General features: G+C 32.1%; 3 protein-coding genes across 4 annotated transcripts; 2 read left to right on the top strand and 1 right to left on the bottom strand.

The window, feature by feature from the left end:
• Positions 1-25,944: 25,944 nt before the first annotated feature.
• On the top strand, positions 25,945-70,438 carry stac (C2 and C2B_Munc13-like domain-containing protein staccato). Of its 2 annotated transcripts, XM_088233573.1 has the most exons (16): positions 25,945-26,384; positions 36,800-37,130; positions 52,898-53,241; positions 54,978-55,025; positions 55,238-55,397; positions 56,587-56,766; positions 58,223-58,857; positions 59,955-60,215; positions 61,333-61,624; positions 62,570-62,802; positions 62,886-62,976; positions 64,315-64,524; positions 65,408-65,714; positions 67,288-67,411; positions 68,280-68,473; positions 69,892-70,438. In XM_088233573.1, exons 1-16 carry the CDS (start codon positions 26,302-26,304, stop codon positions 69,987-69,989), a joined length of 3,591 nt encoding a protein of 1,196 aa, XP_088089699.1. In that variant the 5' UTR covers positions 25,945-26,301; the 3' UTR covers positions 69,990-70,438. The 2 variants fall into 2 exon arrangements, with proteins under 2 accessions (XP_088089699.1, XP_088089700.1); XM_088233574.1 differs by lacking the exons at positions 25,945-26,384; positions 36,800-37,130 and adding an exon at positions 49,804-50,207.
• On the bottom strand, positions 31,035-31,509 carry Lamtor5 (Late endosomal/lysosomal adaptor, MAPK and MTOR activator 5). The gene has a single exon (XM_088233569.1). The coding sequence runs from the start codon at positions 31,396-31,398 to the stop codon at positions 31,126-31,128; it is 273 nt and encodes a 90-aa protein (XP_088089695.1). The 5' UTR covers positions 31,399-31,509; the 3' UTR covers positions 31,035-31,125.
• Ssadh (succinic semialdehyde dehydrogenase) lies at positions 32,860-35,098 on the top strand. Its single transcript, XM_088233575.1, has one exon. It carries the CDS (start codon positions 33,348-33,350, stop codon positions 34,866-34,868), a length of 1,521 nt encoding a protein of 506 aa, XP_088089701.1. The 5' UTR covers positions 32,860-33,347; the 3' UTR covers positions 34,869-35,098.
• Positions 70,439-72,089: the final 1,651 nt, after the last annotated feature.

The raw sequence follows: 72,089 nt of genomic DNA, 5'->3' as shown, positions 1-72,089 counted from the left end.
TGAAATAAATTTAAAGATGAATAACTCCCTAGGGAGGAAATTCAGCCAGTCTGCAAGCATTTGGACATACTTAAACATTGTTGAATTAATAATTCGTTTATATTCAACAAGAGGAGATCCCAAAAAGAATGCTCGTACGAGGTTTTCCTGTAATTTAAATGATTTAATACCGAAAACACGTATGCCTTGAGAAATTTCTCTTTTGTGGCCCCAAGAGCGTCCAATGTCCTGAATGAACATATTAAGTTCTCCAAAACGGAAGCCATTTTCAGGAGAAGTGTACAAGTTTGGGTTTTATCTAATGAAAGAGACCATTGTAGGAGACGGCTGCGAGACATTGCATAGATTTATATATAGTTCTATTAAGCGTGTTGTCCAGATGTTAATTGAAATTTATGTAATAATTTTTGTCAGTAGAATTCTATTATTATATATAATATGCATTCTTCCACATTCTATTTTGTTGTATCCCAACTCAAAACAGGGCTCTTGGTCTCACAAAGTAAGGGATACATTTTTTTTATAATATGTGTCTTTATATAAATAAATAAATAAAAAATACGCATTGATCGGTAATTTTGAAAACCTGAAACTTGTGTTCTTATTAATGTAATATATAGTACAACTCGTGTGTGGCGTAAAAATACTAAGCGTTTTATTTATTGTTCATTAATCATTAATCATTAAAAAACTAATGTTATAATTACGATTTTTATTTTTCAGCTATTTTTGATATTAATTTCTACATTTCTAACATTGTTGACAATTGCAAACGTTTTAGTGAAAATGAAGGAACTATTAGACAGTGTAAGTTTGTATTAAATTAAAAACAGCAAAATTTTTGAGCTAAATTATTTCTTCGGTAATGCAATCCCCTTTTTTGTTTTTTTTAATAAAGACCTTTGCAAATACGATAACAGTAGCGTAGAATTTTTTTTTTAGTGTTTTTTTTTATTTTTTTTAAATAAATATTTGCGTTTTTATGATTTACCCAAATATTTACTTTTGAGGGCCATTTTCAACGAGTTGTAAATAACTCACTATTAGAAAATGGGAATCAAGTTGGGGTAGAGAAGAAGACATGAAGAAGACCTGTGGCTAGCACAGGACCACAACCCGATTCAAAGAGATACAGATTTCATGTTGATAAATTTATTTATATTATTTTATTAACATTAATATTCTAAATGCGGTTGCCTCCTGAAATAAATATATTTGTACATATACATCGATTCAACCGTGAACTTATTAGAGGTGTCATTACTGGAAGCTCTTTCGACTCCCGGCAGAGCGATTATACAAGTATTATATTTAGTATCATACCGCGAAATTTCAGGGGAACATTTTTTATGATGTACTTTCAAAAGTATGCTGATGAGTTTTTAGGAAAATCGAATTTTTTAAGAAATTTTCTTTTTCAAAAATAGAGATTTAAAACGTATTTGACCAACGAAGCGATTCGTACCGTTAGGACTAGAGAGGTGGCTGGGGAGGGGAGAGTTCGGGGTTTGTGGAAGGGATGCTAGAGATGCAAGATTTAGTGAGGCCTAGTACCTCACGATCCTATACATATTCGATTCCCGGTGAGAACACAAAAAAATTAAAAATGTGATTTTGTGATTTTTCTCAAGCCTGGGTGCTCTGTGATGTAATTCACCACTGTAATTAGGTCTCCAGGCCTGTTGTGGTGCAAAAAAAAAATGTAAAAAAAAAAAAAAAAAAATATTTGCGGCAAGAGTCTTGATATTCTTACATCTGCCCCCGTAAGTGACATAAATAGCCGTCTTTATTAAAAAGGCAGCTTATTAGATTACAAAATCGAGACTCCTAGCCGGATAAACATTAAAAACCAATATATAAAAAGTTCGTAAAAACACTAGTGCCGGTTATTCTTATTGAAGCGCCGCGAGTAGCCCTAGCGACGACTTGAAAAGCTCCCGCTGCCATCGGGGTCTGACAGTTTATCGGTCGAACATTTTTCCCCGTACAGCAACCATCTCCATCTATGAGCCCGAACAAGGGCCGCTAGGCTTGATGTTGTTTTAAATGATCGATACTTACCGCCGTATTCCGCCTTTTTTTGCCATATGAGCGGCGATGTCCTATACACATTGCATATATTTAATGTATGTTAAGCCCACTCCTTTCTATCACCCGCTTTTACCATCCATGTTCTACCGGCTGTCGAGGAAATATCGTCGGCCCATTTTTGTGGTCTTTTAACCCTTCTTTTGTTTGCCTATAGTCTCTACTTCATTATTTTGGGTGTCCACCTGTCATTATTTTATCTCACTAAGTGTCGTTATATAATCACCCCCCAACTCTACAACCGGTTCATAATTAGATTAATGATGTATCAATTTATAAAATAAAATGAAATAAATCTTTCTGTTTTAGGGAAAAATAATTTCATACTCATTGTGGATTTTGGAAAACGTTTGGATGATATCAAGCGCTTCTTTAGCTGTTGACAATCTGCAATCGGAAGTGGAAAGAACTAAAATTATACTTAGTAAACTCATCATACATACTAAAGGTACACTATGCTAGACCAAAATGAGGAAGTTCAGTGGTTTTGTTCAATTTCTATATTTGTTTATAGACTATCAAACAAAGCCAATTATTAAAAAAAAGATGTATTTTATCACCAGCGATGCGATTTAAAAAAAAAAGTTTTTTGAAACTACCCCGCGCGCCACGTTTCAAGTTCTCTTGCTTTTCTTCTTGGTGAGTTCTGCTGATTGGTCAGTTGACTTCTCAACTAGAAATCTATGACAACTCTATATTATTGTTTTTTTTGGAAAAACTAGTGACGTTGTTCAAAGTAGCTAGTTTTTATTCAAATCATTTTGATTATTTATTTAATACATTTATAAATCAGTCACAATAGATCTACACTGGTCGCCGAGACGTCAGAATTTTAGTTAGTACTGACCTTCGTCTACAAGAATAAAAATAATCGATAATATATGTATTTTATGTAATATAATCATATCAATGGATTTAAAATGGGAAGCTCAAATCACATCTATTGCCAAAAAAGCCAAGTTAATAAAAGGCATTCCAATACATTATTTATTTTATTTTTTATATCTATTAAAAAATCTTGACAAAATAAGTATAAAATTACAAAATGGTTGGTACATACATAATAATAATAACGTTTCTGCCTCTTTTATAGACTGAAAACTCGCGTTTGAGGGGGAGTTTGTTTTACATTTATTTTTATATTACTCCCGAGATAATTTAAAAAAAATACAAGACCTCTATCTGTCTTTAGTGAAATAGAGTCCCTACTTCACTAAAGACATCGATCTACTGGAAAAAGTCCAAAGATGTGCTACAAAATCCCCAAACTACTCAAAAGAATGCTCTGCCACAGTAGATTAAAAGTAATAGAATTTACAACATCATTGAAAAAAGGATGAAGGAAGAACGACGGAAGTGAGGGAATTTGTTATAGACTTATAAGATATTAAATGATTACTAATACTGCCCCCTGCATGAAATGTATCAATTGAATCCTAACACCAATTTACGGGGTCATAACTGGAGGCTCTATCGTCCCCAATTCCAACTCAATGCCAAAAAATACTTTTTCTCCAAAAGGGTAGTTTCAGACTGTATTAACCAAGCCTAGTTGTCCATTTCATTTTGGTCAACCAGTTCACAAACCGTTTGCCTGCCTATTAAAGATAATAATTAAACGTTTGTACCTAAATACATACAATAAAATGATTTAGAAAGAATGAATGAACGGTCTCATTCATATTTTCTTTCTTCTCTGTTGTTCCTCAGTTCTGAGGGTCGTGATCATTAGTACTCTCTCCAGCCATTCCACTGACAAAGCGTATTTACCCTTCACGGCTCTGTGCCCTCTCCCCAGCTCCATATCGGGTCCCCGTGACGTTTTTTTCCCCTGGTCGATCCGTCGAGCTGCGGCTCTGCCTCTGCTTCTTCTTCCTGGCACACTGCCCGTGATTATTATTTTCTCTAGATTGTCTGGGTCACGTCTGGCTATGTGTCCGAAAAACTGCAGAATACGTTGGCAGCATATAGCCGATCGGTGAAATTTTACGCAGAGTTCCTCCAGTATGGAGACATTTGTTCTTCTGGCTGTCCGTGGTATTCTCAACATTCGACGGCAACGCCACATCTCGAAGGCATCTATTCTTTCCTGCTCACGTGTTTTGACTGTCCACGTTTTTGCGCCATCTAAGAATATTGGGAACACAAGCGTACGCACTATGAACATTTTAGTTTCCTTCAAGATACCCCGATCTTGCCAATTTCGGTCAGTCTAGTCATGGGACTTTTTGATAATAGGATGCGTCTTTTAATTTCTGATGCGCATGCACCGCCCGCAGAGATGGATGAGTCTAAATAAACAAAATCTTGCACTTTTTCAATATTTTATTTAACATCAATTTCCAAACCATTTTTAAAATTAAAAGTCCATATTTATAATTGACTTTATTTCATTGTCTGTTATGCATATGTTTCATTATTTCAGATGAAAGAGTACACAAATTCACGGAAAAGTTTTCGAAGCTTCTTTTAAGGAAACACATCACAATAAAGATGGGTGGAATCGTCGAATTTAATTTGTCATTAATATATTCATTAGTTTCAATGACTTGTTCCTATTCAATAGTGTTTAATCAACTTGATGTAAATAAACAAACTAATTGCTAAACTTTGATTTAGCTATTTTAATTACATATCCATTAAAATAAGTTACTTCTTATTATGGTGTTATTTTAGTTTTATTTTTATTTTAAAATTTATTTCAACAAAGAGGGAAAAGATTTTTGAGAAGGGAATATGGAAGTCTAAGCATTTACAGGGCTTATGACCTGTCGTTGGCTGGTTTAAGTAGCTACTTTACACACTGTGTAACATTCATCATTCTGCCCATGTTTGAACATCCACATTTCCTCAACTCTTCCATCTGTTGACTTTTATGAATTAAAAGAGCTGAAACCTATTGGCCACTTAAACCAGCCAATGACAGGTCGTAAGCCCTGTAAATGCCTAGACTTCCATATTCCCTACTCAAAAATGTTTTCCCTCTCTGTTGAAATAAATTTAAACATGAATAACTCCCTAGGGAGGAAATCCAGCCAGTCTGAAAGCATTTAGACATAATCAAACATTGTTAGTTTTATTTTCTTTCTTCTGTTTATTTTTTCTCTTTCTTTTTTTATAAGTCTTTTTACTTCTTCGTTGCAAACTCCCCTTCTCCATGATATTATATAAAGCACTATTATATAGCATCACATTTCGAATGCTTCGATTCTGTTTGGTGGCTTAGGTGATCCTGCTTTCGCCGTCGCGCCGGGCCGTAGATAAGTACTAAAAGATTAAGCATCGCACAATTAGAAAGTTCTGTGGTTTTCATTTTTTTTGTTATCAAGCCAGTCTTGAAATTTAAAAAAATAAAATACATTTTGTATTTTGTAATTTTGAATTACTCCGCTCGTGACACTTAAAGTGAAACCCCCGTAGCTGTCAAAATACACTAATCATCATCATTTCCATTTCCGCACCTAATGGTTCATAAGACGCTGCATTGGTACACTGATTGCACCGTATCTTGATCATTTTTGTTACATGAAGGTTAGTTGATCAGTCTTACCCTTAAGGACTATGAAAAATCCTAGTATGAAAATACCCTTTAAAATAAATATTTCATGTCAACCATGTCGAGAATCAATCCAGAAACCTCTTGGATGATAGGCAAACGTGCTGACCACTCCACCACGAAGCCGACAGGGTAAAAATACACAAAGCATTCAAAAAATGGCTACCTGAAACTGGAAATATACGAGTATCACAATACATAACAAATTAATTGGTTATTGTTCACGTGACGTTTCAAAGTGGTACATTTTTATTATATCCACTTTAAAAAAAAAAACATACATTTTAGAGAACTTTCACCGTACATTATAGAAATTTTTAAGCCCACCATCCACCCGCAGCTGTTATAGAGTCCTGGGGGACTCTCTGTCAGCTGCGCATTAAGGAAAGTTATTATTAATATTCCTAAAGAACGCTTAAGCACGCTATGCAGATTAAGGAGAAGGGGAAGAATATATGGACACAGAGGCCAAGACGTTGTCCCCACCCCTCAGTATCCCTTAATGGCTCTGTTTTTTTTTTAAATTAAAAAATGAGGTAAATAAAAAAATTACAAACAATTTACACAAATAAAATTATACAAATTGATGACTATAATTTATTTGTGTAAATTTCGAATAAAAATTTCGTTTTAAAAAAAACAATGAAATATGCGAATCAAAATTTTTTTTAAATAAATAAAAATGTTATTTATTATTTTTTTTATGAAAAAGGAAATATTTGCGTTTTACCAGAATATTTCATTTAAAGGGTCATTTTTAACGAATTGTAAATAACTCACTATTGGAAAATGGGAATCAAGTTGGGGTAGATTTGTTTAATTTGTGATTGAGTCTCCAACATTTCACTAAAAAATAAAGCGTTAGACTTACCATCAAAACAATAATAAATATTTTTGAAGATTTGAAATAAATTAAAGTGCTTTTATATATTTAGTTACCGTTTTGTATAAAAACTGAAAGCTTATTCTGTCACAATTTTGTTTCGTAAGTTTGTTCGTTCGTCTTGGATCCACTGACTCTAAACTCTAACGCATTTAAAATTATATCGTATTTCGCTCTCATTTCTTCTCATACGATACCAATGAATTAACGAAACGAATTAGTTACAGAATATTACAAGTTACAAGTAAATTCAATAAAATACTTCGGGGTCATAATAGATTCTAAACTTAGCTGGAAATATCAAATTATGGAAATATCCAAGCCAATACGGAAATCAGCATACATTTATAAAAGCCTAAGAAATATTTTGAATGCTCAACTAATGAGACAAATTTACTTTGATTTTTGCTAAAGCAAACTATCATATTGTAATTTAGCTTGGGGAGGTTGCTATCATTCAATCCTTGAACCAGTAAAAATAGCGCAAACATGGATCATGAAGATTATTCTCAAAAAACCCTTGAGGTATTCAACGGAAGATCTATTCGCTGAGTTAAAGATATTAGATGTAAGACAATTGTCTGTGAGGTGCCTACTACTTAAATTTTATGATCAATTAAGTGAGGTCAAAAGAACCCAACAAAATATAAACACTCGTTCAGCAACACAAATTAACTGTATTGTCCTATTTGTATCGTATCAACCGCCTTTGGTAAAAAGCAATTCAATGTAATTACTCCAAAAATGTTTAATGATTTATTGCTAAATATAAAATACTCAAAATGTAAAACAAATTTTAAAATAAAAATAACTGCACATATAAATAGTGAAGCGAGAGATTTTTTTGAAAAATATATATAAATCAAAAAACGTAGTACTTTATAAATTAGGTACACATATTATTTAATTTTTTATGTATTTCATTGCTTTATTATATATTATACTATATTATTTATGTTTAAGTAACATGTATTCTTGGCACATATATATATACTTTTATATTGTATAATAATGATTTTTAATTTCTTACATTTGATTAGCTAGGCATTTATAATTAAGTTGTTTTAATTTTCACTTTTTTTGTTATTGTTTTATTAGTATAGGACTACTTATGCTCTAAAGATAGAAAATCTCCATCTTAGAACAGGCTGTGCCATGTTAGATGCAGACTATCAAAAACAGAGAACACTCCGTTTTCATTTTACATTTATTGGTTTTATATAAATTCCTTGTTATTAAGTATGTATATTATTTTTTTGCAATAAATTTATAAATCAATAAATAAATAAAATATAGTCGAAAGCATGCAACGTTTTCTATTCGAATAATTGGGGAATAATCTTTCCTGTACGTAAACTAACTGCTTACGGACCCTCATAAAAAAAAAAACAGATATTTGTCGAAGTTTGCCTGTACAGAAGACCTAGCATGGCATATGCCTCCGTTTCGAGAGTTCGTTGCATCCAATGCAACTAAAGCTAGGGTTTCCTAGGACAGCGGTGCCCGTATCTTAACGGCCGTAGTGAACAGTGATGCGGTGGACAGCCGTCGTAACGGTGACTAGATAGTGGTTTCCTAGGAAAACGGTGTTGAAAACATCGTTAAAAAATAAAACCACTCTCTAGTCACCGTTACGAAGGCTGTCCACCGCATCACCGTTCACTACGGCCGTTAAGATACGGGCACTGCTGTCCTAGGAAACCCTAGCTTAACTGTAATGCTATCAAAACTGTTATTCGCCCTCGTCTCGGCTTATACAAACAAACACTGTTGACACTGCTATGCTATCTGCAAAGTCAAATATTTCAAACAAATATGACAATGTTCGTATGAGATTTCGTTTCGAGTAACCTATCTAGGTAAGTACTTTTTATATTATTATGTCGATATAAGGTACACGATATCTAACTAACGCCGACACAACGGATAATTTGGCAAATTTTTAAAAAAATATCGGGACAGAATATTCGAGTTGACTATACTAAAGATATTTGTAAATAAATATTTCACCTCCCTATTATTCTCTTAGACATGCTTTATTATATACATTTTATAAACAAAACAAACAAACCATCACGCCGTTATGTAGTAGGGGTAGGCAGAGAGCAGAGAGGAAGAAACGCCATATTACTCTGATTTGGCATACATACTTCTTCCGATGCACGCGCGTCAATTATTGCGATTTTCGACATGCGCATCTTCAAGTATTTGTTGGATTTGGCAATGCCATTGTTATGTGCCGATGTAGTAGCACACGGGAAAATAATCAATCGACCTCACTAGATCAATCCACAAGACACGTAGATGTTGTTTATGAATTAATTATTTAAAAGATATTTCAAAAAGCAATTCTACTATCGCTACCACGTGAACGCTACCGTATTTATTTTAACTAAGTATCACGTCATAGTGATGTAGTAACAACGTGAGGATACATTTTTATCTGCCTCCGAAAGGACTGCAAACGGATTTATATGATGCAAGTTTTGTAAATAACAGCATTTATCGATACTATTCCTGGCCGATTACCTTTCGTTCCCGTCCTTCCTTTGACCCATCCTTATGGTACCTACCTAACATCAAGATAGATGCTATTCGAAATTAGATGATATGGATTTAGAACAAAAACCAAACAACATTTTTGACTTGACATAAAATCGGATAAAAAGTGGTTGGATTCGTCGCGCGTCGTGGAAAACATTGTTATATTTTATAGTTCATTTTGTTATCCAGTGTCAGAAATATGATGAACATTCAGATCATATTAAAGGTAGGTATCCCATATTCCTATCCTTTCTCAAATATTTCCAAATCACAAAACTGAATGAAATTCGTTTTTAATTTACAGTCCGCTTTTTCGTTTTTTTTTATTCTTCCTATGCGACATCCTGAGATTCACGCGAAATTCTATTTCTTACGCACTTAAAGCACATGGTTTTTAGGTGAATACCGTTAGCGACCATTTTAAATAAAAATACACATTTTTTGTTTTTCGAAGATGTTGCTCCATGGGGGTTTTAATGTGATGAAACATTATTTAAATATATTTTTTAAAACAGGGTGGTAGGTCCAACGGGGCTAGGACCCCAGTAACGTAATTTTTTACCGTGACGCCAGTTAAGAGTTAAGATTTTCTATGTTTTTACTAGCTTGGAATCTTTCTAAATACATACATATATTTAAATTAAAAAATAAATATGCCTTATTTTATAATATTGTGTACAAATAGTTCCCACGAACACTTTATGCCATTGTGGTGTTATTTTTCTCCTTGAGAGTAATTAGCTGCGGATCATTTTAATAATCATCAATTACCTACTAATAACACACCCACATTTTAAATGACTGTCCAGTGTTCACAAGTTATCCACCACATAGACATTTTCAATGAAATACAGTGAGGAAGTTCAGTGCTACGGGTGCACATGTGGTGCACAGGGCACTGTATTGGTACACTAATCGCAGCGCATCTTGATCGTTTTTGTTGCATGAAAAAAAGATGATCAGTCTTACGCTGTAGGTACCAGTCCAGGAACTATGAAATATTCTAGTGTAAAAACACCTTTTTAAATAAATATTTAATGTCAACCATGTCGGGAATCGAACCCGAGACCTCTTGCATGGTAGGCAAACGCGCTGACCATTACACCAAGAGGCACAATTAAACCAAGTAACTATATATTATAAGTTTTGTTATAAGCAATTTTGCAGTAATGTATGAGAAAATTAAAAAAAATACACTATAATTAATTGAAGTCACAAGTTCTTCTAAATATTCAAAATCAACCAATGATAGAACATTGGGATAGATTTCCGGTTTCCGGGAAGCGAACTCACCAATCAGGACAACACACCGAAGAGAACTAGTGACGTCATGTGCGGAGTAATTGCAAAATAACAAAATTGAAAAAAAACTTAACGCCGATAATACGATACATAAAAATATATTTTTTTTTTTTTTTAGTGTATTAACAAATAAACAATATTTTAAAATCACTGAATTTCCTCCTTTTATGTCTCAAATGTGAAAATCACATCTCTGGGCTGGTGATGATGACACTGTAGTGTAGATAGGCATAGATGTTTATTTTTTGTGTCCTTAAGTTTTCTTGGTAGAAGTTGAAAACTTAATTTTTTACACATTTATTTATTCGCGGACTTATTTAGTCCATTTAACAATGGTAAATTTATTTCGTTACAATATATACATGTACAATTGAAATAAAATACAACTAAATTAAATCAAAGCTAGGACAAAAAAATGAATAATTATTTCTACATCAAGAAAAGATCTGGTCTATCTTAGAGATTGTTTCAATCTAGAAAGACTTACACCAAAAATTTTCAGATCTTGTCTCGAGTTTACAATGCGACACAATCGGGAAATTGGTGCATGTAAGCCAAAGTTTGTGCTGTGCTAATGAAGGAACAGCACATTATTATTTTGCAACCCGCGGACTGAGCATTGAATGCCACATGTTTCAGTAATGATGATACATCAATTAAGCCATTTAGCAAATTAATCATTAATACGGAGTCAATGTCATTTCAACGTTTTTGTAGTACATCAAATAGGACAAAAACTATTTTCAAAAGAGGAGTTAAAGACTGGATTTTCCTTAGTGGGAGGGATTGAGTGGGAAACTAACTCCTTGATGATTTTTTGAATGTTTGAGTTTACTGTTTTCCATATTGACGTGCCATGTATTTGTTTTAAAAAAAATATTGTTGTGTTTCTGATTCAATATTATATTTCTGATAATATACTCATAAATGTCTGTATCAACTAATTGCTCGTCCCAACTCAACTCAGGACTTTTAGTCCCACAGAGTTGGGACTTATGTCTCAAATAATGTGTAACAAACTACCTATAAATAAATGAATAAATAAATAACAATTTTCAAAATTTATTTTTAAAACGTTAAGTTAAATCTTTATATTTTACATCCGAAAATAAATTAAATGTAATAAAAAGACGCAAGGAAAAAATCTAAGGTTATGTGCCTCATAAAGGGGTTTATTTTTTATTTATCGCAAGAGTTTAGATAAATTTAAAGAAATTTATTTGCAGAAAAATCCACTTTTGATATATAAACCTTGTATATTATAATCAAGATAAATAATAAAGCAACTCCCATATAAAAATTAATATATGAAAATGGGGTTTATTTAGAGTAAGAAAGCATTAAAATAACAAATGTGATTTAGAGAGACGAATATTATCCCAACCGAGAAGATAGAAATATTGCGAGATGTGGAAATTAGGGCTTTTGGATGTTTTAAGTAATTACAGCTGTAACATTTACTCTGCCTAATGTTTGTGATTTCCACATCTACACAATTTTCATAAGTTGTATATTCGGGGTCTTTTCATTATTGGACGTTTCCTCATAACTCATAACCGACATCTATTAAACAGCAGATCACTTTACAGAGCGTTCTTTATCGCGAAATGAAATAAATGCAATAATCTTGCGATATAAAACATGGAGCTTGTGTTTTCGTTCAGACTGTGTGTTATGAGTCTAATGAATTAATCATTGCTTCCAAGTATGTGGATCATAGTTACGTCATGAATGCGCGCATATTTCTTCTAGAATTGCATTCTGCCATGCCTACCCACCAGGCCGGAATTTACGATATTTTATTATCAAGAAATAAACATTACGTATCAACGGAAATCGTTGAAGTTTTGGAAGATAATATAGAAATCTGAAATCAACTTAGGTAATGTTTAAGAAACCATCAATGCATTGTTTTACATAACATTTACGTAAATATTTTGTTATTCATAACGTGTATGTTGTGATATTTTTTTGTCAGTTTATATCTTTAAAAAATACACATAATCAAATGGACAAATGTAGGAAAGCGGCATTTCGATTCGTGGTTAATGAGGATGTTCAGCAAAATAAAAAATGTTTTCTTAGACGCGGTAAAAATTTGAGCATTTAATTATACCGCAAAGTTTCTTCGAAAAGTACTGAAAAAATATTAAAATCTTCATCTATTTTATATACACATACATTCATAGTGATGTTTTTTTTTATTAATATTCGTTATTAAAAACGTCAAACACTTTATTATAACGATGCAAAATGGCCGAAAAATTACTCTCCGGTGTTATTGAGATTTACGACATAGATCAAAGCCACAGATTTTTAAATTACCAAAAAAAACATGTCTCCATAAAACCAATCGTAACATTCTTAGTATCTACTAATCTACTTATTAGTAATATGAATAAAATTATTTTTATTTTACTTCCTATAATTTATTTACCATAAAACAGCGGTTTGTGGTGTAATGCGTAATTAATACTATACTCAATGTTACCCATATTTGAAATAATTACATCGTATATTCTAGAGTCTAGAGACACGGAGTTGAAATAAGGACCGTGAAAATATAGGCATTATACTTTTGTGATAAAACTTTAAAATACGTCCTATTTGTGGTCGATAGGCAAACAGGAAAAGGGCTAGTGACAACAAAATTTAATTTGGGAAATCAAGGCAAAATGATATGTTACTATTACCTAACTAGTAAATAACTAGTTATAAATAATACAACTATTTTTTTTATAATGTATTTCTATTTTATTTTATTTTATTTGGGAAATCAACAGTTCTACATACATACATATTTACAGTAAACAAACAGATATAGTGAATAAACTCAGAACTAATAACAGATTTCCATAAAGTATACAAAGTTAGTAAGGAAAATATATTACATATTAAATAAATACATATAAGTTTATACATATAAAAATGTTATTTTTATGTACTTGTAAATATTTTTAAAAAATCGAAGATTTTTTATATTTTTTTAAGAACAGTAAGTTATTGTAAATTGGGCGGGATTAGGACAAGAATGCTTGAAGAGAGGATAAGGAGGAAAAGGGAGATGTACATATTTATTATTATAATATCTACTAAGTTACATAATGCATTTTTAGTGTAAATTTTAAATCTGACAGAGTGATGTTTGTGTAATCTATATCTTTAAATTTTGTATTGTACACTGAAAAAGTTTTACGAAAAAAAGCATTTTAAACATACGATGTTTTAATGCTTTTATATTTGATAACATATGTAAATTTAAAAAAATATATTTAAACGGTGTTTTTAATCAGTGCTACATAAACAAGAATTATAAATGTAACTTTTCACTTCTCTCTATTAAGATATATTGTATTCCTGACTGTACTTTTTATTATCTTTATTAATTAAAGATAAATATTCCTCTGTAAGTATATGTAATGATGTGCTGCAGTTGTTTTTAATTTGGGAATTAAGATATTCCCAGCAGTTCTAGTTTGTACTTACGTTTTGTGACCTAGAAATACTACTATTTATTTTGTCTTTATGTATTTGAAGCAAACACTTATTTTCTTACAACTATTTTTTTTCTAAAATATTTTTTTTTTTAAATAATTGAACAGTGGGAAAAGTAGATGGTTTTTTCAAAATAACTTTTATTATTAATTTTTGTATTTTTTCGACCGGTAAAATGCTTGTTTTAAAAGCACCACTTAAATAATATTATGATACCTCGATTTGTATATAATAGTATAACCATAATTCAAGTATAACCTTTGTTATACTTGAATTATGTTTTAAATCTTAGAAGTTTTTCAGGTATTTTGTCAGTACCTAGAAAGTTTGAAATCTTAGAAACCAAAAAAATGACAACACTTTGCTGTTAGCACTTTAACGTAAACTTCTTTAATGGCGTCAATGGTTTTGTTGGCATTCAAACCCTAGTCAAAACCAATTGGTTTGTCCATTGTTAATTTCTGATTTCAACATTTTATTCTTAACGATAATGCTAATTGTAACTTGTAAATAATATCAAATAATATCTCAAAACAAAATCAAAACTCACGGATGCGTTTCTTCACCGTGACTGGAACTGCACTTATACGGCATTTTCGATTTCTCTATGGTCCCTTAGTATATTATAATTACAATATTCAGATTCTAAATATTATGTGCAACTGTAAGTCGTTAGACTGTTAGACAGAGTAAATTCAATTAAATATTTATGTAGATAAAATTTAAAGTGGAATAATCAAATCGAACATATGTATTAAGAATATACTAAAAAAACAGTTTTTATTTTTGAAGCAATACGAAATATAGTCAGCCTTAAAAAACTTCTTAAAACGTATTATGCATTTAGTCAATCAGTTATGGAATATGATATAATTGGATGGGGATGTGCAAATGACACATTATTCAAACAACTTATCATTGCACAAAAAGCTTTAATAAAAATTATCCTGAAAGTATACTTACAATATGATTTATTTATTTATTAATTTACACACCCTATGGGCTTTTACATATATTAGAAATTACATTTAAGTGCAGCAGTGAAACATAAGTATGTAAATTTAGTTAAAATTAAAGATATCATAAGAAAAGCTAAAAGATACAATAATAAGTAAAAATCAGGAAATGTACCAACATTGGTATAGGGTACATAGAAAAATATTTAATAAATTTACATATGAAAACATACACACATACATATACATACATATAAGTTTATACATTATTATAAAGATACATGAGGAAAAAAAAAAGTAAATAAAGAACCATATTAAGAAGTTTTATACAAATTAATTTGTAACCTTTTGAATAAATTGATTTAAATGAACAAAATATATTGATTCAATCACTATAACTATTACGCATTTTGAAAGAATGCATGAATGAATTACTATCAAACTGTATCGATATATCATGTTCACCTGGTTCTTGCGATATATGTTGTAAATTCAGTAAGAAAATTGCACTGAACAGTAAACAGTTCTTATGCTATGTATATCAATACACAAAATCATTACCATCCCATATGCATCTGCATATTTAAAGTGCATTCAAGCAAATTTTTAAACATGTGCACTTACTCCATAAATTATTTATTCGTTTTGAGTTCTGTGTCTGCCTGATACCACTTTAACTTACGCTGGGAATATCAAAATAGGCCACGCGATGCGAAGATGGTTCATACTGACCCACATTAAATATTTAACTTATATCCATTTTATCTTACGCGATAAAAAAAAATATCAAGAGTTTCTCGATGTTGTTCCATAAAAGAATGACTTAAAAAAACGTACTAAATGAAATAAATAGTTCAGCCAGTATATTTACTATTTTTAATTATTCTAATGAATTTTATGCAAAATTTTAAGTGCATTAAAAGACACGCAATTTCACTATGTTCAAATTTGGTATTATAATGTACGTTATTGTTGATGTCAAAATGTATTTATTTTGAAACGTAATTTATATTATTAAAGTTATAAAATAACATGTTAAGACGTTTTTCGTACCCAAATAATTTATGAAGTTTTCAAATACCCGTAGCCAATATTTACTCGTATGTATGTATGGCAGTAGTTGAAAACAATACAAACAATAATATGTATTCGAATAAATTGTTTTCTTAGAAACTTGTTTGAAATTTTGTGGTCGTTCAAACTGTTTTGATTAAATTATTTATCACGCCAGTAAGTCCACCCGAGTGCTGATGTTTAGCAAAACCTACCTAAAACCACAATACTCAGTCTAACAGGAGTAATTTCTGTGGTTTTATGTCAATCTTATCCTAAATGAAAGAAATACGTAGAAGTATTACAAAGTAATACGTAAATATTTAACTACTGGCACTCTCTTCAATTAAAGGAGTATAATACAAACATACTAATTTATTTGTCGTATTTTTTCGATTTTTCGACATGGGTACAAATCTGTAAAAATGTACAGTGGTACAAATCGATTAAAGACAAGTACCAATATTAATATATCGATAGCGCCGAATCGGAGTGGTGGATATCATGGATTGTACAGCAAAATTAAAATGGCAATGGGCAGGACACTTGGCGAGCAAAAATTATGGCAGGAAGACACCCAGAATAATCAAGTGGAGACCACAGGCAAACAATAGAGGCTTTGGAAGGCCACAAAAAAGATGGGTCGACGACATTGCCTCGATAACCGGTAAAACATGGATGACAGCGGGTGATAGGAAGGAGTGGAGACTTCTCGAAGAGGCGTTTATCCAGCACTGCAGAGAAAAAGGCTAAAGAAAAAGAAGACGGAGAAGATCGATATTAATTAATTTATATACACATATTGATAGCTATAATTAAATGTATATTTCTTTTTCTCACATATGTGTTGAAACTTAACAATAAAAATAACACCTTTTATGTTATTGCCATTTGGTAAAAACGCCACAATGCGTAAATATTGTAAATTTACGCATTGTGGCGTTGGTGGGATAAAGCCATGGATATTATCCATGGCTTTATCCCACTGAGTTTCTCCAGGGTATGCTTGGTTACAGCAGTTTGAAGACTAGAAGGAATGTGTATTTAACAACGCACTTCTTTCGATTGTTGCGCGGTATTATTGACAACCCTGAAATTATGCGGAGCATTAGCTTTTATGTTCCTGATAATTACCTTAGACAGCGTCAACATAGACTGTTTCACATTCCAATATACAGGACCAACCTGCCAATGGTTATGCCTGTTGGAAGGGCTATCTCTATGTTGAACAATATCACTTTGGACATTGACATTTTTCACGTCTCTAAGGGAGTTTTTCGTTACAAGATTCTCTTACTTTTTTAACATATTATTCTTTGGATATTATGTATACTAATGTGTTTTTTTTACATATACCTAATTTTACCTAATTATTTATATATGTATGAATTAAGATATTTTATTTTGTAATGTACATGTATATGAATAAATAAATAAATAAATGATTAAATGATTAAAATGATTAAAAAAATTAAAATAAATCAATTTATTTGCCAGAATTAATATAAAATTATTTGTACATATTTACTAAATCAATAGTCATGATAGCGTATTTACCTTTCACTACACATTTAATCGACTTAAATAATAAATTATTATATATACCGACTCGTTCTTACACAAATTAACATTGTTTCGTAATGTTAATTTTAAATTGTTAATTCATTAGAATATATTAGAATATTATCAAAATAACACGTGCCATGAAATCATTGTTTGTCCAACACACGTTAATTATTTACGTATAAAATCAATAGATACTTATGTAGCTAGAACAATACAAGATATTTCAATAATCATAATAACACATATTTTTTTATCTTTGATGGGCGGACATAACACTATGGCTGTATTTTTGTTTATTTTATGATTTATATGAGAAAATGTTCCTTTTGTATGCTAATGTATAATCAATGGTATTAACAGTACACTTATACGACTTCTTAAAACATAAATAAACACTTATCCGCCTTTAAACTTTGGTTTTAATAAAATAAGTACCTATACGCATTCATGTCATATTTTCTGTGGCTCAAATAGAACAAGATGATTTTAGAAATATAAGTAACCTCATTTCTATCATTCATTGAGTGGTACAAATAGTATACGTTAGTAGTATACATGATACACGTGAATTGAACAGGAATGTTGCGTCTCATAAAATGAAATAATACGGACCAAAATGGACACCATGTCGTTGGAACAATAGGCATAATCCCCCAGTCTACACACGTGCGTTTCCAGAAATTCTCCAGCAGCCTAGTGGACCACATGGTGACGATATCTACCTACTGTCTACAAAAGATTCTCTTCAGACATCTATCTCCCTTTGTTAACCATGGAGTTGATACAGTGCTTTATTTATTTAGTTTTTTATTGCTTAGTTCTTGGCATGAACACTTGACAAACTTACTACTATGCTCTATTTTTTATAAATTTATTGATATCATTCTAACTTTGCTAGAATTCCACTCGTCCATGCGCTTTGTAGCTGCACGATGATTGGTTATCTAGCTTTCATATACCAACTTAAAAATACCTAAATTTTATAAATGGGGTCTAGAATTCCAATCGTCTATGCGCTTAGTAGCTGCAAGACGTGTTGTAATCTTACTCCTTTTTATTTTTCATATTATTTTTATTTTTTTTTAGTATCATTAATACACTAAATTTATTTGTCAATTTTTAAAATGTGTAAATGGGGGCTAAATTTCTAACTGTCTATGCGATCTGTAGCTGCAAGACGTCCTGTAATCTAGCTCCTATCTGTTATAATTTTTTATTGATCTTAATTGAAAACGAGGAACTAGAATCCCAACCGTCCATGCGCTCTGTAGCTGCAAGACGTACTGGGATATTTATTAAATGTTCAGCGCCCTTGAGGTGATTTTCACAAAAATGGCGCTATATAAATTATCCAACTATATATATATATATATGAGCAGCAAATAAATATTGTTATGTTAGGAGCAACCCTAAAAAACGCGAAAGAGTTTGTTTACCTTAGAAGAAGAATCACCCGGGATTGTAGAACAAAAAGAGAAGTTGACTGCCGCATACATTCAGCAAGGCTTGCTTTCAACAAAAAATCAAAGATTTTTTAATCAAACGACATAAACCTAAACCTCCACAAAAAACTTGCAACACATATGTATAGAGTATATTTTATGCCCGGTTTTGAGACATGGTGCCTTACCAAAAGAGATAAAAAAAACTAGAGGCCTTTGGGATGTGGTGTTACAAAAGAATATTAGGAATTTCCTGGGGAGACCACGAGGTTTTCAGTAGAATCGAAGAAGGTAAGCACCTAATCAAAACCATATCAGATAGGCGAGCCCAATGGATCGGGCACATTATGCGCCATGGGGGTCTCTAGCATTACGTAATAGAGGGAACGGCTGAGAGGACAAATCACAGATGGTGTCCCCGACAGGAATAATTGAGGATTTGAACTATGCCTCATATGTTGAGCTGAAAAGGGCTGCAAAGAATAGACAGCAGTGGAGGACGAGATGCAGGACTTTGCTGCAAATTAATCTCTAGAGTTGAGACTGTGAACAAAGAAACTTCTAGTAGTATAATTAAACTAACTACTGTCCCATATTTAACGGTCCAAGTAGTATATTATATCTGGAATATTCATGTTATTTGTACAAATTTCTCGAATGTGGTAACACAGATAAAACGATTTGTAATTAATTACCCATTTCGCAAAATAAGAGTTCTGTAGCTAAATAATTACGTTCATAATAACGTAATATTGCTCTCATGAAAAATTACACTTTTGTAGTTATATTCTTATGTCCGCCCATCAAATATATATTATAATCAGCAATATTCAAACTACGCATATCAAAATTACAAATAAAATTAAACAGTGAATTCATAATCATCATTTTCATTTTCCGATCGGCACCCATGGGTGCATAGGGCACTTAATTGGCACTCCAATCGTAACATATCACGATGATCTGTTACATGTAGGTAAGGCAATCATTAGGCATGGTGAGGGGGAAATATTGATTTTAAAGGTTGCTTAAATCGCGATATTTCATTGTTCCTGAACTGGCACTTGAATCGTAGGACTGATCACCTTACTTTCATGTAACAGATGATCGAAATAAGCTGCATATGGTTTACTGAAGTGCCCTACGCACCACAGGATAAGGAAAGGGGAATGATGATGACGATTTAGCAAGTTTTAATATATTAATAGGATAGGCGGTGGCCCAGAACTTTGATGAACAGGTATTTGAACGTTGTTTATCTATCACTCTCTCCCAAATGCCTCCTCGATACCATACGAAAAAAATGCATGCTGTCTCGTTTTCCACACACCAAAACTGAACCGATTTGATTGTTTTCTTTGAGAAAAAGTATCGGAATGAAATTTTCTGTTTCGGTACCTTTTTCAATGCTCAAAAATAGTAATATTATTATAAAGAATAACTTATATAGCGCTATTTTCGTAATATAATACCTCAAGGGCGCTTTATTTATTTATTTATTTTTGCACCACAACAGGCCAGGAGGCCCAATTACAGTGGTGAATTACATCACAGAACACCCAGGCTTGAGAAAAATCACATTTTAATTTTTGTGTTCTCACCGGGAATCGAACCCGGAACCTTTCATGTGTGAGTCAAGCGTCTTGACCACTACACCACGGAGGCTGCCATAGTGATTCTATAAATAAGTGAATTTAATTAAAGCTTTTAAATTTGTAATTTGATTTTAATTTTGTTATAACATGCTACGGATTTGTTCAAATGATTTAGAGAACAAGTGGGTTTCAAGTTTTTTCGAAACATCACTTAATAATATAATAACGTTTTTAAAGGTTTTTGGATGGTCCTAATTCCTGTAATAAACAATTAATCAAAGAAACTAAAGCGGCAGAGACGCGCCTTTAGTAAATTTCCATGGCGTGTAAAAAAATCTGCTCTAAAGAATACGGGAATGTGTCTGTATGAAGAAAAGTTACACCGCGTTTCCTCTGTCCTCTGTCCTCTTTCCTTTTTTTATTTTTTATGTGTTATTTTCAAAAACCCGCCAGGGTTATATAAGAAATATTATAAGGTCTTCTTCTTTCTGTGCCATATCAGGTCTCCCCGGCGATCACTCTAGAGTAGGCATTCCAGTCCTGCGCCAACTCGAACAGCGCCTCAACCCCGCGCACTCCCGTCCAGTCGCGGATGTTTCTCAGCCAGGACATCTGTCGCCTTCCAGCTCCACGCTTTCCCTCGATCTTTCCTATCATAATCAGCCGTAGAAGCGCATATTTGCTTCCGCGTATGATATGCGAGATTTCTCTGTTTTATTGAGGACAGTAGTTCTTTTTTGGCACTGGTTCGTCTCAACACCTCCACTTTGGTCACTAAATCTTTCCACGGAATTCTCAGCGTTCTCCGGTGAAGCCACATTTCAAAAGCCTCTAATCGGTTCATGGAGTTCACCTTGAGAGTCCATGTTTCAACCCCGTAGAGCAGTATTGACCACACATAGCACTTGACCATCATCTGTCTCAGTTTTAAATTAAGACTATCACTGCAGAAGAATGATTTCATGTCATTGAATGCTGATCGTTCTTTTTCTATTCTGCATCTAATTCCCCTATCCGGATCCAGATCAGAAGTGATTTGACTGCCGAGGTATTTAAAGTTGTCACTCTCTCGATTGTTTAAGGTCTAGTCATGTTATTTCTCGTCTGGTGAGTGTAGCCATCATGTATTTTTCAGGTTAATTTAAAATAAACTCTGTATGTAGGTATGTATGTGATATAAAATGATATCTTGTAAGGACACATTATTGTTTTACGAGTTAGTATTTACCTGCATAATTCGTGATTCACAAATTTTCCTCTAACATTCTATTTTTAGACAATTAGCGTGTCTGTTGTCATCTGATGCATATTTTCCTCAAACAAAGAATTATCTCAAATCTTTACATCTCTAGTGTTGAATCGTGAACTAAATTCAGTCGAGTTCAACTACCTAATTTGATATATTCGCCATTTCAAAAGATCCCACGCGTAGCGCATTTGAAAGATTTTTTTTGTTTACGTTTTGGTCCATTTCTTATTACATATACATTACTATTTATAACATATATGTCACTATATTTATTAAAACAAAACATTTCATATGGCATGGCCTGTGCGTGGGTATACTAAATCTAAAATATATTATGAAATGAAATCTATGATGTGAAAGTAAAATAGACACATATGAAATTAAAATTAAAAGTTAGTCATGTTTTTTATAACTTTTTTAAAAACCTCCGTCTAAATTAAACCACACAAATATATTTGGACTGGATAAACACGACTTTACACCTTAAAGTTTTTATTCTCGATGAGGAATTTTTCAATCGTTTGCTTCTTTGCTGCACTCATCCTGTACTCAATAATGGAATATCATTGGAATTTTCAGACGACAAACCATAAAAAACGTAATACTATAATTATTTAGTTAATTCCGGATGATTATTTTATTTTTTTGCTCCACAACAGGCCAGGAGGCCCAATCGCAGTGGTGATTTATAGCACTGAACACCCAGGATTGAAAAAAATTTTTTTTAATCAAACCCGGAACCGCCCATGCGTGATTCAAGCGTCTTAACAACTTAATCACGATAGCCGTTGATGGGTTTGCAGAAATGATTTTTTTTACATTTTTTTTCCCCTTGGCGATTTATTTTGAAATTCTTCTTATTTACCATACTGCTTGATTTTTTTCTCAATCTTCTAATTTTTCAGCTACCGTTAGCAGCATGATTCCATAAAAAAAATCATTTAGTTGCTAATGTAGTGCTAAAGGCAATATTATAATAAAATTGATAGATACAATTATCTACCTACACCTAAATCTGAATTAATGTATCTGAATTATTTTTATCCCACCATGTTACCTTGCTACTGTAGGTAGCATCAAATTGATAACAGCATAGCTGACAAAGCAATTCAATGTAAATTCCGTATTGACTGAATGCTGAAACATTTAGGTCACTCAGATGAATCTGGCAATAAAACACACATAAATAGGTGCTCTGCTGTATACTGTTATACTGGTAGGTAGAATAATGAAATTTTTAACTGTAAAATATAATGAGGTTCATGCGAGCTAGCTGTTTCGTAGAATCAACGAAATTTTTAGTAAATATGTACTTATTTAGCATAACAATATTGGAGTCAGCGGGTTAAAATTGAAAGATAAAATTAAATTAAAAGTAAAAATTAAAAGTTAAACAGAATAAATCATTCAATTATCATACATTAAAATGATTATAAAAGAAATAATACAGAACACATAATTAAAAACCAGGTTATGACAATGACGATTGAGAAAATTAGTAGTTTGATACTGCAACTGCAGTAATAATAATTGCATGCGATGTAATTTCTAAAGCCAACACTTTGCGCCGGGAACTCCGATCCGTAGTTGATCTGATACACGCTATTCTTACAACAGCATTACCTTACTTTGTTAAGCTCGAGAATTGGGTTTTTCACTTTTACAACGACCACTCATATCCTGCCTTGGTAGTGGGAGTGGGAGATTTGCTATGAAGTTAAACGCAAAAAAGCCTCGCCGAATAAAATTGTTGTAGAAAATTCGTGAATGGCACGACGATGATGACCTCAGAACGTTAAGAAGCGAGTCTGTTACTCGTATTATATGTCTACCGCTGTCAATCAAATTTTGAAATAAAGTAATCAAGTTACTTGGGCTAGTATTTGCAAGAAAACAGAGATGTATGATGTGCGACATCGAATCCAATCAAAACTGGTCTAAGGAAAACTGTTGCATATTTTCCGCTTTTTTGTTAAAATTATATATTCAATTTGAACCAATAAAATACACTAAATGTTATTCAATATTTGTAAAAAAAACACTTACCGGCTTTTCTATGTCTATCGGTTTCGAGACGTATTAATTTTTATTTTATTTATTGTGTATACGGCTTAAGCCAATTACAACAGTTACATGAAGAAACATAAATGCAAAAAACTGAACAAAAAAAACATAAAACTAATTGGCAAAGACAAACGAGGGCAAAACAATAATTGTATACAATATATTCATAAAAACAAAAGACCTCAGACTTCGAGCTAAACCATGCCAATACAACTTCATCCCACACTGTTTAGGCGCGAAGAGATCTACGAAAAGCCGGAAGATCTATCCCAAAGAATTCCAAGTCGTATGATGAACTGACTAATCTAAACATTCTGGACATTGGGGCGTAAAAACCAAAGTTGCTCTTAGAAAATTTTATAAATAAAAGATTTTGACTTCTGGTGACACGGTTGAGAATATGAAAAAAAATTGATTGCAACATATATGGGACATCACTTATAGCATTAAGTATTTTGGAAATGCATATAAGGTCCATCTCAGTTCTACGTCTCTCCAATGAAGACAGATTAAGAGATTAATCAGTGCATGTTTGTCCTATTCGTAAATAAGAGTTAGTTTTATATTTTTTGCAACAACTTTCACAACACGGACTATCTCTTCGTTCTAGTAACGAGAGAACCCTTTTAATACCCTGTCATCGCTCTATTTTTTTTGCCGCCTCTTTCACAGTAGTAGCCGCTCGATTGTGGAATAATCTACCCACTAATGTTAGAGACGCCCCTTCATTATTTACATTTAAGTCAAGATTGAAATGTCACTATCTAAATATTTAAATTGTTCCTTTATCCTTTTTCTTTCCTTCCCATCCCCTTTCCTCTCTTCATGGTAAAGTGTTATTTTTTTTATATATATATTTATTTTTGTTAATCTTTGCTTTTAATTTTTGTATAAAATTGTAAGATTCAATATGTCCATGTATTTATAATTTTCTCAAACTGAACGGTTTGGGTAGGTAGGAAGAAATTGCCTTAAGGCAATATGCCTGCCCTTATATATATATTTATTGTTTATGTATATAAAGTGTCAAATAAATAAATAAATAAATATGGTGAAGGTGTACAGTGGGTTTTGCATGTTGGTTTAATTGGTGTCCTGACGAAGAGACGGTACGTCTCGAAACCGGTAGACTTAGAAAAGTCTGTAAGTACAAATATTCAATAACATTTAAAAAAATGTTTGACCACAAAGTTAATGCTTTAAATATTAATAATAATAAAATATAGTTCATTATAAATTATTATGATTCTAAGCTAGTTATGAACGATGTTTGAGTATGTCCAAATGCTTGCAGACTAGCTGGATTTCCTCCCTAAGGAGTTATACATATTCAAATTTATTGCAAAAGAGAGGGAAAACATTACTGAGAAGGGAATATGGAAGTCTAGACATTTACAGGGCGTATGACTTGTCATTGGCAGGTTTAAGTGGCCACTTTACACACTGTGTGTCATAAGCCCTGTAAATGCCTAGTATTCCATATTCCCCTTTCAATAATGTTTTCCCTCTCTGTTGCAATAAATTTAAATAGTTGCGAATGGTTTGATATCATATTTAGATATTAATATATATACCACTTACTTAACTATATATTTCAGTATGATATTGGCAGAGCAGGTGACACGCCATTAGTTTTGTTTTTTTTAAATTGGCATTAATATAATTTCATAAAAAGTAGTTGTAGATGTTTTTGCATATTTTATTTAACCAGGTAAACCTTAAAAAAATGTGTGTAAACAAATTCTATTTAATTTTAATCCTTTTACTTATGATTTTTCCACTATTGTAATTTATTTTCCGTTTGCTGTTTTTACCATACAAAGAAAATCACTGAATGAAATTTTACTTTGTTCATTTAAAAAAAAATTAAGGGCTAGTGTTTCTTGACAAATTACGACGGGAAATGCTATTTTGTGACCGTTTTTACAAGATGTCAGAAATTTACCATGTAATACCCATATAAAATAAAATAAAAGTAAACTTAAAAACACCCTTTCCAGATTCTCGCGAAAACTTTTCAATAGACTCTAGGGTTATAATTAATAATTAACGACGAATAAATAATATTGCGTTTGCAACTTGATGACGTCAAGGTTTAGGACTCCCCCATTAAAAACCCGACGGAGATTCGATTCATTCTCTCGTCTCTCATTTCGCTTCGAGTCAATGACAAAAACGGGTCTCACCGGTATGTCTCGCGTTGCACTCGTATTTAAATAAAATTAATATAAAATTATTATTATTCATAGCGAGTTCTCGCTAGTTCCGCGAGCAAACCAAACATTTGTCGGTCGTACCGAATAGAAATCGCGCTCGCAGTTTTTTCTTTTCGTTTAAGACGAGCATTACTCATATTTCACGGTTAGTTATCTGTGTGCAAATAAATTATGTTTATCGTGTTCCCCTAAATAGAGGATCACGAAAAAGACGTGAAGTGTTTGTGATAAGTAGTGTAGTTTTTTCGTAGTTAGACCGGACCGTCTACGCCTGCGCAAAAATTCTCTCATTATGGACGAGGAATCGATGTGGAAAGGCTTTTATGACAAGCTCCAAAAACAGAAATCTGTAGAGCAAGTAGATCATGAAACAAGGTATGTCACTTATATAAGATGTTTAAATTCCTAAGTCCGTCAATGGTATTAACATTGGGAGATGATAAAAATATAAGCAGCTTTATTTTGCTATTTTCTTGATCGAAGACGAAGAGAATTGTTTCTTCAAAAGTGATAATGGCTTGGAAATAGTATGCTAAATAGGTACTGAAAAAGTTTTGCATATTATTAAATATATTTGTTTGTAAGTCTGCCGATTCGCAGGCGCGAAACATGTGTTGTGTTTTGTTTACCGCTCCTAAAATAACATTCTGTAGTAGTTAAATACGCTTTCGATTTGGTTCAGTTACTTCGATGTTTCGGCGCAAATTATAAAGAGAAAATATTTCAAAACAATGCGATGTAATGTCAGGTTACAAAACAATATACAGGAAGATGTACATTAGTTTATTAAATATACGAAATGTAACAATAAAGTGAATTATTTAGGTAAATTTTTCGTTAGGTAGATGAATAGTTATTGTAACGAATTACTAATTTCTAAATTTATTGCAACAAAGAGTGAGATGGGTATATAAATGCCTAGACTTCCATATTAGATTTCCACAGTAGGGAAATAATTCAACCGGATGAATCTCACCCACATCAAAAAGGTTTCAGCTCTTTAACCTGACAAAAGTCAATAGATTCTGTTCTGAAGTATAAGTTGAGGATATACGGATTCTCAAACATCAGAATGATGGATGTTTTACAGTATGTAAAAACGCCACTTAAACCCGTCAATGACAGTTTATAAGACCTGTAAATGCCTAGTCTCCCATTACCCCTCCTAAAAAATATTTTCCCTCTCTGTTGCAATAAATTTAAGTTTTAACAACTCCCTACTGAGCGAAATCCAGCCTGTCTAAAAACGTTTAGACATACTCCAAAGTATTGTTGATTCACTTTTAATTTAAGACAAGCAAATATAATATTGGTTTACACATTTATTTATTTCATAGAATTACAGAAGTAATCTTAAAAAAATATTGATTATTTGTATTATAACGTCACTATCTATTTATACCATAAATATATCAATATTATGATAACCCTCGGGGTTTAATAATAGATAAGTATTAAAATGTGTCATTTCAAACCACGAGCAAAAGTTATAACAATAGAGTATTGTAATAGATTTCCGAGTTCCGGGAAGCTAACTCACCAATCAGGACAACTCACTGAAGCTCGGAGTAATTAAAAAGTACGAATCTTTGAAAAATTATATAAGATGATAATATGACACATAAAAAAAATGGCTTTGTATGGAGTCTATTAACAATTAAAATAATAAAAAACCGCTGAATTTCTTCATTGTCTAAAATACGCATATTTGGAATTACCTGAAAAGAAGACCTAGCGCCTCCATGGGACAAACAGCACGTATTACGCTACCGCGCCATACTTGTACGCATTATATTATGTCAAAAGCGCACTTGGTGGGCATGACGGAAACGTTGAAATGACATGTCGCCAACTGTAAGCCGTTTTGTATATTATGTGTTCGTTTTTAAACCCGAAAATTTTAAATATTTTTTTAACGTTATTCCCAATTAGTGAAAATTCCCTGCTTTTTTTTTTAAAGAAATATTTTTTTAAAACCGTTTTTATGATTTCACCAAATGGTTCGCTTTTGGGGCCAATTTAACGAGTTGTAAATAACTCACTATTAGAAAATGGAATGGATCTAGTTAGGGAAGAGTGAAAAAATCGACCCTCGGATCCCTAATCCGTGAATCTTGCCTATGTTTGAACATCCATATTTCTTAAACTCTTCCATTTGTTGATTTAAGTGAATCGTTGATTTAAGGTCATAAGCCCTGTCAATGCCTAGACTTCCATATTCCCTTATTTAAGGTATTTCCCATCCCTGTTGTGATTTGTTAATCTTAATGACTCCCGAGGGGGTGTAATCCAGTATTTTGTCTTCAAACATTTGGACAAACTCAAATATTGGAATAAAATATAATTGTTAATAATAAATACTATTAGTAGGTTATATCCTCAAACTTTACACGCTAAACGATATACATAATACATAATTATCATTTGATTTGCCCTATGAAAATAAACCGGTTATATCCAAGCGTTCCATATTCCATCGCATACTAATAATACATTGAATATTAAATAGGTAACAGTCCGTATGGATTTTTTTCCTTCTTTCTTTTTTTCCACATCCGCTCCTAAGTGGAGCATGTGGACGTCACCAGTTGCCTCCAAGAAACCCTAGCACTTTCGTCTCCCCCACGTCAATCCCGCGTCCCTTAATTCCGCGGAATAAAGACGGAAGATCGTTTTCGACGGCCTTCCAGCACGGCGCGGCGGGACCGGAGGTGTAAACAAGAGGCAACTTGAATTTAGGTTCTCCTGGGGCATGCGGAGCACGTCTACAAGTCAGGATCACCACTTGTTATAGAAGGCTGCTGTGTCCATTCTCGAACTTCAATGTTAGTTATGAAATCGAACCATGTTTTCCTTAATATTCTCAAGCACTTTTGTAAATATTTCATAGAATTTTCCTACGTAATTCTATTCCGATTTTAAAATACTTTATTTATTAAATCCACGTTTTTTAGGCTTCACAAAGTTAATTTATGTGTAAATTTCTAAATACCTTATCTCTAAACTGGTTAAACTAGCAAATGTTATTTTGTTTAGTTAAAAAAACATTTTTTTATGAAATAGTGAACACTTTACATGTGTACATCCTTAGCATAGAAAAAAAGGAAAACGGTTTTTCGATTGAATTAATAAATTCCATTTCTGTATTAAAATATTGTGATTATGTGTATGTTCAACCGGTAATGACATTTAAGTATTGATTTAAAATAAGGATTTTCTCTGAAATTTATTGGTGTCGTATGAAAACGTTAACATTAAATATTCATTCAATAACGTCTTTTTACATTAAAATATTTCACTGGCATCTAAAGCGTAAGACTAGTCATCTTACTTTCATATAACCTCCGTGGTGTAATTGCTAAGAGACTTAATCCACTCATGAAGGTTCCAAATTCGATTCCCGGTGAGATCACAAAAAATAATTGTGATTTTTCTTAAGCCCGGGTGTTCAGTATTCTAGTTATATCGACCAATGTAGGTAATTTGACGTTCTGGGCTGGTATTCCAAACGCTCTCTCGGCCGTATTATCTCGTGTATTTAAATGCAAAATATACGTGAAAAACTGTTTTCTCGTGACGCGAGAGTGGTTCAAAATAGCACCCCCTGTTGAAGTACCAAAAAATAAATGCAAAAAAAAAACAAAAATGATATAAAGACACTGCGCTCGGTGTACCAATATAGGGTCCAAGGCATTATTAGGTGCGTAAGGGGAATGATGATGATGTATAGGTATTCTAAGGTTATGGCAAAAATACGAAAAATAGCCTCGAGAAAAACAAGGTTTAGATCGACCGGATTTCACGCTTGACATTTCCGGTGCCTAATGTATGTTACAAAAAATACAACGCCATTTGCAAATTTAATGCCAACGAGACAGGCAATTTAATTTGTTTTATCTCCTTAACTTTATTTTGCAAAGAAACAAACTTAAAACATTTTCATACTAACTTCAGTTTACTAAATACGCGAGTTTGCTTTCAAAAACATTGTGTTACATAATATGATCTATATGGCCCTGATTACACTATGAACACACACTTCCTATGAAGTTAACATATTTCTTCGATTGTCTACGAAGTAAAATTGAGTTTTACTTACAAAAATGTGTATATTTGTATGAGATTGTATGTATCTTTGTCTTCTTCATTTCCTTTCCTCAACTAATGGTGCATAGGGCACTGCACTGATACCCCAATCGCAGCGTATCTTGATCATTTTTGCTACATGAAGGAAAGATGACCAGCCTTACGTTTCAGATGGCAGTCCAGGGACTATGAAATATTCTAGTGTTCAAACACCGTTTCTTTAGTAAATACTTCACATCAACCATGTCGGGAATCGAACCCGAGACCTCTTGCGTGACAAACGCGCTGGGCACTTCACCACGTCACATCAGCAACCTTAAATGTGTTTAAAAAAAATTTAATGGATATTTATTTTTTTACACCTGCTGAAAATCTGATTTTACTTTATAGACGATAGAAAATAACTATGTTGACTTCTCATTACTGAAAAATCACATTTTAAGTTAATATTCATTTTGACTACGTTAGAATTCGAATTGGGACCTCAGCATGGTAGACAAACACGCTAACTACTACACGTAAAGGACGAAAGTAACTACTGACATAATCCGTAAAAATGAATACATATTATCTAGCATTTGAAAAATTCTAATTTAGTAGGTACCTACTATATTGTTTTCTTTATTGATGACCCTCACGATGGACGCTGAAATAAGATCCGAAACAAAAACAGAGTACAAAAAACCGAAAAAACGACCATGAAAATCAGATTTAAAGAAGGCCGGTTTTTAAATCACGATAAATAGGTACCTCTAATACTTATTCACGTAATTTTTAAGTTGTAATCATTGATCAATGTGTATTAATTCGTCAATGGTCCTAATAGTAGATGGCTACAGAAAATATGGAATAGATATCATACCTTCAAAATATACGCTGACCTAAGAGTTGAATTTTATAATGTAAGGGATAGGGAATGGTAAAAAAGGTATCCAAGTACTAAAGACGCTTTGATTTATTATATAGTTTTACTTATAAAATACACAAATAACTTTTAGATAAAAATATGACTATACATTGTTGTTAAGAACTAGGCAGATTGCTTGAAAATAGCACCTGTAATAGTGCCATGCCTTTGAATTATGCATTGTCCTTTATCAGTTTCCAAATTTATCACAGGGGGCTTGAGATTAGGTTGAAGTTTGCAACTTTGTTCCGAAATAGCAACAATAATACCGGACGAGTCGACATGGGCCGATCCTTTTGCCGCTAAACAAAGGCCTTGATGATCGGCGAATAGACACCCAGTGACCCCAGAAACATTCATCGTTTCTTCGATAACTTTATCAAGTTCACGCTCCATGTTGATCAGATAACTACTTTAACAAAAATAAATAGAAAATTAATATTAATGTACAGTCATTGCGAAAAAGCAAACTTCGATCTGACAAGTCGACAGGCGTCAAATCCACAGAGTAAATATGTTTAATCGTTGACCTAAAATTTCCATAGACAAAGTTCAAAAAATGTTGCCAGCCTCACAAAAAAATACTCGCTACAATACGATAAACGGGGTATAGTGGATAGTAAATTAGTAATTACTATTATTATTATTATGAATAACTGTAGTCATTTTTGTTAAATAATTCCTTTGAGGATGCTTTACAAAGTGATTTTAGGAATATTTTTTAAAAATTTTTGGCTTAAATTTATCCATTATATACAATATCTTTTTTTCTTCTTTTATTTTTTTATTTGTTTTTTTTTTGGCATCTACTACTAATTTTATTTTCACTCCAGTAAAAACAACAATTACGCACATTAAAGATATATTTTTGTAATTCGAAGGAACGTTTTTTTTAAACCTAATTTACCAAAGCGCATTATTATATAAAAATGTTCACTGTAAAACGCAAATTTCATTTGAACATCGATTCGATAAAATGACGCATTGATCAATTAAAATATGGATATATCACATACTACAAATACCGATAAAATGTATGAAATAGATTTAGTAAAATTAGTTATTATTATGGTTTATTTAATACTTAACCAAGATAAATTACAAAATTGAATTTACAATATATTCCTCACTGAGAAAACCTGTGCTAAGGAAGACATTTCACAACTTTATTTTAGTGTGAAATATATATTTTTTACAATAGGAATTGTTTAATTTTTTTTAATAAATACTGAAAATAATTAACTGAAAATACAATTACATTGTTACAAGTATTAACTTAATGTAGGTAGCTTAGCTTGGATTATTGAAATTATTATTTCATTGGTTATAATTTCAAAATGAATATGGATATTGTAGAGAATTTTTTTCATACATAACTTTAAAAAATACATATTTTATAAAAATGTCACTAGAAAAACATAGCATGTTTGACGTTAAAATTCGTGACAATGTTGTATAAAAATTTAAAAAATTCCTATAAACAAAGTTGAAAATTAACATGAATCCTGAAATGTAAGGGGCGTGGCCAATACAATAACCGTTTTTAAAGGAATTCATTATTTTTTAAATTATGCTACTTAATAGTGAGTAGAATTTTTTTTTATTTACTCGGCAGTATTTTAAAAACCCTTATTAACTAAAAAATGTAAGTAAAAACAGAGTGATATTTCCCTGTTGTTAACAATCTTAGGTATTTTTAAGAAATTATTTTTCAGTAAATGAACATTAAATTTTTATTTGGGTAAAAAACTTGTACTTCCTTTCATTTATTTTTTTCCCCCCATGCGGTGAGAATTTTATTGCTTGGCAACTCTTTTTACGGCTACATACCATTCGTTCTCATAAAGAAAAATAACCTTTAATGCGATGTTTGTTTGGCTTATTTCTGTTTCCAATCGTATTTTAGTTTAAGGCTAGCGTTAAAAATCATCTGTGGTAGTGCAAACAGTGGTTTTCTCTGTCGGACACATTCTATTTGCTTCGTGGAAAAGCGAGAAAAGAGCTTTTTCTCCCTACGGTACTGAAAATTAATTAACTCTTGTGTCTTTTTTCAATACATGTTCCCGTACTGCGTGAAAACAAGAGAGAAATATTCGGCAATTTGAAGGTCATATTCATAAATATCTTATCTAATATTTACTTTTTAGTTGACAGCTTGTCAGTTTGCAGTTTTCAATTATTGTTAGATAACGGCAATCTTTTCTTTTTCTCGGTTAATTTATATTTCCACAATAATATCGATGCCAGTTTTAAGCCGGAGTCTCTCACTTGGCCGATTTCAGTATAATTTCAATTGAACTTCAGTTTTGGTTTTCATATAAAACTATAATAGACGGATTAACATAATGTTAAGTAATAATATTATTGTGAATCGATGTTTGCCGTATGTTTTGCGGTCAAACATTAGAAATATGCATTTGTTAAAGCAAAAAGCATTTGTCAACGGTGTCTGGGTCGACGCAGGAAAAGGAGCGACATTTGACGTCGTCAATCCTGCGGACAATTCCGTGGTTGCCAAAGTTCCCGATATGAATGTAGAAGACTCACAAAAAGCGATTCAAGCTGCTGCAGATGCTTTCAAGACTTGGCAAGATGTGACTGCGAAGGAACGATCTATTCTTCTAAGGAAATGGTACGACTTAATGGTGATCAATCAAAGTGAGATTGCCGCTATTATGACTGCCGAGTGTGGAAAACCAATTAAAGAATCAATGGGCGAAGTTGCTTACGGTAACTCATTCATCGAATGGTTTTCTGAAGAAGCCAGAAGGATCAGTGGAGAAATTGTGTCAAGTTCACAGCCGAGCAAAAGTATTTTTGTTACGAGGCAGCCCATTGGACCGGTAGCTCTCATCACTCCGTGGAATTTTCCTCACGCTATGATTGCGAGGAAGGCAGGAGCCTCTCTAGCCGCTGGGTGCACGTGTGTAGTCAAACCCGCTGAAGATACTCCTCTGACTGCATTGGCTATGGCGCAGTTAGCTGACGAGGCAGGGATCCCTAAGGGAGTCTTCAACGTAATCACGAGCAATAGACAGCATGCTCCTGCTGTTGGCAAACTGCTTTGTCAGAGTCCGCTTATTGCTGGAATATCTTTCACGGGATCTACCGCCGTTGGAAAACTACTGTACGAACAATGTGCTCCAGGAATCAAACGAATAGGTTTAGAACTCGGAGGAAATGCTCCCTTTATTGTATTTAAAAATGCAGATATTTTTAAGGCTGTTCAAGGTGCCATGGCATCTAAGTTTAGAAACTGCGGACAGACTTGCGTTTCCGCAAACCGGTTTCTCATCCAAGAAGATGTTTTTGATCAGTTTGTAAATCAGCTGTCAGATGCGATAAAAAATAGTCTCGTCATGGGAAATGGAAAAGATGAAAATGTTTCGATTGGTCCTTTAATAAACAACACACAAATCGATTCAGTTAAACGTCGTGTTGATGACGCTGTGCAAAAGGGTGCAAAAGTTGTAATCGGTGGAAAACTAGCCGAGCGTTTCGGCGACAAGTTCTACGAACCGACTATTCTTACGAACATCACAAAAGATATGAGTGTCTACAATGAAGAAATATTTGGACCAGTTGTTGTTTGCATAAAGTTCAAAGATGAGGAAGAAGCTTTGAAGATTGCTAACGGAACTACGAGCGGTCTTGCCGGATATTTCTACAGCAGCGATGTGGCTCAAATTTTCCGAGTTTCCCGAAAATTGGAGGTTGGGATGGTCGGAGTGAATGAAGGAATTATATCCACTGCGGAAGCTCCTTTCGGCGGGATAAAAGAGTCAGGTATAGGTAGAGAAGGCAGCTCACACGGAATTGAAGACTATGTTTACATCAAATATACGTGCCTCGGTGGCTTAAACTAAAGTATCAAAGTAATAAATTTAATACTCATTAACAATAAAAGTTAGTGATAAAAACCAAAGAGTCTTCCATATATGAAATAAATTAATATCCACGTCTTCCACTATCTTATATGCATTCCTATTTAATATTTTTGTTTAATAATAAACTTTGCATATTAATGTTCTTAGATTTTAGTCATAAGAAATAAGATTTACTTGCCCATGTATAATAAATAATATTATGTGATAAACTTTGTTTTTATTTTTTTAATTCCTCATTTCTTAATATTTCACAATTTTATTTCCTTTTGTACCAATTTGTCTGATCATGTAGATTAAATTAGAAAATTAGGTATTTAAAAAGCTTAGCCATATTTTCAAACTAAAATGCTATTTTAAAAACAATATTCCTTCAAAATCACTAATCAACCACCCTTTTCTCAAATAAACCCTCGCAGTAATAACATTCTACTGCTATAGAGATGCCCATATACAGACAAAAATCACTGTGGGATTATCAATCACAAAGTCAGCTATAGTTTACAGCAAAACAATCGGCCGAGAAACCAAACCAATAATTTGCAGCGCTTTTGTTCTACGCAATAGAGCAAAATGGCATCTCTACAGTTGCAGCGCATTTTTATTCTGAGAATAAACCACAAATAAAATGTGTCACGAATTTATCTTTTTAAATATTTTATTTAGTCAAATTATAAAAAGAGGTTGATTGAAACAGAAATGGGACATAACTTTGTCAATAAAGTCATTTGAAAATATGTATAAGGTCCGTCTCCGTTCTACATTTCTGTATTGAAGACAGAAAGCGATTGCTATATTTCAGCATAGAAATAATTACCCCGTTGCGATCCGAGCAACCTTGCCACTTTTCTTAGAATACGCTGCTACTTGATATAGTCAGTATGAGTCTTATAGAATGGAAACTTAATGAGGAAGTTCAGTGGCTTTTTTAAATATTTTTTTATTTATTCAGACTATCAAACTAAATCCAAGAATTTTAAAGAAATAATGTTTTTATGTATTTTATTATATTATCAGCGCTATGATTTTTTAAAGTTTTGTCATTTTGAAATTACTCCATTGGTGACATCAGAAGTTCTAGTCGGTGAGTTCTGCAGAATGGCGAGTGGGTATTACGGAAAAAGGAGATCTATCACAACACTATCATTGGTTGATTTAGAAAAACTTGTGACGTAGTTCAAAGTAGTTAATTTTTATGGATCTTTTCATACATTTTTGAGATACTTCGCTGTACGATCAAATGCTCTGATTTTTATTGCATGTAAGAATGCATTTTTTATGTACAATTTCCCATAGCACTGAACTTCCTCATTGGGTAACTCTAAAATGTCATATTTTTTCCCTGGTATGGAAAAGAAATAATAGAATGTAAATTGTTTCATTTTTCATCTAGTTTATTTTTATAGACATTCTGTTTCATATACATTCATGTATTTGTCACCTGGAAGAGTCTAATAGATAGAGATTCATCTAAATCAGAGGTGGCCAGCATTTTGTATACCATGCGCCAATTTTTTCACCGGCAAGGTCAGATGCGCCATACAATTCGAACTTTTAAAAACTTTTAAAAGCCGAAAAATTATAAATATGTATCAGTTATGGCGCCTATTTTAAAATAATGGCCACAAGGATGCAATGCGCCACTTGTGATCGTTCAATGAGCCACGTTTGGCGCATGCGCCACGCTTTGGCTACCACTGATCAACATAATATTATGTTGGTGATTTTCATTCCCCATAATGTTCCAGTACAGTGTGGAGTGGAATTAAAATGGTCTGTATTGACATCTATTGGGGTTATTGAGAAGCTTGTAAAAAATAATCTCCCCAACTCACACTTCTAGAGATAAAAATCGTAATACCGAGTTCTGCAAATATCTTATTTATTTTGTTTCAAATATTTTATTTTTTCAGAATACAAGAAATTGACGATGGGTTCTTTGAGAAGTTTGGGTCCATCCTTCGACAGCGGTCAGTTAAGGCAGCCATGCGAGAATCCATGCCTCTTGCTCCTCTATTGGAAGAACCTCCAATATCTGAAGAACCTACCCAGCCACCCGCAGAACCGGTGCTTGAGGATGTCATAACGGCTGAGCAGATTGACGTGGAGTCTTCAGATGGGACGGTACAAATTGCCTCGAGGTTCGGCGATGGTGACAGCGGAAATGAGACCCTCGCTGACACAGATTCTGAACCAGGAGACATAGAAAAGATAGAGCTGTACCAAGGAGCTATTGGATGGAATGTGAGTTTCTTTCATAGTCATTCTTTTTATTTATTTTTTTAGAAAATAATAAATATAGTCTATGTTAGTTTAAGACCGCTGAAGAACCATTAGCCAAAATCTTCAAGAGGGACAAAAAACCCTGCAATTACGTAAAAAAAAGATCAAAATCAAATTCAAATGTAGTTCATTTTGTGTTGTCGATTTATATTATAAAATTTGTTACATTATCATATGCGTCAATACGAAGATAATTTTGGCAGTTCAACTTGCAGTTATTTAAACTGAACTTACATAGACGATAATATACCAAATGTAATACATTTATCTACATAACTTTGCATAATACCTATGGTTATTATCTTTTGTCTTTTGTTACCATTAAAAACTGTCTAGCTTAGTTTGTGTGCCCTATTCTAACCGTGCTTAATAAAGTGAACAACTGTACAATTACATTTATATAATAATTTATATGATTGAGGAAAAATAAACAATAAATTCAAAAAGATCATAAAAACAAGAGAATTGAATACTAGTATGTATTATGAAATTTTCTGTCATACTTTAGCTATCTGCTATCAATTGATTTTTTGTTCCATTTTATATTGCTATATGGCACTTATTATGATATCTTTTTTGTTTAAATTTCATGAAGTGGTTTTTTAGTTAATTAGTTTACTAGAATTATCTTATTTTAAAAAATGGTGTATTCTTTAGTAACTAAATTAGTAAAATATAATGTTTTTTTCTGTACTAGTATATAACACTGTATACTTTTAGCAATATTTTTTTTACTAGATATTTTTTTAGTGCAACTGAAAGGATTAAAAAAAATAATCTTTACATATATTTAAACATCCATTCTATTTTGTCAACTTGTTTTTCTTCAAAACACTTGGAATTAATTCTCAAGAAGTGGACAGACATGAGGTCAATGAGAGCCACGTTCTATATTTTCATATATTATATAAAGAGCCAGACCATAGTCATGTTCTCGCGAAGTATTTTTTTTACACAAATATTATTTAATTTTTATGTTCTATTCAAATCTTTATTGCTATAATATAAAGTACAAAAAATACTTACAGTTTAAGAAACATTATCACATATAGCTACTTTAGGTACATTATACGTAATTCTTTTTGAAAATATTCTTACAACATTTAGAAAAAAAAAACTCACCAAAATACATATATAATGGGGAAAGAAAGTATCTGTATTTTTATCAAGAGACATTGGAAGTTGTACTTAATTCAATGAAGAGTTGCATTTGGCGGCTGACTGCTTTAGAATATTAACTGAGGACTTGAATCTTAAATTTTACTTTTCAAAAAAAATTTGGTTCAACGAAATCATAAAATTAGTATATTTAATTCAGCAGAGTTTAATTCTTGTTAAAGTAATATAAACTGCAAATAATTATTGATATTTCATTGCTTTTCAAGTATCTAGATGTAATAAAACTACAATTTTACCATTTTAATGTACATAGTAAACTTAAATGTAACATACTGAAGAAAGTTTTATGTTCAGATCCATCAGCTATTGGCATTTCATCAAGTTTATAGTTTAAAGCGATTTAATGAAAAGGAGTAAATTTCAAGTGCCTTTTATGTGTCTTTTATAAACTAGAACCATTACATTGGTGGGTGCTATGGATCAATTTTGCATAATCAACCAACTAAAAACGATAGCAAAGTATGGTAAGCTTTATTGTCAATTATTATAAAACATGACAATAAAAATCAAAAATCATTGTATAAAACGCCTTACCGACTTATGTCTAAGTGGGCTATAGGCATTGAACACCTGATACATATGAAAAGTGTCTCTGAGCAAACTTCATACGGGATTTAGTTTACTTACGTGAAAACTTCATAGGTAGTTACTGACAAGTTCTATTGTTCATTGGAATATGAACCTTAAAACGTTATTGTCATATTTTATATTTGCAGATATTTTCGGAACGTGAGTAACAAATCTATTTTTAAAGTTTGTTTGACTCATTATCGTAATTATTTAACGTTTGGTCATGCTGAAGGAATTTCTGGAGAAGCACGTCACAATCCACCTGGCTGTTTTGTTGACCCACTATCAGCACATGTTTATTATATATCACAACCAGAACCCATCGAAATTTCCTCACATTGCGATCAGCACATTCGACATTAATTCTTGGCTATTTATAAAAACGAAATTAACTTATGTATTAATTACAGGAAAACATCTTTGGTAGGCTATAATAAGACCGGGCTAGTCTTAGAGCTTTAATTAACTTAAAAGAATTTCTTACCACGAGCATCAATACATCAATACAATATAATGGATTCGTTTTCAAAACTCTTGGCAGAAATTCTCCGCAGTAATTTTGATTGCTTAAAGTAAATTTATTAAATAAAAAGATTATCCTCATTCCCTTTCTGCACCTAATGGTGCATAGGGCGCTGCAATGGTACACCAATCGCAGTATATCTTGATCATTTTTGTTACATGAAGATAAGATGATCAGTCTTACGCTTCAGGTGTCAGTCCAGGGGCTATGAAGTATTCTAGCATAAAAACACCCTTTTAAATAAATATTTCATATCAACCATGTCGGGAATCGAACCTAAGACCTCTTGCATGGTAGAGAAAGGCACTGACCATTACATCACTAGGTGAATGATGAGGAAGTTCAGTGGTTTTTAAATGAATATTTTTTTAATAGACTATCAAACTAAGTAAAAAAATGTATCATAATATTATCATCTCCATAATTGAATTTTTTGTAATTTTAAAATTACACAGCCCGGGACATCACAAGTTCAAGTTAGTGAGTTATCTTGACATTTAAAAGTAGAACTCCGTACCCGTCAAAACACGTTAAATGTCAAAAAACACGGCTACTCGGAAACTGTAAATCTTTCACAACGCTGTAATCTACAATTGATTGGTTATTATGAACACGTGTTCACGTGAAACCTGTGATGCTTTAAAGTAATTTATTTTATTAAAACCATTTTTATTAATTTTTTCATGCATTTTTGATAAACCTTGCCGTACAGTTAAATGCTCTAATTTTGCCCGTATGGAAAAAAATTAATTTTTCATGCATACATATCCGATTTCCCATAGAACTTAATTTTCTTATTGAACCTATTTTAGAGTACTTACCTGGTGGGCTGATTATAAATTAGTGAGCATAACAATGAAAAAGACATGCAAATCGCTTTCCACGAAGCTGTCTTCTTAAATTTAGGAATGAATAGAAGTTGCTCGCGCCCAAATCCGGATGAGAAAGCAGTTCGAAGTGCAATTCATTCAATTTAAACATTGCTCTTCTGGATAAATGAGCCGGGGCCTTATCATCATGAAAGAGGATTTTTAGGAAAAATGTCCAAAATCAAAATAAAAAAACTGGATAATTGCAACATTTTACAAAGTTGTATGCGTTTAATTCCAGGATTGGAAATTGAAACTCTATCTTCAACGGTACAAATGAAGACGGTATACTTAACTTTTCTACAATCTCTATTTACCCCAGTATGCTCTACCAACCTGTCGATACATGTTTTCATTACATTATCTCAGAGGTCATATCATCAAACTCAACGAATAGGTGGTGCTGAAAACTTACTCCGTGTTCAATGCTAAATCAAAATGAAAATATTTATCTTTCGGATTTTAAATATGATTCTGTGATTAAAAGCAACCACTTCAAAACTATTTAAAATTGAAATAAATCACAATTACAGAGAAAAGTGCTGTCTTACACATGATTTTGATGTCATTGGACAATTCCTAAGACGGTATGGTTACGTTTTCGTCGGTCTCTATCTACATTGGTGGGTATTACAAACTCTATTAATATGGCGATACATGCATTCAGGATGGTGGCAACATTTTTTCCAAATTTCAAAGGTCATATGGTCTTACGATGCTCTATAATTACCTCAAGTTTTCAAATTTCACAGTTAGATGGTTCTGTATTTACTGTTGGAATTAAATGACGTGTTAAAATTGACTTGTTTCTCTTTTGTATTTTGAATACGCTTCTGTGATAACAAGTAGCCATCTCAAAACTATTAAAAATTAAAATTAAACGCAATGAAAGCAAAACGTGCTCCATGAAACCAGATTTTGTCACTTTATGCGTAGATACGTTTACCGTGGGGTACGCGTCCCCTTGGTACATATCGATGTACCTACCCAAAACATAAAGATATGGGGTCGGTAGTGTATTTTCGTAATCGCTCATCATCATTAAGGTATGTCACTTTGGTGCGTAGAAATGTGTACCATGGGGTACGCGTCCCCTTGGTATATATCTAAGTATCTACCGAAAACTTGAAGATAGGGGGTCGGTAGTGTTTCTTTCGAATCGCTCTGAAGAATTTATCTTTAACTATACATACGAATTCCTTATCTTCCAATATGTATTATTTAGTTTACGTATTTTTAACCTCTAGTACTTGCTTATATCTTGTAATTTGTGATACGAAAGAATTTAATATTTTTTTTATTAATTCATTTTATTTTATTTTGTTTTTATTTTAAATTAAATATTTTTTTATCTTTTAAAATTAATTTGTATTATTTTTGTAATTTTTATTTGTTTTTGGTCAGGCTGTAAGAAATTGCTAGTGGCAATAAGTCCGTCATTTAACCATGTATACCTTTGTTTTTTTTGTGTTTTTCACAATGCGTGTCATGGTTAATAAAGATTTATTATTATTATCAATGTTTTGTGTAGGCACTTACAATATGGCATCACATGAGTTTGTCTTTCCAGCCATAAACGGTTTTCAGAAAAATGCTGACAAAATATCGACATATTATTTTAAGAACATGACGAGAGTGTACTGAGTCATTTTTTAAGTTCTAGACAACATTAATCTAATCTTGACATTAGTTTATTTTCAATACTCTATATATGTGACTGTCTGAGTATTTCAGATGCTTCTTTCTCTAATTTATAGTATGCATCATAGAATTAAGAATGCATATTATACATGCGTATTTATAGCTTCCACACAGGGGGTGTTCTAGAGCAGCGGTTCCTAAAACGTGTTACGTGGAACCCTGGGGTTCCGAAAGTTAGGAGAAGACTATCATGCATTGACATATCAATACACATAGACATGCCCTGAGCCCTAAGAAATTACACTTAACTTTTGCCTAAACGCTCAGTCATGCCCAACGCTTCGACCGCCAGCCAGATGTGATGTTTGGAATCGAAACCAAAATGCCTGCTTGTGTCATAAAAACGTGTAAAACTTTCGGATAAACATTGTAAAAAGAATTGTGTAACTTTTTATTGGTAAATATTTGTTCATGAGTGGTCAACAAAGCATAAAACAATTTATATGCAAGTAAAAATAATATTTTTTCTAAACGTCAAACTACGCCTAGCGGCGTAATTGCGAAGCTCTTCTGACTTACAGGGATTTGCGTTCTTTCATATTTATCCAAACAAACCATCACGCCGTTTTCCCGTAAGGGTAGGCAAAGAGGATAGGACGCCACATCACTCTATATTTGCGTACATATCTCGCTTCCTTTATATTCATACATCTTATCATGCACGCGCGCCGATTATTCCGACTTTTAACATGTCTATTTTCAAGTATTTGCTGGATTTGGTCATGCGATGTCTTTCTCGGTCTTCCTCTATTTCTGCATCTGTCAACATTCGCATCGTAAATATTTTTTTTCCTTCTTTTGCTGTCGATAATGCTTATCTCAGCCTTACATAATGTACGGATCTCAACATTTGTGCATCTATCTTTGCGAGAGATCGCATTTCGACAGCATTCAGCCTACTTTCATCCCTGTTTTTCCAAGTTCATACTTCGCTTCCATACATCAGGGTTGGGACCAGGACTCCATTGTGAACTGCTTATTTTGTCTCTTGCGACAAACATTTATTTGCCAAGGTTGATTTAAGTGACCGTTCACACTGTTTCCGGCACTCACCCTCCTTTCAATATCTTTCTCAGTCATTCCATCCCTAGTAAAAATACTTCCCAGATACACAAATTCCTCCACTTGTTTTAGTATAACCCCATTCACAGTGATTTCACATTTAGTCGTGCTTTCATTTCTTTAAAAAACCATCACATTGGATTTATCGACATTCATCAGAAAATCGCTTCCCTTGCAAACGTCGTAGACCTTTGTTACCAAGAATTGCAGTTCCTCTTTGTTGTTAGCAAGAACCACGGGATCATCAGTGTACAAAAGACAATTGACAGTTAAATCACCCATTTTTGCTCCCATTCTTAAGCCTTTCAGTTCTTTCATACAGTTATCGATGTATATCGATAACTGTATGAAAGAACGTGTATACGTTGAACAGCTATGGTGACATCACACATCCCTGTTTGACCCCTTTATGAATGTTAAACCACGATGTGTATGATCCATTTACCCTAACCATGCTGTGCTGTCTTTATACAGAGAAGCAATAGCCCGTGTCAGGTTTCCGCTCACTCCATACTCCGATAACACCTTCCATAACTTTTCTTTGTCAACTCTATCAAACGCTTTTTGCAGATCGACAAATACGCAGAAAAGTTTCTGTTTTTTAGGGAGATTTTTTTTATGTCATGTCCGTAAAGCAAATATTTGATCCATACATCCCCTTTCATTCTTAAAACGGCTCTGTATCTCCCGCACTTTATCCTTAGTAACTTTTCTTACACTCTCAATCAGTATTTTTCCTTACATTTTGCCAACAACGCAAAAAAAGGCTGATTTCTCCATAATTTCCGCATTCCACCCTTGAACCTTTTCCCTTGTATAGAGGCATAACAACAGCCCTTCTCCAGTCTGGAGGAGTGTATTCTTCCTCTAAACATCGGTTAAAAAACTTGTGCAGCCGTACAAAAACTATTATAAATAAAAATATATTATTTAATATGTTGGGGAATAACAGTAAGAATGATGTTTTTTTAGAGGTTGGTTGAATAAAAATAAAATGAACTTGGGATGAGTGGTTAAATAGAAATTTTTGAAATGTTGACCTAAAAGTTGAATACGCAACACACGTTATTATGAAATTATGAAGTGTTCTGTGGTTTTGATTATTTTTGTTTGTGGCTTACGCGTACTGTATAAAGCTGTAAATAATTATATTGGAATATTTTTTAACTTCAAACATGTTACTTCACCACCGCTGTTACCACTTAGGCATCAAATTTTATTGGTTTTTTGTAAACGTCTGCAGAAATCGGATTTTATTTGTTTACAATATTCCGTTGGCTAAGTTTAATGTCTTCAGTGAACTATCGACGTTAAATTTATCTCTTTTAATACAGAGTGTTAAATTATGAGTGGCGAAAGACCTGGATTGAACACATGCTGCGGGTGCTTCAAGAGAGTCTTAACCCAAGTTCGCCTCTTCTTCACACCTGCGGGCTCCTGCCGCGCCGCGCCGTCCTGGAAGGCTGTCGATGACAATCTTTCGGCTTTATTCGACGGAATTAAAAGGCTGTGTACGCATCGACAATACAATATTGTTTTGTCTCAGGACTCGACCATTATCCGCGTTTCAACAGAAATTTGCGTGATACAAAAATGTCCTGCGATATCACCACCGTGATAGACGGGCAGGCTATCTCCGCGGAATAATGGTTACCTCCACCGCCGTGCGCGACCGCCAGCGGCCGCATTGTCTTCGTATGAACACGACAAGACATTATTACAATAGCGATTTGCTTGACGTGAACGAGTCGCTCCCAAAAAAAAATTCTGCTAAAAATGGCGGCAGAAAAAAATTATTTTTAATTATTTAGTTCGTTCTTTATCGACTCCAATACATCTTGGTAAATAATAAATACTATTTTTCGCGAACTCACTCGTAATAAACGCCGTCGTGTATTCATTTTCGCAGCGCTCACGTGTTAACTGCGGCCGAATTTTCGTATTGTCCTAGCGTTCCATCCTTCGCGGTCGAGACTGTTTCTGGAGCTGGGAGAGGGCAATATTGTCATATCTATTGTATTGTCCTCGTATAAACGGTTCTTAAAGAACGCGGGATTGACATGGGGGGAGGCGAGAGTTCTGGCAAAAGGGTTTCCTGGAGACGTCTGATGATGCCCACAAATGATGATGATGAAAAAGAAGACTAAATTGTAAACTCTGAATTGTTAACAGCATGTAAATAAGAATGTTATATTATCAGTCATATTAATGGCGGTCAAAGTGATACGATTAATTATGCGTTGTACATATAGTTTTTAAAAAATAAAAAATATTTAATTAACATTTATTTTTGCATGAAAACAATACATAAAGAAATAAAAATACAATACTTCAGGTTGAACTTGAAGTGTTGTATTTTTCTTTTCTTGAACTTGAATGATTCAGGCTCTTGTGTTTGGCAAGTGTGTACAAAAATGCAGAGCAAATAAACAATTAAAAATGGAAAAAATATAACAATTTGCAAAAAAAAAAAAATTAACATTCACAGGCATTATTTACATATAAATATATTTTATTTATTTGATATTATGTATTATATATATATATAGCATAATTTTATTTGACATTTTCTGATTATGTTTTCTAGCTTATTATACCGTGTGTCTTACTTGATGTTACGATGACAATTATGCCATAGTTATGCGTATTGAAAATGTGTTCAATTACTAAATTTTTAACGTTTTTTTCGTTTATGTTATTATATTTGTGAAAGCATTAAAACAATTCACGTATCAGTAAACTCTTAAATAAATTCCCCATTCACAGCTAGAGGCAATAATGTAAATTTTATTATGTAATTACAATATTTTGTAGTATTTTACGATCATTACGTGCGTTTGAAGTGCAAATAATAGAACATTGCAAAAACATTCCATTTTCTAAAAGCATTAGAATCTTCAGTTTCAGGCTCGTCTGCCAAATGTAATAGCTGCTAGCTGCATAAATATTTTTTACCGCGCTTATTTATTACCTAAATATGAAAATGTTTTATTAGAGTTGTTTAGTAGTTTCGATGCTAAGTGGAGAGAACTCTGTATTCGTAAAATCTAAATATTATTAAACCATAATATATTTTTATCAACAACGATCGACATTGAAGAACCAAAGGATTTAAAGGACTAAATAAAGAAATTAGGGATACCAGGTCTATCGCGGCGTTTCGTAGGCCGGCGATGGTTTTCGTTAAATACAAACATTCATTATTTAATTCATTCAGTATTAAATAAACATTTATTATTTATTTTCATGTTAGTCAAATTCTGCAATTTATGAAATCTTCCTAGAGCAACTTTTGTTTCTATGCTACAAGGTCCAGAATGCGTAGATTAGTCAATTCGTCACACGATTTGAAATTTTTTGGGATAGATCTTTTCAGCTTTTCGTACATCTTCGCGACTAAAACAGTGTGGGATGAAGTTGGATTGACATAGTTTAGCTCGAAGTCTTATGTCTTTCGTTTTTATGAATATATTGTATACCATTATTGTATTGCCCTTGTTTGTCTTTGCTACATAGTTTTATATTCTTTATGTTCAGCTTCTTGTATTTATGTTTCTTCATGTAACTTTTGTAATTGGCTTAGGCCGTATTTATAATAAATAAATAAATTCATATCTGTAGCTAGAGTGTCGTCAAAACAGTCTGATTTAGTATATACTTGTTTAAAATTAGCATCGTATTTAAAATGTTCAGGAATTACTACTTGTAATATATTTTTAGACAATTATCTCAATGTATTACATTGCAAATATAACTGTTCCAAAGTATTTATTTTACATAAACAAACAGTTGACAATGATATAACATAACAACATAAAAAAGATACGGTTTAAAAACAGACCAGCGAAGTTTTTAAATAAAAAGTAAACATTTTAAATTGTGGTACAATAAAAGGGTGTGTTTAAGTGTATTTGTATGTTAGTAAGTGTAGAGGTGTGTTTGTGTGTATTTGTGTGGGATTATGTATAAATGATTGTATAGTGATATTGAGTATATTTTTAGGTGTGAAATAATTGGACAAAAAAGACAATAGAAATAAGAGTACAGAGAGAGAACGTTGACATATAGTCACTGCAACATTTTTTAAAGGTCCGATTCTGCTTTTATTAGAATAGGCGGGGATGTAAAAATTTTTCGTACATAAATACGGCAATCTTTGATCCATACGTACATATTTATGATCTTTCACTTTAGCAAGTTCCTTTGTTTTTTTTATGGAGATCTTTATTTCGTTTGGTTAAATGATGGTTAAGATAAACGTTTCCATCCCCTCCCAATCCTAAGTCACCAGTTTTAAGACCTTTTCTCGCGCGGATTGCGCTTATAAGATCATTTTTTATTTTCCTCTCCCGGTGTTGTATAATTATTTTAGACGACTTTGATGTATGATTGGATACGGTATTGTGAGCTGGAGTTGGACGTTTTATCTATACTAAAGTTCAAAAAGCTCAAATCATTTTTAAAAAAAACATTTTAGTGTCATTCAGAACCACTACATTTGTGCGATAAAAAAATGTTTTGTGACATCGTCACTGAGATAAACGGGCAGGCTACATTATAAATATACTAAAATACAGTATTATAAGATAGTTATGTTCATTGAGACAGCGTAAGGTAGCGAATTTTCATTTTCATTTATCAATATGAATTTTCAATTTAATAGACTACATAAACCCAAGTATCGCAAAGCTTTGCAAAAGAATAATGCCGCGTGTTGCGACTTATTATTATGATCAATAAATGAACTAATCTGCCTTCCAAATTCATACTGTTAGCTGGTTTCATTGATAAATTGACCGAATGTATAACGAGCTAACACTAACCTAGATAAACTTATGTATGTTGATCATTCATCACCTCTTTGTATAAGTTTATATCAGTTACTAACACCACGCTATTAAGTCTATCGACCTGACTTACACATTCAGAACTAGCACTTTTACTGATTGGGAATATTTTGTACAAATAAAATATGTAATGTAATATATTGGCGTGCTATGTTTTTTTTAATGATGCTCTTGTTTTTTTTTTTTACCAATAATGAAAGTTTGAGTAAAACATTGCTTTATTTATTAATATGAAGGCAATGTTTGAATGGTTGTCCTCGATGGACTGAATTACGTGACTTGACCGATTTTCAGATAAATGTACATCTTTGCCGCGAGAAGGTTTATAGCTCATAAAATCTTCAATTTATTAAGTTGAAAAAAAGTTAGGAGGGTAATTTTTTTTTATCCATCACCAGGGTTGCATTCGCCGAGAATGCGTATACAAAAAAAATGGATGGATGTTTTTTTTTTGCTTTTAAAATAAAATTATTTTTGAATGTTTACAAACAACATGGGTTTTTGTTGGATCCCAATCAGATTATTTCGTTGAATTCCTAATAATTTCTACCCACTTATTTCTTTTTCCTGGATTTTTGGCTATACTAAAATAATATCAACTAACATTCGATACATTTTTGAAAATTGCATTCCTGACTTAAGTGCATCCCTGAGCAGAGTTTGACATTTGCTAAAATTATTCTTTATTTAAAATAATCAGTTATTTTATGTTTTGGAATTCAAACATAAACAAGTACTTAGGTACCTACTTAGATTAAATATTTAAATATCTATTATTTTTAGATTTGGAATTCAATCATAAGCAAGTACCTGGGTACCTACTTACCAATAAAAAGTTACAACATCTTTTTTACATTTATCCGAACGGTTTTTACTAAAGATTTTTTTGTTAAGGTCGGACTTTTCTTCATACAAACGAATTCACGTATTTTCTCTCTCAATTATGGCATTAAAGAAATGTTTTTTTAACAACAACAACAACAATAAACCATCACGCCGTTTCCCCGTAAGGGTAGGCAGAGAGGATAGAACGCCACATCACTCTATATTTGCATTCAGATCTCACTTTCTCCACATTCATAGATCTTCTCATGCACGCGCGCCGATTATTCCGACTTTTACCATATCCATCTTCAAGTATTTGTTGGATTTGGTCATGCCATGTCTTTCTCGGTCATCCTCTATTTCTGCATCCATCAATATTAGCATTGCAAATAATTTTAGCCGTTCTTTCGCTGTCCGTTCGATCTACATCTCCAAACCAACGCAGAGGTCCTTTCTTGGTTTTGTTGTTAATGCTTATCTCAGCCTTACATAATGTACGGATCTCAACATTTACACATCTATCGTATATATTTTTACGACACATTCACATGAGAGATCGTATTTCGACAGCATTCGATTTTGTTCATTTAATCCATATACGAGTATGAACTCAAATTTAGCAATAGCAAAGCATTGCCGGGTTCAGCTCGTTATTTATAGTTAGGGCTATTAACTTACCGATTGATTGTGACAAAATATAAATCGGTTTGTTGTGTCAAAATATTTTCACAATAAACAGATTGATTAAAAAACAAGGAATTTAAACATTACTATCGACGTTTTATACAATATCATATAGAAATTTATCATAATTAACTGCTATAAAAATAACGAATAAAATAATATTATTCGCATAACAACGGTGAATGGAGTTTTTTTTAATTCACCGCATTAGTAAAAAAATCAGTAATAGACTATTAAATTAGGAGAAAAAAAAAGCGCATTTTTAACAAGCGTACGTTTCGTCTATTACGGTATAGTTTTAAATGTGTTTTTTTTTAAAGCTTGTCAGTGGGTCTTGAAAGCGTTAACGGGAGCTTTTATATGGAAAACCTCTCACACTTAATTTTCCCGCGAACGGATATCACGATCTTGAGCAGAAATAGATTTGGCAACTGACCGACAGTTGCCCGGGAACATTAAACATAGTACCGCCGCGTACTCTAGCCGACTGCAGTATTATCTCGATAAAATATGTTGAACAGGTCGAATAGGAATTTCACCCCCGGGGGTTGAAATCGTCACGAAGGAAAATCGCCCCAGAGGGAATCGCGCCCGGTTCTCACTAGTCTCGCGTGCTTTTCACAAACAAATTGACTTTTCACTCAAAGTGTTACGTGTTCAAATGAAGGGGGATCTACTAGATGTTAAAATGAATGGGACATTAAAAAGGAACGTTTTTCGTGGCATTAAAAAGGACGTTTTGGAAAGGCAGACAAGTTTACTACTGCAGTTCATGACAGTGAGTTGATTATTGATTATTTTCAATGAGTTTATAGGTGTTTTGTATATTTCATTTATCTACAACGCACTTTTCTAATGTTTACTATCGTAAATTTTGAGTTAACTAGATAACAATTTATTAAATGAATCTTATTTTTGATCGTTTAAGTGTACCTAATAATTATTTAATTAACTTCCCTTTGAATGACTTATCCAATAAACTGAAACTTGGTCCAATAAAGAATCAAAAAAATTATGCGATAATAAGCGTAATATTGTATTGTAATATTTATGGTAATAATAAAAAAATATTAAAGTAAAAGGGTCATGACTTAACCGGAAAATTCAACAAAACATTTTAAAACGTAAAATATAAATAAATGAACACTTAAGAATATGGCACGTATTTATTTATGATTTATAAAGTTAGTGTATAACATTTTGAGAATAATTTCAATAAACTTTTAACGAAATTTCAAAATTGATCAAGAAAATATTTTTTAATTAATGTTTAGTATTTCAAGGCTTTTATTTATTTTTATTTATTCAGGTAACTCATTGTATGATTTTTTTACTCTTGTAGAATGAGATTTGAGACTTTCTTTCATTCCTCATTGATAATATATATTTTTTTTAATCTCTAGTTTCGTATGTATGGCATTGCTTGTTATTTTTTTGTTTGATTTGTTATTCTATGAATGAAAATTGCAACATTATATTTTATTTGTTTCTCTACTGTGAGAAAGCCAATTTTCTTATGCATTATTTATATATTTAAATACACATTTGTTTAGAATATTTTAGATTTTTTGACGTCTTTCAAAAACTTAAAAAATATTTTTATATCTTTTAGTGCCATTGCGACCGTGGGTAATATTAAAGTTAGCCTATATCTTATTGAATAATGATATATTTCTAAAGGGTATCTTACATTGTCTAAATTAATTTTAATACGTTACAAAAAAATATGCAATTATAACAATATAAGTATAAGATCATCACTAGCCTGTAAGTTTCATCATATTATTTAAACAAGCAAATGATTCGATTAGATTTTTACCAGTAATTTGTTAGTTTCATTTTCTAAATTATTTCTGCTAAATGCAATGAAACCCGTGCGGTGTTTCCGATGATTTTTTCAGTTTTCAATGGCTCGCATCCAAGCACGTGGGTGTAACTTTTAATAAACGACTTGCATGCAAAATATTTATGTCACTTTGTACGGAATTCAGAAAGTTTTCTCTTGTGATGAATTACAACTTACAACCATTAATTTTTAGAATGCGTGGTTGTCTTTTTGGTTTACTTTGCGAAAAAAATCAACTCGTTTTGTCAATATTATTCCTTTATTATTAAAATTAATTGCCATATTTAAATATGTATCATACACTAAGGCTTTGTTTACATATACCAGTTTCTAATTGACCAATAATATTATCCAATTATTATTATTTTCTACCGATTATTTTAGAAGTGATACCAATAGTTTGACAATGTAACGATTAACGAATTATTTGCAAAAGCTACTTATGCTAATGATCTGGTGTAAACTCATTTTATATTCATAATATACATACTTTTTTATATCTTTTGTATGCTGACATACATACATCTATATATATATTTCTTGTTATTTTTATTTTCCTTTTTGTACCCATCTTTAAATATTGTGTTTTGATTTTTGTATATCTATCTAACTCATAAAATTGTTATATTATATTGTAAAAGGCACTTGTGCTGTAAAATAAATATACAAGTCAAGAATCGAGCCGACTATTAAAATATTATATCAAATTATTCCAAAAATGACTTGAAATATAGTGTAAACACTTAGGATGATGTATTTAATTTAAAAAACACCACACAAAAAACAATCTTGAAAATATCGTTTCGTCAAAATTTTCAAGCCCCTGACTACACCTAACCCCTAATAAAAGTTATAAATGTAGGCTTATTTTGATTTTTCCTTTTTATTGAGTGCTAAAAAAATAGAAATAGCTTTTATTTATTTTTCTAATTACAATATTATTTAAATAAAATGTTTCTTATCGTAGTTCAATGAGGAAGCTCGGTGCTACGGGAAATTGGTTATAAAAAAGGTTTTCCTACACGCGGTAAAATTTAGAGCATTTAATAGAGAAATATCACATACTACAAATATCGATAAAAATATAGAAAAATCAATATGGATATTGTGGAGAAATGTTTTCACACATATTTTTTTTTTTTTTTAATACTTCACTAGAAAAACGCGACATAAGTATTTGGCCTTGATAGTAGTGACGTCAAGATTCGTGACAATGTTCTAAACAAATTTGAATGGTCAGGAACAAATAAACAAAAATCGTGTCGTATTAGGGGCGTGGCCAATGGAATGACCGTTTTTACGGGAATTCAAAATTACAAATTGAAAAAAAAATGTTATGTTACTAATAAGCTTCAAAAAAATATTCGTTTTACTGGACAATTATTTTATCGACTTTTATGACTTTAAAAATTTAAAATCTATTGTACGGCGAAGTTTCTCGAAAATGCATGAAAAATTAATAAAAGTTAACTACTTAAAAAATTACAAAACTTTAATAAATTGTAGAGATGATATTACATTATATAAAAATAAATACTTTTATGGTCAGATTGACGAATATTAAAAAAAAGCCACCGAACTTCTTCAGAAATAAAAATAATTAATTTACCCTTTTTTTTCAGATCGATGAACTTTATAAAGAGATCCTGTATCAAATAATTCACAACGTGGGCTGTGACGGGAATGTGGATATTGGGCAACTTGCCTTACTCTCGTACGCACAGGATGCCTTCAAAGTTTCCAGTGAAAGGCACAGGGAGATCCTGGCTGAAGCAGAAGCCAAGGAACCACCAGATATCATGCTCAATGTTGAGGTCATTGAGGCCAAAGACCTTCACCCAAAAGATGCCAATGGCCTGAGCGACCCTTTTGTTACAATGTATCTACTCTCAAACCCGACTCAGAGATATAATACTTCAGTAAAAGGAGAGACTCTAAGTCCTGTTTGGGAAGAACATTTTTCACTGTAAGTATATTTTTATAATCAGCGCATAATCATTACCCGAAAGAAACCGCTAAATAAATATAACCAAAAACAAACACATTGTAAATCAATAATAATAAGTAATAATAAAAATAATGATGGAGGTTTATTAACATAACGATTCTTATAATTTACTGCATTTTTGTAGCAATAGAGTTCTCTGGATTGTGTGTAGTCTGCCTAACTAGGTACAACCTATTTTAAGGCAGTCTTTTTTATATGGAGTGCAAAATAATAAATGCATTCTAATCAGAAAAAATAAAATTTAAATGAAAAATATTAAATTAAAACTAATAACACTAAAATTTTAGCATTTTGTTCAGGCAGATGAAGAATACAGTTCTGTCTGTGAAATATTAACAAAATCCTGGATGAGTCTTTTCGATTAGAAAGGTAAACATACTGAAAAAGGAAATCGAGTGGCAAAAAGTCCGCCTCGTAGTGTAATGGTCGTCGCGTTTGTCTACCATACTCGAGGTCCTGGGTTTGAATCCTGGGAAGGTTAACATGAAATATTATTTTTCAAAGGAAGTTTAAAACTGAATATTTCATTGTCCCTAGACTGGCACCCAAAATGTGACTGATTACTATATTTTCCTGTAACAGGTGATCTAATATAGGTGTATTTGATTTTACAATGCAACACTCTATGCACCATCAGATGCAGATAAGAGTTTGACCGTATTCTTCATCCGCCCTGACACAGAACTAACAACAAAATATATGTACTATATACCAAAATAAGTGGTCTCTTTTCCTACATACCATTTCAACAAATAGAAAACATTTATAAATTTTATATTTGAAGCACCAGTTTATGTAATATGTAAGCGTATAGCTTCGAAAATCTTCATATCAAATCACCACCCCTTTAGGGAAAAAAATACTTGATTTATTGGCTCAACATGATAAAAATATAATAGGAAAGAATTCATTAGTTACGTAAACCTTGACGAAGAAGCTTGTTTGCCTTGAAACCAGTCGGTGAAAAAAATAAATAAATTAGTAATTAAAAACAAAGTTGTTTTATTTATTTTAATACAGAAAACATTTAATTTACACTTTACACACTGTGTTATATCAATTTTACATCTTGCGTATGTTTGATATTTGTTCGATTATTCCATCTATCGATTTTTGTGAAATAAAGGAGCTGAAAACCTTGGTTGATTTGGGAAAGATACATCCAAAGTATTTTACCTACTAGACAACACCTAAAACTATTGTTCCTTCCAAGAATTTTTGTTCAAAAACGTTGATCTGATATTACAATCATAAAATACTTCAGATTGAATGTGGATTTATCCATTTTTGAAAACTTCAAATCTATCAAAAGTAAATATATTTTTATATAATGTGTGTAGATTTTCATGGTCACTGTTATCAAAATATGTCCTATTTTTTGGATAATTCCGACATTTCAGTTACTGCTGCAGGAGCCATTTTCAAGGCAAACTATGAACTTGTAGTTTGTACCGTGTCGCAGTCGGTTGTAAATATATTCAGAGTCATTTTGTTGTTTCTCATATGTTGTGTCAGGAACCATTTTGAGTGTAATTTTAATTTAAGCCTGCCGTCTCCGTTTTTGCTGAGACATCGGAACAAATTCATTCTTCACGGGATCTCGCGAAAAAGACATACACATTTTTACGACAGTCACAAGGTGAAATGTATTTTTATTTAATAATTTTAATACATGTAATATTATCTTTTTTCAGGCCAATATCAGAATCTCCCGGTGAAGACACACTCTGTTTGGAAGTCTGGTAAGAAAAAAATAATATTAAAAATACGCATTATTGATCTTACTTTCTTCATATTTACAGCTAGTAAAGTAATTAAGAAAATCACTACCTGATTTAACATAAATTCAATAACTTACAATAACTCAGGATAAAATATTTGAGGCTGTAAAATAGATGTTATGTGGATTGCATTATGGTAATATTCCTAAAATGGTATTTTTATTTGCTTCTAGGGATTTTGATCCTGCTGAAACAGTGAAAGAGAAAATGTCAAAGATATTCGAAGTCAAAGGAGTAAAAGGATTGAGAAAGTTGATGAAAGAAATAGCTGTTACAGCGTCCACAGGAAAACACGACAATGAGCTTATTGGCAGAGCAAGTATCCCTTTAAAAGTAAGTACGACCCTAATTCCTTCGAAGACATTAAATTCTTTTAATATTCTTTCTTAAAATCATATTTTCATAATTTTCATCTCATAAATGAACAAAAGTGGTACCTTTCGCTCAGAAATATAAAAAATAAAAATGATTAGATAAACATACATTTTAATAAACATCTTGACAACTCGCTTAACAGTATATAAATCTTAGAAATGTCTCGTAGCAGTCTCCTGAAATGGTCTCTTCCCTTATACAAAATCCAAACTTGTACACTTCTCCTGAAAATGGTTTTCGTTTTGGTGAACTTAATATGTTCGTCTCAAAGTTATACGCGTTTTGGGTTTAAATAATTCAATTAATGGGAAAACCTCGTATGAGCATTCTGCTGGGAACTCCTCTTGTATCTGCATGACCAGAAATGTGTCCATGACTCTTGAATAAAATTGTCTTATGTCCGGTACCCTCATAATTAAACAGTGATTATAACATCCAACCTGTTTCTCTGTCTAAGTTCCGGCTGGGGTAGGGACTCCTCAACCACAACACCCCATCAACCAAACCCATTCAAATACTATATTCGAAACCTATATTCGAATATTGATTTAAATGTTTGACTAAAAAATAAATGCTTTAAATCAGTGATTCCCAAAGTGATATATATCAGGGGTTGACTACAACCTGCAAGGGGTCCATGTCAGTGAAAGAAAAAAAATTGGGTGTGTAAGATGTAAAAGGTGTCCCACGATAGTGGATCCCATTTAGGCAGGCCATCACCAAAATGTTGATTTCCTGTAAATATAATAATCCGCCTAACACATGTAGTACCTTTTATGTCATACATAGTTTTTTGTGTATTTATTTTATTTAAAAATGTTACTAAATTTGCATTTTGCCTCATTTTTTTGGTATAAATATGAAATTAATTTTTTTTAAAAAAAACTGCGCTCCACAGTAAACATCTTTCAAAGTGAGTAGCTCTGTGTAGCTTCAAAAATACATTTGAAGTTGATGAATTTGTAAAAATAAACAATATTAGGAAAGCAGGATGTCTACCCAAAAGAGAAAAAAATGGCAGTTAGTCTACGGAGCAAAAAAGTTTAAATATTAATACGTTCATTTGTTTTCTGGACGAGATTTATATTTTATTATACTTTCAAATTTTGTTAATTTTTTATTGATTGTGGGGTAATTGTTATTTCAGTCTATACCAACATCTGGGATGACAATGTGGTACAGTTTAGACAAGAAGAACAAATTAAGAAGACAAGGCGTTGTGAAAGTTAGACTGTCATTCTCTTCTGAGAAAAATTCTCAAGTAGCTACACAGGAACATCGGCATCTTCTTAGAACTCTACTCCTACATGAACTGGAAAACTCGAAGGTGAGGCATTAACCATTGTAACACTTTTTAGAAATTATGTATTGTATATTCATTGATCTGTCTATAAATTAGTCTAACTAAAAGTTTAGTTGTTTTGTTTGTCACTTTAAACTTTACTGCTTATAATGGAAACCTATCCACTATTGTTCTCTTTAAGTATACTTTTTTACAAAGTACTGTGTGGAATGTATCCACCATCTTAAAAAACAGGTTCTGGTGTTGTTTTGTACAATAGGTTAAGAATTTGAATAAAATGTTGAAATTACAAACCATTAAATCAAGCCTTAAAAAAAAGCAACATTTCATGGTAGTAATCTTACCAGCAATTAAACTCGGATGTTTCGTATTTTTGGTTCTGGAACTTGGCGCTAGTAGAAGTCGAAATGTCGAAAAGTAGAAAAAACACTTGCTTAAAATTTTCTTTATTTTTCTCACAAATTTAGAAGAACAATAGTAACAAACAGGACGTAGATGTCATCTCACTGTCTGATTAATCTGACAGTGATTTCAATGCGTTCCCCTTTTATATAGGAAAACAATTAATTGTGTTATGAAGCAAATGGCCAGGGCCAAGACGCCCCTTTTAAAATTAAAGTCGCCTAAAACAAACGGCATAGTTCCAAAACATGACATTAGTTCTATTTCCTTTATAAGATATATTACTCCGCAGCAAATCTGAATATTTATGAGGTTTAAATACGAATTGCGTTGTTCAAAATATTTGTAACAGTGATCGTGGGATAGTGTCGGTTTTGCTTTTAACCCTCTCATTTGTACCACTCAATAATAATAATAATAATCTTTATTAAGATTTTAAGAAAAAAAAAAAAATTACATAGCACAATAATATTAATACAATTTGTACATTGAAAAAATATTTATACACAATCCCTAATAGTAGAGTACAATGTGCCATGTATATAACCCAATATAAGTTTTTTGTTGCATCTATGTATATAGGTAAACCCGTACCGAGATAAATGCTAGTTGTATCTGTATGGTTTGGTATTGGTAGGGTATCGCACCCACAGGCAGCACAGCAGAAAATCCCTAATAGTAGAGTACAATGTGCCATGTACATTACCAAATATTCGTTTTTTGTTGCATCTATCTATGTAGGTAAACCCGTACCGAGATAAATGCTAGTTGTATCTGTATGGTGTAGTATTGGTAAAGTTTAATAGGCACAAAGTTTTTTGTTTTGAATATACATATAACTGTTAATATACCATCGATGTAGGCAGACATAAGGAACATTTTCTCATATAAATTGCAAAATGAACAAAAACGCAGTTATACTCTATGTCCGCCCATCAAAGATATATTTTAATTATAAAATAAATTACTAACCACAAAGTTAGTGCTTCAGATTATTTATTTTATACTCTCTATCTTAAAAATAATATAACTTTGGTATTCTTAAAATTTATTTCAAATGTCATTCTTTTCTTTTTAGGTAGCTCCATACTGGTGGTCCGGAACGTTTTGCATTCAGGCTGAAGCATTAATTCAACAACACGCAGCTTTAAGTGGATTAAGTCCACACGAAATAGCACTAGCGCAATGGACCGTGTTCTGCGCCGTACACAACGAACATCCACTTAGCTTTACACTCTTCACAAACATATTATCTAAACTAGTCAAGCCATTACAGACAGATTTGATTTGCGAGGAAGAAACCAAACTTTTCTGGGACGCGGTGAAAAAACTATTCCCTTCCTGTTTTAGCGTAATAAGAAAAATCAGGAAAAAAACTGCCGGGGACAAGAATGTCTTGAAAACTTTACGAGATGTTTTGACAATATTTGTTTCATTATCCGATTTGAAGATGCCGGAGAGCATTGATGTGTTTCCGCCGAACGTTTACGGTTGGCTAAAAAGAACTGATGATAAACCTATCTGTGATATTATATTTGTTTTGAAGGAAGCCTGTTTACAAGGTGCCTCAGAATGGTTTGTGCATATTTTGGAAAATAATGAATGCAAAGATAAAAGTGAGGAAGGAAGATTGCAACATTTGATTAGAGTTATTCAGCTTGTGAGGTCTGATTTACAGAGAGCCGTGGAGTACTATGATAAAGTATTTGCCGAGTAAGTATTTTTCATGATTTTCAAATATCAATATTTTAAGCTACCTACACCAATACATTTGTAATTTTTCTATCGTCATTATCTTAGTATAAGTAGGCACAGTAAAAGGGTTTGAGTGTTTAGTGTAGATATGCATTTTCACATAGACTTTTAAATGTATTTATTAATTTATTCACAAATAATTTTATTCACATTTTTTGTGACACAAGCCCCAACTCCACAGGACTAATGATGGAATAGGAAGGATGAATAATATAGAACAACAATATATACACGGCGGCCTCAACAACTGACTAATAATAATTTGGAAATCGTCAAGGAGTTTCATCCCAAGGAAAATCCAGTCCTGAGCCTCTTTCTTAAAAATAGATTTTGTCTGTTAGAATACGTTCTTCCAAAATATTAAACACTCGGTGCGATAAAGGAAAGGTGCCTCTGAACAAAAGTCGTGCGGGTTTTGTATCATATAATTAATTTTGTTGTGATTGTAGAACGACATATGTGTAAAAAATGCGACATTGACTTTCTTTTATATTTGATGTTGAAAAGGTTTTATAAAGGCTTTATATTCCAGGTTTCGAAAAGAACATTATGTATAACTAACCCAAGTTTCAAATGGTATACTTTTGTAATTATCAAGTTGTGACATAAAGTGTCAAAAAAAATAATTAACCACTCTCGTGTAATGTTAAAGAAAATCACATAAGACGTTGTTCTACGATCATGATGATTTTCTGAAAAAAAAACCCATACGAACACTTTGCTGAGACCTCTCCCTATTGTTCAACGAAAAGTGTGTTAAAGTCATTTATTAGGTAAAATTGTCTTGCATCCTGCACCTTCATGCACCAAACCAATTATTTTTTGCTAATAAATCTGTGCATGAACTGATATATGTAAAATAAATCTCCTATTTTTTTTTATGTGTAGATATTGTGATTTATTATTGCTAATTAATTTTATTTTATATAATTGAGTAGTAATTAATTGAGAAAAAAGTGTCATTTGCATGCAAATTTTATTGCCAAATAATGTAAATTTTATGTAGTACTTAAGTTTATTCTTCATGTAACTGAGTAATGTTATTTTCATTTCAGAGTTGTAAATTTTTCATATGCAAAGAGCTTGTACATTTTGTACCAATCGAAAATATGTGAGTTAGTAGAGCCCGAGGTTCTCGAAGTCTGTAAAAGTATGAAGAGACTCAGGTACAGTGAAGATACATCACAACACAAGGTCACATTAGCCGATGAGAATGGTGAAGGAAGTCAGCTTGGTGGCCCGAAATTGCAAGGAGAACCTCTAGCAATGGGAACAACTTTGTTTGAACTATATCTTGTACTCCAGCGATTTTTGGCGTAAGTAAATTTAAAACCCTTAAAAATGCGAGGAAGTTTGAATAATCGTTATCAATAAAATTATGTCCAATGTAAAAACATGACTTTACGTAGAAGTAATTGCCCAATTTTAAATATATTATGAAACAACGATGGAAAACACTTAAGTGAAAAGAGTATTTGGAGATAAGTCAGAATAATAACCGTAACTATTTTAAGTTAGAGTAGAATCCTAGCCAACGTGTTTTTTTTTTGTTTATTTTATATGGGATGATACCAATGAAGAAGTTCAGTGGTTTTTTTTTGGAATTTTATTTGCTATTAGACTATCAAACAAAGCCAACATTAAAATGTTTTTCCGAAACTTCACCATACAATTAAATGCTCTATATTTTACAGCGAAAAGGAAAGCATTTTTTATATCCATTTTCATGTAGCACTGAATTTCCTAATTTTAGTTACAATAAGTCGTCATCCATTTTGATTTTAATATCTAGCCTCTTTTACTAAAAACTACAACTGCAATTATTTATCAAGAAATTGGTTTCATGTGCATCTTATGTTTTTTTTATTTTAATTGCCCCAATTACATAGTTCAATTTGTGTTGACCCTATGTATGTTTGAATATTGTTTTTATACATGGCAGAATTACTAAAGATAGATTTTTCTTCATACAATACTTTTGATTAGACTGAGAAGTGCTCCTTTATCTCACATTGTCGGATTTAGTCTACTTTTCACACAACATAAAAGATTCTAGGCAGCGTCAGATCTAACAGGATCTAATGCCCCATCATTTACTGAAAAGGATAGGGAATAAACACTTTGTAAATTATTAACAAAAGCATATTATTCTCCCCTTCCTTGTAAGCAAGTGTCTGGTTATCTGTGCCAGCTCAACCTATTGTAGGTCCGGATCTGCCTTTAACTTTAATTTTCATTGAAGTTATTATAAACAAATGGAAGTTTATTAAGTATTTTTCATTTCTGCATCATAAATTTATTTTATTTATTTAACAATACAAAAATAGAGTTCTTGTTCTTAGTGAGGGATTTCATGGAAAATTTAAGGTTTTACAATATGTACAAATATAAAAACTACCCGTCCTAGTTTCATTTTTAAAAAAATATTTTCAGGTTAGGTCAAGGTCTTTGCCCCGTCGACTGGTCCCAATTTTCCATCTCCAAATTCCACAACTGGTTCTTTGGTGGAGTAGCACAGTGGCTCGACATCGCTGTCTTCAAGGCCTTGACTCGTATAGAGAAGGCTGTAGAGCTGGATGAGCTGGTGCCTGTGGACGCTACAGTTCGGTACAGCAGCTCAGCGGTGGATACCTTGGCCATCTTTTACCAAATAAAAGTCTTCTGGCAGCAACTGGCGTGGCCGGATGTTGAGGGGTCTTATACATTTGTGGCTAAGATTATCGATGTATGTTTCATAGATTTTTATTGTGTTTTGAGTAGTTTACATAGTGCAAGATTTTTATATTATTTTTTAAAACATGACATATTTAAAAAACAAATGTTATGTAATTCCATGAATATTGTACATTTTTAAGTAAAATTTAAAACATGTTTAAAAATAACTTTAACAAGCGTTGCTAAACTAATTGAATAATATTTCTGTTTTCTTTAAAATTATTATGATAACCTATAATACACCATTTTCTTAATATAAAACCTCAAGGCCGGTTTACAAAGATATTTATTTTAATTTGGCTTAAAATTTAGGCAATACTATTTAGTAAAACATTTTGTTTTGTCATATGCTTCAGATTTATTCAAATGATTTACAGAACAGGGGGGTTTTAAGTTTATCAATTTTTTGTGTTTCAAATTGAGTTAAAAATAGCGTAGCATGAAAATATGGATAATGCCATGTAAAATTAATTTCGGTTATGTGCTCAATAACATTAGCAAAAATTATGCGGTTTTTAAAAATAAAACCAGAATGTTAAATATAATGTACCGTTTTAATTTCTAGCATGAGTTGGTTAGAAGATGTGACTCCTTTTGCGATAATAATTTCTTAATAAATTGCTAAAAGCATTTATTTTAATATTGGCCATTTATTGTAAGAATTTATTGGACAACTTTTGAATAGCATTTAACAAACCTATAACTTGATAATGCTGTTGAGAGTATTGACACCAAAAATACATGATACACCTGTTCAAAAAAGTGCAATTAATATTTGAATTGCTGTCAAATCCAAAAAATATTTTTATCAATTTTACATGATTAATTCTTGATTTCTTTTGTAAAAAGGTTGCTTTTATCCTAACTAGAAATAGTACATACATACAAGACTACTAACAGCAAAATCTGATTAATTTATTATTTAATTATTAATTTATATCTTTCTTTTTTCTAGGACATTTGTCGGTGCTGTGTTTTCTACGCAGACAATATGTCAGCAAGAGTTGAAGGAATGGGTGAAGTGACCACGATATATGAAAAGAAGTTCCAAGTAACCACGGAATGGTGTCTAGCTATAAACAATATAGATTATGTAAGGCAAAGTCTTCAGCCATTTGTTGCGGAATTGGGAATGGACGACATAATTAATAAATTGAGCGATATAAAGAGTCCTGTTGAAGCACAGAGGTAAAATTGTATTATTTATTTATGTCCAAATGAATTACGACGCCATGTTTATGTGAAAATTTAATGATATTTGCGTTTTACAGATGTAAAGAGACTTTAGAAAATGTTGTGGAGAATGCAATAGATACAGTTAGAAATAAAATTATTGAGCTTTTGGAGAAAGTCGTTACAAAGGTTAGTATTGTTTATCCCCATTTTCTTAAAACATGTGTAAAAGAACCTCTTCATTAGAAGAAACAGTCTTGCACATTTTGAATATATATTTAATGTACGACATAATAAGGAATTCAATAAGACTCAATTAAGAATTTAGCTCTACCACTACTGGTAAGCATCTTTGTTTTTTTGTATAGTAATAGATAAAAACTCATTGTATGAATCAATTATTTATCGAAAGCTGATCAGTTTTCCAAAATGCTAAGTTTCTTGGGAATCAAACACAGGATCACCTGCATGGTAGCTCGACTTGCAAACCGCAATGATAAATTGTGATTTCTTTGAACTCCTCTAGGAGTGGCTAAATTATCTGACTACATTAAACCCCCCTATAACTTACACTCGTTTAAGATTTTTTCCTATAACGTGTGCGGCAGTTTTTTCCTATAACGGTGGTTTCTAGTATAACGTAGTAGGTCCGCGTCCCTCGACCTTGATAGACACGTTCAGCGGAACTAACATTGATGACTCATTGGCACATCGCTGCTCTGTCCCAGGGATATTCACATAATACAGTCAGGAAGTATGTTCCACTTGGAAAAAAGTATGATCAAGTAAATCGATGCGCACTTTTTTTTATTGTTAAATCTTAACACCCCATCACTTTATATGACGAGCGAGCTATTATTATTATTGGTGCTAACAAGCACCAACTGGGTATCAACTTCTTGAAGTGGTCGTAAACTGTGATATAAAATAATGCATATGTTTTGCGAAGAAAAAATCAACTGCTAGATTATGATCGTAGTACTGCACTATGACAGTTTTTGGGTGTGGTCAACCTTACTCACTTTCAAGTGCGTAATGTAATATTACACTGAGGCATCCGGACCCGGTTCAACGTTTGCGTGGTAGATGTCATACAATATAGATATTGATAATACTTATTTACAAAAAAAGTTAAACTGTCACATTGAACTACCCTGCCTGCAAGTTCCGGGAAGATTAAGTAATTCCGCGCGAGACAAGTCCCCCCTATAACGTTCCCCCCGATAACATGTTAACTATCTCAGCGTTATAGGGGGTTTACTGTATTGTAATTTGATAGTATTATTACTGACTGCATTTATGTTTTCTTGTTTGTTTAACTTAATTATTTTTAAATTACTTCTTACTTTATAAGCTTCAATTTACAAATTTAAATATCTAATTTCCAAATTATAACAAAAGCTCTTTCAGCAGTTCTTTAAATCTTAAATATGTTATAGCCATAACTGAACATTGATTGTGTATCATTTTTATCACTCTGAACCTGAATTTTCTGTGTATATAATAATGTGTATTTCTCTTTTATAGATGATGCCATCGATTTCCCGGTTTTTACTTGAAGGTGCAGAATTGCTTCACCAAGACTGCTCTAGCATGGATCGCGTGATGCTGTATTTAGAAGAGAATCTTGACTTACTACATAGTCAGTTAAATCAAGATAACTTTACTCGGACTTTGGATGTCATATGGGACCAACTCAGTCAGTTGTTGTTCCAACTTGTAGAAACTAATTTAGAGGTAAAAAACAATTTTGTATCAATTGTAAAAAACAGTAATTTTTGTCCCATTGGTAAATAAATTAATCTTATGCTGGTAGCTATCTACCATAAAAACGTATAATATTATGAAGGTTTTTTTCTTATCTCACTTTGGAGTGACTCAAATACTATACGAAAAACATTTTTTATCTGAAAAATTCATGCATTTGTAATGTGCTTGATAAAAGGAACACTCATTCACTACCAGGGGTGCTATTCTGAACCACTCTCGTGGCATGAGATAACAGATTTTCACGTGTATTTTGTATGTAAATACACGAGATAATACAGCCACGAGAGTGTTTGGAATACCAGTCTTGGAGTCTAAGGAACACTCATTAACTAATGGATGGATCATGAGGTCTACCATCAACTCTGAATTCAGGCAAAGAATCATGACCCGGGTTCAATTAAATCTATTTTTAAAAATTGTTATTGGGTTTGGTTAAAGAAAGTCAGAAGAATTATTAAAACATATTAATAAATAGTAAATATGTGTACTTGTGTACTTAAATGTGTTAAATGAATACACTTGTGGGTTTTCGCATTTTTATTTTTGTCGCATTTTTGACTGGGTTTTTGCCAGCCGTGACTCCGTATGTTTTCTCTACATTTTATAAGACAAGGTTTTGATAAGTTTTGAATATGCCATTCTATTGAACTCATTCAGGAGATAGAAAAAAATGGTATTAATATCACTTGAATATAAAAAAAAGCAATTTTCCTGTTTTTGCCTATTACCCTTCACTTATCATAATGCCTGCAGTTTTAGAGATGAATATGATAACAGCAAATAAACAATAATAAGATTTTTCAAATCTCTTCACCGATTTATGTGTTTTTACAAATGAAAATCTTTCTAGAAACGGCGCCCACCTTCGTTCTTCTCCAACTTACATGAATGTCTTAAAATCATGGTCCAGTCATTTAAACAAGACAACACGGAATCGCAATCCAATGAAACACTATCTAGGATAGAATATTTGCTAAAGTTACATGGCTTCGAGACCGCCGAACTAATACATCAGTACTTCTTGGAGAGATGGGAAGAACAAAAGAAATTGACAGAATCCCCATTTGGAATGCTCTCCATAAGAGCAATGTTCACCGAATCTTCTTTGGTTGTGGAAATCATGAATGCCAGAAATCTTTTGGCTATGGATTCTAATGGTAAATAATATTTTTGTCCTTTCTTCGAACATCATGATATATTTATAACTTTTTTAATGTATGGCACTTTTCAATGCTACGCTGGATATAGTCTTTACTGTGTGAGTTTATAGAGATGGCATGAGCTACATATTCATTAAAAATATCACAGTTGACAAATGAGGGATGCAGTGAAAAATTATATTCCAATTTAAAAAAAAAAATCTATTGACATGATTGGATCGTAAATTACGAAACAAACAGCACTAAAAATAACCATGATATTTTTTTTTACTGTGGTAGGTACTCATTATTGTTAAAAAAACGTTTTTACGGTTTTTATTTATTTCGGTCCATATAAATCTGAAATATATTGAAATAAGTAAAAATGATTCTACGCAGTAACCCCAAAAATTGCCATGAATGTTTTTACTCCAAATGATGTAAGTAAATATTTTCTTTGTGAATCACTAAATGAATTTAATCTGCCGACCAGTTTCAGAACACGACTGTTGCTTTGTCAAGGCTTAAAAATAGACCGAATGTTCTGAAACCGGTCGGCGGATTAAATAAAAATATTTAACCATGTTATTTATGGATACAGGAGAAATCATAAAGTTAGTGCTATAAATATTAATATCATATGTATCTTTTTAACGTGATTCTTTGTAAGTTGTATTTGTTCCGACATTTCGGCTACCATTGCAGGAGCCATCTTCAGGGTAAACTGTATGTTTTGAAGAAAAAAATATGAATTTATGTACTGGTAATTTTTACCGTGTCGCAGTTGCAGCCTACACATTCTGTGTCATTTTTGTAGTGCGTATTGCCGGGAGCCATGTTGAATTTATATCAAGCCTGTCGTCTTTGTTTTTGTTATTAGGGTGTTCGTGTATTTCAATTCCCTCTTTTACTTTTCATGCACTGCAATTTCTAAGTTCATGCAAAATCTCTGGTTCCAAAACGAATAGATGTCCTGTGTCTATAAAGTGTTCCGCTATTGCAGATTTTTCAGGGTGCCCTAACGCTTTTTTATGTTCATCAATTATTTTCTTTGTTTTCTTAGTATGTAAAAGTTATATTTTTTATTTTTATTTATTAATTACATTATACATACATTTGTTAAGGACAGAGACACAGTTTATAGCGACACAATCAGGAACGACCCATGTCTGTGAACTTGCTCCGACTCGCTAGAAAATCCGTGTTGAGTCGGGGCACTTGTAATGCTTTCATAACCATACATTCACACACATATATACATATATATTCGCACATATATATTTGTATTATATTTTATACATACATTTACATATATATTAAGTTTATACACATCATTGATACTTTATACATCATTACATTTTATATTTATATATACATATTAATCATTTACCAGTTAGTCCACATTTGATCGCAGAAATCCATTCCTGTTCGAGCAAACCAGTTACTCAAACCAGATTTGAATTTCGAAAATGACTCAGATTCCTTTGTCACCTGATCCAGTAAATTAAAAATTCTTGGACCTACCAGAGAGAAATGTCTCTATGTTTGGGACAAGCATATTTTTTATACTTAATTTTATTTTATTTTACAGGAAGTGTAGACTCGTTTGTAAGAATTCATCTACTACCAGAGGATTTGTTTGCCGGAACTATTCGACCTAAGACCCAAACACATAACAAAAATCAATTTCCCCTTTACGATGAAGTTTTTAAAATGTAAGAATCTTTTTGTCAAATTGAAATTAAAAGTACTAGAACATATTATGCACATTTGGCCTTGTGGTGTAATATTCAGCGCGTTTGCCTGCCATGCAAGAGGTCTCGGGTTCAATTCCCGACATGATTGATATGAAATATTTATTTAAAAGGGCATTTTCACACTATAATATTTCATAGTCCCTTGACCTGAAGTGTAAGACTGGTCATCTTACCTTCATGTAACAAAAATGATCAAGATAAGCTGCGATTGGTGTACCAATGCTGTGCCCTATGCACCATTAGGTGCGGAAAGGGTATGATGGTGATGACGATATCACATTTTTAATGTGTTCACATAATTATATGTTTTTTCCATTTATTTTTTTATATATTTATAAATATTTTAGGCGTATACGCCCAATGGGCATTTTTAAAGACATATTTATGCATAGAAAATTATTATAAAATAAAATTGAAAGACACCATGGTATATAGTAGACTTGGTGGGAGTGGAAGCGGGAGAGAGGTGTTTATAATTTAATTTGATTCAGTGATCGTATGAAAGAAGACAACTTGTTATTAAATAAATCAAGACTGGTATGTTTGTTGGTAGACCTAAGAATTCTGGGCATAGGGGAATGAAAACTATAGTTAGTTTTATGGTTATCGGTATGAAAGAGTAAGTTTATCTGAGGTTTCTAGTTAGGATATTTTATTTTATTGAGCTCAGTAGTTCAGGCGCATCAAAGAGTGAGTTAAGAGTTTTAAATAGGACTATCAAATATCATTGGATTAAATCAAATTAGTAGTGGAGTTTAAATTTGGGAAATATAAATATGATGTTAACAAAATTTTAATATGAACTTTTTTGTGTTTTTCTTTTCAGAGTTTTAACACCTGAGCAACGAAAATGTACCCAAGGTTTAATAGTTTTCAATGTGAAAGACAAAGACATGTTTGGAATGTCAAATCAGTATCTGGCCGAAGCTTTTGTACACTTTAGCGAAGTTCCAGAAGATACTACCGATATCAAGAGCCTTCCACAAGTCCACCTTAAATTATCAAGACCAACTAAACTTGGTATGTTCTAAAAAATATATATATTTGAGATCAAAATTAATATTTTCATCCTGGATGTAATCACATATGCACAAAATTTATGATTTATTTACTTACTGAAATAAAACAGCCGCGAGTTTATGTTTTACTTACTATTATCCATAAGTTCGTCTCTATTTTTTTCTGCTTATGTTGGTAGTCGGCATTACATACGAATGTTTGTATTTTAGTTTGACAGTTGCCTTCTGGCTGGTTTGTTTGTTTTTGATATTCCGAGCAAGTTATAAATATGTTTCCATATAATTAAACTAATTTGGTTGAATCAACATGTTTCATAAACTTTTTTAACAATTTGAATGAACATTAAGATATTCTGAAAGAAAAAAAATGTATACATGTGTGTATACCATTTGTTTGAAAATAATTATTATACGAGTAGTACATATAAAATACAAAATATATTTTATATCCACAGAAATTAATTCTAGTAACTTAAAAGTAAATCAATCACACAATAATTATTTTGACTGAATGTCTTTTGTTTTTCATTAGTACATATTTCAAAGAATAAATAAATAGAGTTTTTAAAAAAAAGTGTTTATATATTTTTTATATAGGAATGCAAGTTTGAACCAGAGTTACAAACTTCCATCAAGCTGAAATCGGTAGATTTGTTCTCAACTGAAACAGTTTTGCAAACATGAATTACTGTTAAATTAAACTGTTACTGTTGCTGGAAACAGTTTCACATCGCTGACCTGATTTTTTGTTTTCGATGGGGGGTGGAGGTAGTCACGGATTTACCACGCTGCTTTGAAAACTGTTTTTTTACAAAAAAGTTTGAAATATCATAAACAGTTAGAAAATTGTGATGAGCGGCGGGATGAAGGGGTGACTATATGGTTGTCATAAAAATAACAAATTGTTCAAGATATTTTAAAATCGGTAGAATTACCATCGAGTTCTCCCAAATCCGGTAGAGTTGGCTACGCTGGTTTAAATTTCTGTCAAAATTATTCTTTGAATTCCAAAAAAAATGTGCTGTGTTGCCATTGTTGAAATAAGAAAGTAAAATAATTAGGTACTGAAAAGTTTTTTTTTGTAGAAAAATGTTTAAAGTCAACATTTTTTAAAGAAATGACGGCTTAAATCGTCAGTCCAAAAGACATTGGTAGTGAAAGAACAGCATTTGAAATTAAAGTAATTATATGGTAGTAGGAGATATTAATTGTGTCCCAATAAAAAATAGTTAGCAAGAAAAGTGGCCCATTATGTTAGTAAAATAAGATTTACTTCAAACAATCAGCTATGGTCCTATTTGAAGTGAAATATTCCAAAAAAATTGGAAAGCTATGATATTTGTAAATATAAGTGGAATGAGAAAAAAGTGTCCATGAAAGCATTAAATAATTATTTTATTGTGATTGATTTTTTTACAGAAGGGGACGCCATTAAATCTTTGGAACATAGACAAGGAGATAAACAAGCCAAGGAGTTCCTTAAAAAACAAAAACAAAAGATAGGGTTGCCACACTGACTATATGTTCGTAACAACATGAAGAGATCTCTTAACAACTTAAACAAATAATAATTATATTGACACACAACTGTGCTCATGTGACTATACTAATTTCTATCTAATTATGTTTTAAGTCTACGTATACCAGGATTTTACGTAAACTACAAACAAATTTCCTTTGTTTATTATAACAACAAAAAGCATTTTTCTTAGTTTAATAAAATGGAGAGTTACATAGTTGAAATATAATACTTTTTACATAATTGTCCCAGTTTTAAAGGTAATTCGAAGGAGATTTTATGCATATTATATTGTATATTTAACTTAGAATCTAGTTGTGCAGTTGGAAACATTGTGGGTTATGAATATTAGGTCACATCTTTATTCCTATTTTTAAGTATGAATCACCATTGACCATTTTAAAAATTGGATTTATAGTGCAGCGTGCGGTGATTTTCCATAAGCCATTGATAAAACAAATATATATCATATTATAAATTACTCTTTTCTGTACCATTTGTATTATTTTTCTATAAAACATATTTCTACAATAATAATTATTTAAAATACAACCACTGAATTTTTATCTGCTTTATGAATCTTCTTTTAATTTCTTATAGTACTATTTATTTATTCATTACTACAGTACATATTATATTAAATAAAATATTAACATTTTCCAAACTCTATACGACCAAAAGCCCTGTGTTGAGGTGGGATAAAATATAATGGAAAAGTGTACATATTTAAAAATAAAAATTATAACGATTTTTTATCACTATCTGAACAAGATGCTGCTGTATGTGTGCAGCTTATTATTTATTTATTAACCGACGGACTTATGCAGTCTCTTTTAATAAATACAGGTACTAATCAAATAAAATACAACTTAATAAAATTAAAGCTAGGACAAATAAAATGTAATAAACATATTTATGCAATGTCTCGCAGCAATCTCCTGCAATGGTCTCTTCCCTTTGACAAAATCAAATACTTCTACTGTTGTTTCGGAGAATTTAATGTCAGGGATTACATAATCTCTTATAGATAATAATTCATAATTCAGTCATAATTCTACATAGAAGAAGTTATTAACGTATCTATCTTACCTCGTTTCAGACTGATTTTAATAATTAAAAATATATTACATTAACATTAGAGAAAAACATAACCGTATTGTCTCTCGTGATTTTTGGCAGGAGCCGAACAGATTTTTGAATGCGTACTTGTTCAAAGTTGAAATCACATGGGGATATACAGGGGTTTTTTCATAAATCATGGAAGTTTTGGATTATTTTCACTTGTCACATTGCAAAACCAAATTTTTAAGGCCTTCATCATAAAAAAATTAGTTTTGAGTGTTGGAGTGTGTCTTGCATTGTTTTACTCAAAATTGCGCAAAATTGAATTTTCCGTGTGAAAAATGTAATGTTTAAATAAAATGCTTTGATTTTTTATTTATTTATTATGGAAAAAAATTGAATACAAAAAATAAATTTAAAAAATTTAAATTTTAAAAAAAATATATAAAAGAGGGAAGACATGGTATTCTTCCGTCCCTACTCTCCTCTTCCCTCTCTATTTATTTCCATGAACATTTATATTTTATGACTAAAATTTCACAACCAACGATTAATTAGATACAGGTAAAATGTAAAAGTTAGGCACAAGATAAAGACCTGATTTGTAATTTTTATACAAGTATGCTGTTAATATGTTGTTTACTAACGTTGTTTAATTACAGGTTACTGACGAGGATACATAATTTTTTTATTAACATATACACATTTTGGTACAGAAAATTAGATTTGCTTTTATAGACAGTTGAAGATACATAACTCTGTTCATTTTTCATTGTAATCAGGGTCTAGGACGCTTTGCTATTAAGCATTTTTGTAGTGGACCTGACAACACCAGATTCCCTTTAGTAGGTTATTTACCAACATTATTACCCGGCAGTCCCAGAAAATGGTCACTATTACCGCGTTTATGGCATCTTCCATGTTTATGTGGAAACATCCCTTCTATTTAGAAATTGTATGTATTGAATGAAATAGCATTCTAACCTCTCTGTCACACTTTCCATTATATTAAAAATTGTTCTTCGTACATCTACTA

This window comes from Micrasema longulum, unplaced genomic scaffold (assembly GCF_059751315.1).
Source record: "Micrasema longulum isolate JH-2025_06_02 unplaced genomic scaffold, ASM5975131v1 h1tg001126l, whole genome shotgun sequence".
In the NCBI taxonomy this organism is placed as follows: Eukaryota; Metazoa; Arthropoda; class Insecta; order Trichoptera; family Brachycentridae; genus Micrasema; species Micrasema longulum.
This window is presented reverse-complemented; position numbering and strand designations above follow the sequence as displayed.

Excerpts from the sequence above, each read along its gene's own strand:
- Ssadh (XM_088233575.1), top strand. The coding sequence starts at position 33,348 with ATGTTAAGTAATAATATTATTGTGAATCGATGTTTGCCGTATGTTTTG.
- stac (XM_088233573.1), top strand. The coding sequence starts at position 26,302 with ATGGACGAGGAATCGATGTGGAAAGGCTTTTATGACAAGCTCCAAAAA. Across the intron at positions 60,216-61,332 it reads GTACTCCAGCGATTTTTGGC|GTTAGGTCAAGGTCTTTGCC; the intron begins GTAAGTAAATTT and ends AAATATTTTCAG. Across the intron at positions 68,474-69,891 it reads ATCAAGACCAACTAAACTTG|AAGGGGACGCCATTAAATCT; the intron begins GTATGTTCTAAA and ends ATTTTTTTACAG.
- Lamtor5 (XM_088233569.1), bottom strand. The coding sequence starts at position 31,398 with ATGGAGCGTGAACTTGATAAAGTTATCGAAGAAACGATGAATGTTTCT.